General features: G+C 41.6%; 1 protein-coding gene and 1 pseudogene across 1 annotated transcript; both read right to left on the minus strand.

Annotated features, from left to right (window-relative positions):
* Nucleotides 1-33609: 33609 nt before the first annotated feature.
* LOC113350759 lies at nt 33610-34062 on the minus strand. Its single transcript, XM_026594882.1, has one exon. The coding sequence runs from the start codon at nt 34060-34062 to the stop codon at nt 33610-33612; it is 453 nt and encodes a 150-aa protein (XP_026450667.1).
* Nucleotides 34063-35056: 994 nt separating this feature from the next.
* LOC113350760 lies at nt 35057-38154 on the minus strand (annotated as a pseudogene).
* Between the last annotated feature and the right edge of the window lie 33935 nt (nt 38155-72089).

Raw genomic sequence — 72089 nt, forward strand, 5'->3', positions numbered from 1 at the left:
CCCGTTTCAGCTTCAGCTCCGTGGACAACCTTTCGATCTCCGCCTCCTGCTGTGCGACCTCATCCGCGGAAGGGCCTTCAGCCGCCATGGTATGAAACTTTTCGATCTCATAGAAACATTCAAAAAACCAGGAAACATTGAACCCGTGGTATACGCACACATCATGATGGAACTTCCAGCTTGAGACCACATCCTCAGAAACAGTATGGCCAGTCACTTTGCACATATCGTCAATCGAATATAGAGCTTCCTCCACACGCTTGACCAGCGCAAACCGACTAGTAACCTTTTTGGTTGTGGCGATGTGTCCATACCTTTCCCATATCTTGGTATATAACGTCTCGTATTTGAATGGCACGCTGAAGCCGCCGATCAACACATGATCTGGATAAGAAACTAAGTATGGAGGAGCGAAAACGGCTCCCACAACCGAATCGGCAACTGGCAAGGGATTCCTAACTACAATGGCTCCATCGGTCGCTGGAGCACTCACCGCTTTGAGACGCAACACAATCTTCATCTTGATCGACCTCCATTTCCGGGTTTCCAGGCGAAGCTGCCACGGTTGGAGACAAAGCTATATCTCCACGGTTTTCCGCCTTGGGGCCATCTTCAGGAGCGGGTTCTCCCTGCGAGATCGTGGTTTAGATATTTTTTTCAAAAAAAAGGGGAGAGAGAAATAAAGAAGAAGAATGCATGGAAGACTTACCGATTCACTTTCAGACCGACTAGAAGAAGACTCAGCGCTGCTGTTGGAAGAGCTATTTTCATCATCACTAGATTCCGAGCTTTCCTCCTTTTCGAGCTCTTCTTCATCGCAATAAGGATCAGCATTTTCACCCTCTGTCGCGAGAACCGCCGTTCTCTGAGGATGAGCATTGCCACCCTCTTCTGCGAGAGCCGCCGTTTTCTGACTGCATGCAAGCTGGGCAAAGGCGTTCACACCCTGGTTAAGGAATAAGGAAAGATTTACAATAACGAAAGAACTATGCAATCCGACTGAGTGAGAAAGAAAAAGAATACATACCCGAACGTTGGAAGAACTAAAAGTCACAAGGGCCGTTGAATCTGATCGAAAACCACCCGCGCGATCTTTCGACCTTCTCTCCTTCTTTTGGGTACTGTCATGTCCGTGTTAGGAGATTTCCGTTTGGGCGAGGAAGGATCCCTTAACAATGGATGTCTTACTAAAATTGCAGCAGAAGGCTTACCACAGGTATTATTCACTACGTCATTCACGAATCCATGAATGGAAAGGAACTCGTCCTGCCAGAATATGTTGTACTTAGAAGTTATCGTTGGATTTCATGCCGAAAGCAAGAAGGGAAGGCTTATACCCGGCGCAAGAACACTAGCATCAAGAGCAGCTGGCAACAAGTTTTCTGGAATGGCCGACTGACGAGAGAGCGGGACCCCTTGGTCAAATCCCATATGTCGAGCCGCCTTGGAAATGTTATAAGAGACTGCCTGACAAGATCCTCGAAAGAAAGACGGCACATAACCAGGCGTGCAACTTCACATGAACGCAACTTCCCCAATGCTCGTATTCTTTTCAGAATGCAAAAATGTATTCGGAACAGAGGAAAAAGTTTATATTTGAACTATGGATCCATGCACCGGAGCCCATGGATGAAAGTTGATTGTGTAGGAGTTGTCAAGGAAGTCAACCAGTTTTGAGCCGGATCTTGGGCGCATGTTCACCCAGCGAAGTATCCTAGAACCACCCCAAGAATCGGGAAGTAAAGCCGGCGGTTTGGGAGTGCACTTCTCGAAATGCTCCTACAACCACGCTTGAAGAAAAGCAACATGGACGTAGGAGTATACTTTCATGTAGCCGTTTGAAGCATGCATGTCCCAACCAGATGATCCAAATGTGTGTGCAGGGAATCGAGAAACAAGCCGCCAATGGGGAGAACAACACCTTTCGCTTATCTGTTGGAAAACTTGATGAGACCCTGTCTTATTTCCTTCTTACCAGAGCCGTCGTCAAAAATTTCCCTAGATAACCAAAGAACCAAGAATGTCGCGACATGAAGCGTATTATTATTTTGATCTGGATCCGACTCATCTTGGAACCATTGAGACACCCACCAGCTGTAGAAACACCTCGTCTCGTTTTCCTTCCGAACAAAACCTTTTGACTTCGCAACGGGAGCAGCGTGCATTTTTTCTTCATCTTCAGACAAGGTGATATCAAGATTTCCTGTTATGGGAAGGTTCAGCAAGACAACCACACTTTCCAAAGAGACAGTCATTTCACCCCACTTGCATATGGATGTGTGAGTGTCTGGACACCATCGAGAGACGAAATCAATTAAGATCGGGATATATTTCCTGATTTGAAGCGCCGTAGAAGCTGTGAGAGCTCCAATGATTTGCGCTTTGATCAAATTTTCTTTTACGCAGTCTTGATTTATCATGAATTGCATCCACTTGTCGAAAGAACGCAACGGACTCTGACAGATCCTGAAGTCAATGGAAGAAGCGGGATACTCTTTCCTATGAAGGCAAAATCGTATTACACAACCTGGTCGAACTGACTGGGTGTCTCCTTCACCCTCTAAACCGGTCAGAAGGACGAGCAAAAACTTAGGATGATTTCTACTAGCTGTGGCGGACGTTGTGAAAAATTCATCATCCATGTTTGGCTTAGAACTGCCAATATTTTCAAAGCCGCGACAGGGATCTTCTTAGATGACATCCTAACGAAACCTTCTTAAGCCGCTTACGCTTTCAACTACAACAAAGAAATGGGGACGAAGAGAAGTTACTACAAAACGCATGAAAACTATTTTATCAACAACTGAGAATTCATTTGGATGTGAACCAATTTGTTTTAACTTGCAAGTCATAACGCTCATAACCGAAAAAACGGGGACTGACAAACCCTACATTGCAGCGGAATGCACGCCCCTTGCCAAAGTCGTACCTTGCAACGGAAAGTACGCACCCGACTAAGAAAGCGCGCCCCCACCGCGGAAGCTACGCACATGGTCACCCCAAGAAAAAGGAGGAAACCCTAAAAACTAGGTTTTCGTGGTAAAGGAATTGGTGGCAGTCACCTGCCCGTGCATGCCTATTTTGCATAATAATTGAGGTGGCTAACGTTACTGCGGTGTTCACACTGAAATTTTTCTACAAGTTCAAGGAAGATACACCTACGGCTAGGGTTTGCACCAATACAAAAAAAAGATTGAAAGAGAAATGTTGGAATACATACCTAGAATATGCTTTCCCACTTTATTGCTACCACTCTACCGCTAGCACAAGGACGTGAGAACAAAGATACGATATAAAAAGGAGAGCAAACCCTTTTATAGGCGTGACACTTTTGGAGTTTGGATAATGAAAGGATTTCCTATTTGAGCTATGTATGGAAAAAGGCAATTGGGCCTGCAAGAACAAGATTCACGGTGCCAACAATCCGCGCCACGCCAAGCCAGCACCGTGAAAAGCCAACGCCGTGCCATGTCAGCGCCCACACCATGCCGCGCCAGCACTCACGCCACGCCAAGACAGTGCCCAAGCCCATGCCAATGCTCACGCCATGCCAAGCCCATGCCAACGCTCACGCCATGCCAAGCCCATGCCAACGCTCACGCCATGCCAAGCCCATGCCAACGCCCACGCCATGCCAAGCCAATCCAGCAACGCCAACCACTCCGCGGCCTAGCTAGCAGCACCACGAGCAAAGTCCACATAAAGCCACCAACACAAGAATCACGAATTCTCCTTACCTCTCGAAAAGGTTAGACATATCTTCCTGACCATCTTTTCATGACTTGCCATTTCGATTTTGTCCTTTCTGTCACCATCTTACGCTTACCTCGCAACAATGTCCCTGTTCCGAGCTAAGCAGGGGACTTAATGTTGATGGTGGTTTTTAGCTTAGGGTTAAAATCGTAAAACCTTAGTCAAACAGTGACGTCACACTTGAGTAATAATGTCACCACTAGCACATTTATTGAACCATTCAACATGTCCGCGTAAAATTACCGGGGCACCTTTTTTCATGTATATGCCATGCTCCACGGCAGAGCTCTGGGTACTGACTGACATTATCTCTGCACATGCCAGCCGCACCACCGTGCCAATGGCATGCCAAGACAACCACGTCTCCGCGCCAAAGGCATGCCAACCATGCCAGCCGCACCACCGATCCAATGGCATGTCATGCCAGCCACATCTCCGCGCCAAAGGCATGCCAACCATGTCAGCCACGTCTCCGCGCCAAAATCATGCCAACCATGCCAGCCGCACCACCGTGCCAATGGCATGCAATTCCAGCCACAAACTCCGTGCCAAAGGCATGCCAACCATGCCAGCTGCACCACCATGCCAATGTCATGCCATGCCAGCCACGTCTTCGCGCCAAAGGCATGCCAACCATGCCATCAGCACCACCGTGCCAATGGCATGCCATGCCAGCCAGAACTCCACGCCAAAGGCATGCCGACCATGCCAGCCGCACCACCGTGCCAATGGCATGCCATGCCAGCCACATCTCCGCGCCAAAGGCATGCAAACCATGCCAGCCGCACCACCGTGCCAATGACATGCCATGCTAGCAACAAATCCACGCCAAAAGCATGCCAACCATGCCAGCCGCACCACCGTGACAATGACATGCCATGACATCCACATCACCGCACCAAAGGTATGCCAACCATGCCAGCCACATCTCCGCACCAAAGGCATGCCAACCATGCCAGCCGAACCACCGTGCCAATGGCATGCCATGCAAACCACATCTCCGCTTCAAAGGCATTCCGACCATGCCGATCGCACCATCGTGCCAATGGCATGCCATGCCAGCCACACCTCCGCACCAAATCCATGTCGACCATGCCTCCATGCCGCTGGCTGCCAAACGAAGGGTTGCAAAAATCAACGGCTACCCTTCCCTCTGAGATGAAAATCTTAGTCGTCCACCAAACACGTGGCAACTTTTGTCCCAATGCCAAGCCCTAATTTTGGTCGCGCCTAAACTATGCCAAAACCCTAATTTTGGCCGCGCCTAAAACTATGCCAAAATCCTAGCTTGGCCGCGCCTAAACCATTCCAAAGCCATGCCGGTTATGCCTTCATGCCGCTGGATGCCAAACGGAAGGTTGCAACAATCAACGAATGTCCTTCCTCCTGAGATGCAGATCTCAGCCATACAAACTTGCCACCCAACGACTTGTGGCAATCTCTTGGCTACGGTGCCAACTCTTGGCCACGGTGCCAAAACCCTAATTGGGCCACGTTGCCAAAGCCCTAATTTGGCCATGCCAAAGCCATGCCGGCCACGCCTACATGCCGCTGGCTTCCAAATAGAAGGTGGAAACAATCAACGGCTGTCCTTCCTCCTGAGATGTAGATCTCAGCCGTACAAACTTGCCACCAAACGACTTGTGGCAATCTCTTGGCTACGGTGCCAACTCTTGGCCATGGTGCCAAAACCTTAATTTGGCCACGGTTCCAAAGCCCTAATTTGGCCATGCCAAAGCCATGCTGGCCATGCATCCACGCCGCTGGCTGCCAAACGGAAGGTGGCAACAATCAACGGCTTTCCTTCCTCCTGAGATGCAGATCTCAGCCGTACAAACTTGCCACCAAACGACTTGTGGAAATCTCTTGGTTACGATGCCAAAGCCCTAATTTGGCCACGCCAAAGCCATGCCGGCCATGCCTCCATGCCACTGGATGCAAAACGGAAGGTTGCAACAATGAACGACTATCCTTCCTCCTGAGATGCATATTTTAGCCGTACAAACTCGCCACCAAACGACTTGTGGCAACATTTGGCTACGCTGCCACGACACATACTTAGCTATGCCAATTCTTTGGTCACGGCACCAAACCCTAATTAGCCACGCCAAAAGCATACGCAAGCCATGCCAGCACCGTGCCCACGCCACCGGCTACCAACGGAAGGTAAACCATAATCAACGGATAACCTTCCTCTCAAGATGCGAAATCTCGGCCGTTGAAAGTCACCACCGAACCGGCAATCCTCTCAATCTTAACTTGCCAAACAATAGCAACATGCTACACGTTTTCCACGAAAACACTCGAGACATCAAAACATGTGACAAACTGAGGGATGATCATCAGGGTATTGGTCTGGAGGTTTACAACGTGCGGCGTACACTACGCCCGTTACAAGAAAGTGTCATAAGAGTGAGGCGGTTAGTAAATACAGGAAATAATGGTGAAACGTTTCCGTCATTATGGAAACATAAATTCCAGGCGTTACCCGTTACCGATTTCTTCCATTTACTCAACTGTTTCCACTTCTTACGAGACCAGGGTACGTTTTTATTGCGACTTGTATAAATAGGTCTCACCTATTTCTACCAAAGGAAAAGTTTTGGTTAGGAGAATACGACACTCATAAATCACTTGTTAGCTTTCCCATCTGTTAACTTTCCACTTTCTGATACAAGTCGTCAAACAACTACTCTTCCCAAATCAACTATTCTGGTCTCAACACTCTCTTCGCTTCCCTCCCTAGACCAACCCTTCTCCTTCACTTTGTGACCAAAGCAAGTCTGGAATGACCATTTCTTGGTTTAGTTCGGATTTGTAAAGATTGATCTCTCGAATCAAAGTACTCCCTTGCAGTACATTGTTTAGGGTTTAGACTCGTTTCTCACCCACACACTCGAAATTACCAAAATCAGCAGAAACTGTTTTCACCCTCAAACAATAAGTTAACAAACTCAGCTTCAGATACAACCTGAGCTACTGGTAACTTCAATTTTCTTGAAGCACACTGCAGTCATCATTTTATTGCTTGGTCACCTTTACATCTCTTGTATTAAACTATTCAGTGTCTTACAAGGTGGAAATATTACACAACTAATAGGAATAATCAACACCATTCCGTATACACCCTAGTTGAGGAACATGAAATAACTAGGGGGAATAGAAGCAGAATGTTAGAATTTCAGCTTCATAATCAATATACTTTAAGCTAAACATGATTATATAGAACTCCTATGATGAATTCATGTAATAACCCTAGTATTTACATGCTCTACAACATCTGAAATAGGTATGAAAACGATCATTACTTCCTGTCATTAGCTAGCATAATCTCTAATAATATCACAATTAACACTTAGTTATTTCTAGATTGATTGACATCAGTAAGAGCAGAACAGAAGCATGATACATAATTCTGTATGTACAAGAAGAAGAAAATATAAATCATCAAGTAATTGAGGATTCAATGACTCGACTTCTGCTTCTATTTCCCTTTTCTTAGCTTAATGGAAAATCACAAAATTCTGGATATATACAAGAGGTTAGAAGAGGGCTTAGTCAATACTTAAGTAGCTGTGTGTCATCCAACCTGTCCATAATTAGTTGGATGACACCTCACTAGGTGAGTCATGCTTAGTCAACATGAGACCTCGGCTAACATTAAGCTAATCTAATCCCTATATTTAACTCTAACCAATTCTTAATCTGGTATATACGAAATCCAGCTTAAATTAGAACTAAACACAGATTATATTAACCTAACCTTAATTTGTTGCAAACCAACATAAAGTCTAACAGCTACAAACCAAAGTCGAAGACTTGATAAACAAACATGTTTCACACAGAAAAGTCTATAGGATTGAATAAATATGTCTCCCACGGAAATACCCCAAGAGTTTTTGTTCTGTCTTTCGATAAATCAAGGTGAACAAGAACCAATTGATAAACCAGACTTATATTCTCGAAAGACAGCCTAGTATTATCAATCACCTCATAATAATCTTAATCTATTAGCGAAACAAGATATTGTGGAATCACAAACGATGAGACGAAGATTGTTTGTGACTACTTTTCTATCTTTCATATTGAAGAAATAAATTTCAAGCCAATTTTACAATTGTACTCGTACGATAGAAACAAAAATATCAGATCACACAACTATAAGAGATGTAGTATCGGTTTGGCTTCATAATCCCAATGAACTCTTCAAGTCGTTAACCTACAGGGTCTCGAGAAGAAACCTAAGGTTAAAGGAGAATCGACTCTAGCAATACAACTAGTATCACACAAGATGTGTGGGGATTAGGTTTCCCAGTTATTAGAGTTCTCCTTTATTTAGTTTTCAAATCAGGGTTTGCAATCCAAGTTACCTTGGTAACAAAGCATTCAATAATCACCGTTAGATGAAAAACCTGATTCAACCAATCTAATATCTTTCAACCGTTAGATCGAACTTAGCTTGTTACACACAAATAAAATGTACCTTCATTTAGATTTATGTAACCGTACCCAAACATGTACACTTATGTTGGCTCAATAGTTAACCGAGGTTAGCCATATGTTTACTCTCATATTAACCTTATTCATCTTAAGCATAACTAGTTCAAATGACTCAAATGAAACTAGTTAAAGAGTTTTTCAATTGCATAGAACACATAATTGAAACCAAATCGGTTTGATTCACTCGAATAAATCATGAACATTATAGCCACAGTTTTCAAAGATTGCATTCCTTAAGATTTAAATGTTTAAGTTCATGAGCAAACCGATTTGAAAAAATAACCAGCTTAAGTATGCGTACGGGTATGCATACTTAAGCAACCGGATTTGAGTTTGTTAAGTTTCCAAACTCAGCAGAAATTCTCGGTTCGAAAACTTCCGCCAGTATGCGTACGGGTACGCATACTTAAGGTGACTAGTTTAGGAGTTTGTAATTCCCAAACTCAGCAGCTATTTTTCGTTCGAAAACTTCTACCAGTATGCGTACGGGTACGCATACTTATGATGTCTCCTTTACCAATTTTTTATACACACATATGCATACACTTGGTTCCCGGTTTATGGATTTATACACTAATGTGAGAACACACTATATATGCTTATATCCAAAGATGCTTATATCATCAACTCTTAATTTCAATTATTGAAACTTTCTTAGAGGACATTATGTAATTGTTGTTCACAAATTATTTTTCGTCAAAGCAATTTTCAAGTTATTGAAATTATAATAATGAAACATTCCAAGGCTACACTAAATGATTGTATCATACAAACCACATTAGATATAACTCATTAATTTTCATAGGATCTTATTCGGACTTTCGTCACGAATGTACGATGAATATGGCTAAAGCGAAAGCTTGCCAACACATATTTCGAGAAATATATAAGCAAGATAAACTCAGCTCGAAATCTCAAATGTGTATAATAGAAAAATATATCGTAACATGACTTATGTCTCAATATAGGAGATAAAGTAGAAATATACTTTCCAAGTGATAGATGAGATTAAGTCTCCACATACCTTTTGTTGATGAAGTTCCACAAGCTCCCCTTAGTACTTCTTCGTCTTCAAATGATGAACACCGAGAGATCTAAGCTCAACTACACTATCTATGTCCTAGTCCGAGACATTTATAAATAGGCTAGAAATCAAGACTTATAGTTTTGATCACTAACATTGACAAACATGCTTGAGATAGCAACGCATGCGAGTTCGACCGAGCAATGCTCTAACACTTCATTTCACCTGACTGATGAAGTTGACAGGTTGTGAGGGTTCGTCGTGTCACAAATTGCATGAACCGATGATGTGGAACGTGGTAGTTGCTGAGTAAGTCCAACACCATGACATGTGGAAAAGTGGTCATAAGGAGTGGAGGAGAGAACATGTAGTCATCTCATCAACTAAACATATATTGTTTATCGTGTATGTAAGACCTACATATAAATAAATATTTCAACCAATCATGCGCAAGCCAGGCGACGGGTGGGTCATGAGTGAAAAGTCAAGCACTGCTTTTCATGATATCGACGAAAGGTGATGGGTGGTCATGAAACAGTGGAAAAAAGAATATATGAATATGAAAGAAGTCACGCATATGTAGCATGACATATGATATCATAATCACACTAACCCACCTCTTGAATGAAAGAGTGAATGTAAGTTTATGTTAATACATGAAGAAATTCGTGAAATTTCATAGTCAGAAAATTAGATGTGAGACCCCTCACTAAAACTGTTGTACAATCTTCATGCGAACTCAGATTTTGATGGTTGACCTCACCATTCTTATCAGAAGAGAATTTCCTATTTTTCCTCGAGGGAAAATTTAGGTTTTGAACTATTCTAGGAGGTGAAAACATCCCATCAGTAAAATCTTGGGAAGAATTCAGGAGGAATTCTGTCAGTTTTCAGCCATGACCTAGCTTGTTCTTTAGGCTATATCTTTTAGCTTGTCCATCCGATTGATGTGATTTTTCAGTATGTTATACTAGATATTAATATGAAACTTTTGGCATATAACTCATACTTAATTTCTTTATCAATTTCTCTAAGATATTCGGCCAACCTTGGGTGACCTTTTTAGATGTCGTCCGACCATGTTGTCAGGTCAGATACGAGCGTTCTGATTGGCCAAAATAGTAGAGGGGTGGCTAGCAGTTACCATGGAACTCAATTGGTCGATCATGGTAGGATATAGACTTGTTAGATTGTCCAGTCACTGGGAGCAGAGCAGGTAAGCTATAAGCGATATGATTGGTCGATTAGAAAGAGGGATGACATGTAGCTATTGTGAGATCTGATTGTTCGATCACAAAAGGCATGAAGCCTTTCAAATGTAGCACGACCGTACCCCTTCCATGACTGGACTAGGCCAGTCACGATTTAACCATAATTCATAATTTCGTCAATTTCAACCCTAATTAGTATTTTGTACTAACCTGACAAGGGATGGCTTTGTTCCTTGCTTGGCTAGGCTTAATCTCGACCAATAGGAATCGAGATATCATGTTTGTGCCAACTTTAGGGATTTTTTTTTTTTTTGTATGTTGACACAAAATTAGGTCAAATAAGCAAATTTTGTATATTGACACAAAATTGAATAATAAGCAAATTTTGTTTGTTAACCCAAAATTGTTAAATTTGTTGCAAGTAGCAAGCTAACTACCTGGTCCTGCTGGCACAGCTGTGATGCTCTTGATCAGGTATCCTTATGCATAACTTAATCAAACACTTCAGTGAATCCATGTTACTCAGCTGAGAATGAACATGGATGGCGGTTCAATATTAAGAGTTCAGCTGAGGAACAAAAGATTAAATAAATAACAAATAAGCTCTATACTAGTGAGAAATTCATCAAGGAGCTTGAGTTTTCATAATAAAACTATAGAACAACTGAGATTATTGCCATATGCACCAATATTGTTCTGATAATTATATGTGTGTGTATGTGTGTGTGATACTGAATTACTCAGTGAATACATCCGTGCGAGGCTCATAAATATAGCCACATACATACAAGAAGAGAGGTAGGGCACTCCACATAATTTTTATATATTCTTTAAATTCCTTACTGAATGTAGACATGTCAAGGTCCAGTATTCCTGATGCCGGGTCAGGTAGACATACTTTTACAGTTTTCGCCCTAAGTTAAAAATCACCATCAACAATAGCAAACCATGAACATCAGTGATCATGATGCGACTGGGTTAGAACAACGCTTCGTAACGATCAATAAGGAAGTCGCCTCCTATGTTGCTGCGATAATACAAGCCAAGAGAGGCCGGGAGAGTTGTCTAGTGGATGTTGATGTGGAAAGACAATATCGTACAAACTGGTGTTGATGGTGGTTTTTAGATTAGGGTTAAAATCATAAAACCGTAAAACTGACATGGCGTCACTTTGACCATTAGCACATTTATTGAATCGATCATCATGCCTATGTAAGAATTACCAGGGTACCTTTTTTTTATGTGTCATGTTCCACGGCAGAACCCTTAACATTGAACGATGTCATCTATGCCAAACCCTAATTCTCATGCTACCGCGCCAAGGCATGCCAACCATGCCAACCGCACCACTGTACCAATGGAAAACCATGCCAGCCACATCTCCGCGCCAAGGCATGCCAACCATGCCAGCCGCACCACTGTGCCAATGACAAACCATGCCAGCCACATCTCCGTGCCAAGGCATGCCAACCATGCCAGCCGCACCACTGTGCCAATGGAAAACCATTCCAGCCACATCTCCGCGCCAAGGCATGCTAACCATGACAGCCGCACCAGTGTGCCAATGGCAAACCATGCCAGCCACATCTCCGCGCCAACCATGCCAACCGCACCACTGTGCCAATGGAAAACCATGCCATCCACGTCTACCGCGCCAAGGCATGCCAACCATGCTAGCCGCACCATGCGCCAATGGAATGCCGAACCATTGGCCCCACTATGCAAAGCCATCCGCGTCATTGGCCTTGGACCCACCATGCCGGCCTCCAAAACGAAGGCGTGCGACGATCAACGGACACCCTTCAATCTTAGATGCAAATCCTAGCCGTCCAAGGTACCCAAACAACCCATGGTAACCTTTGGCCCAAAACCATAGTTTTGGCCACACCAAACCGTGCCAACGCATGCCATGCCACATGTGCCAATGGCATGCCAACCACCTTGCCGCGCCATACCATGCCGGCCTTCCCCATGCGGTTACCAAAACGAAGGTGTGCGACGATCAACGGACACCCTTCCATCCTGGATGCAAATCCTAGCCGTCCAAGGTCGCCAAACAACGCATGGTAACCTTTGGTCCAAAACCCTAGTTTTGGCCACGCCAAACCGCGCCAAGGCATGCCATGCCACATGTGCCAATGGCATGCCAACCACCTTGCCGCGCCATACCATGCCGACCTTCCCCATGCGGCTACCAAAACGAAGGCGTGCGAAGATCAACGACCACCCTTCCATCCTGGATGCAAATCCTAGCCGTCCAAGGTCGCCAAACAACGCATGGTAACCTTTGTCCCAAAATCCTATTTTCGGCCACGCCAAACCGCACCAAAAGGCATGCCATGCCACATGTGCCAATGGCATGCCAACCGCCTTGCCGGCCTTCCCCATGCGGCTACCAAAACGAAGGCGTGCGACGATCAACGACCACCCTTCCATCCTAGATGCAAATCCTAGCCGTCTAAGGTCGCCAAACAACGCATGGTAACCTTTGGCCCAAAACCCTAGTTTTGGCCACACCAAACCGCGCCAAGGCATGCCATGCCACATGTGCCAATGGCATGCCAACCACCTTGCCGCGCCATACCATGCCGGCCTTCCCCATGCGGTTACCAAAACGAAGGCGTGCGACGATCAACTACCACCCTTCCATCCTAAATGCAAATCCTAGCCGTCCAAAGTCGCCAAACAACGCATGGTAACCTTTGGCCCAAAACCCTAGTTTTGGCCACGCCAAACCGCGCCAAGGCATGCCATGCCACATGTGCCAATGGCATGCCAACCACCTTATCGCGCCATACCATGCCGGCCTTCCCCATGCGGCTACCAAAATGAAGGCGTGCGACGATCAACGACCATCCTTCCATCCTAGATGCAAATCCTAGCCGTCTAAGGTTGCCAAACAACGCATGGTAACCTTTGGCCCAAAACCCTAGTTTTAGTCACGCCAAACCGCGCCAAGGCATGCCATGCCACATGTGCCAATGGCATGCCAACCACCTTTCCACGCCATACCATGCAGGCCTTCCCTTTGCGGCTACCAAAACGAAGGCCCGCAACAATCAACGGCCACTTTTTCATCTAAGATGCAAATCTTAGCCGTCCAAGGTTACTAGTTAACACATGGAAACCTTTGGCCCTAGTTTGGTCGCGCCTAAACAAAGCCAAAACCCTAACTTTTGGCCGCGCCTAAACTGGGCCATATTAAAGCTATACTGATCATACTTTCATGCCACTGGCTACCAAAAGAAAGGTTGCAATAATCAACGACTACCTTCCTCTTAAGATGCAAAATCTCGACCGTTGAAGATCACCACCGAGCTGGCAAGTCTCTCAAGATCAACTTTCCAGACAACAACAACATGCTACATGTTTTCCACCAAAGTAATCGAGACATCAACACATGTCACAAACTGGGGGATGCCCATTGGGTATTGGTTTGGTTGTTTACAGCGTGCGGCGTACACTACGCTCGTTATAAGAAAGTGTCATAAGGATGAGGCGGTTAGTAAATACAGGGAGTAATGGTGAAATGTTTTCTTTTATGGAACATCAATTCCAAGCGTTACCGGTTACCACCTTCTCCCATTTACTCACCCGTTTTCCATTTCTTAGTGAGACCAGAGTACGTTTTACTTCGACTTGTATACATAGGCATTACCTATTTCCACCGAACAACAAGTTCTAGTCAGGAGCATACAACATTCAGAAAACGTTTGCTAGATTTCCCATCTTTTAGCTTCCCACTTTCTGATACAAGTCAAAAAACAACTACTCTTCCAGAATCAACTATTATGGTCTCAACACTCTCTTCGCTTCCCTCCCCAAAACCAACCCTTCTACTCCACTTTGTGACCGAAGCAAGTCTGAAATATCCATTTCTTGGTTTAGGCCGGACTTGTACAGATTGATATCTCGAATCTAAAGTACTCCCTTGTAGTACATTGTTTAGGGTTTAGATTTGTTTCTCACCCACATCACACGAAATTACCGAAATCAGCAGAAACTGTTTTCACCCTCAAACAATTGGCGACCACAGTGGGAGATTAATCTCTCGGTTACAATATCAATTTCCAATTCCCGATCTCATACTTCAACCCAGACATCAAGGTAGTAGAAGCAAACGACCCGTTCAGGGATCGACGACTCAGTTACCAGACGGCCTAGTTACCAGTCATGACACGTTAAGGGATGACTGGGGACTTCCCAGAGTTTAGAAGCAAACAATCCGACCAGGGATTGACGACTCGATTATCAAGCGACTCAGGGACGACTGGGGACTTTCCAAAATCACGGCGGTGCTTCCCACAAAACTCGAACTTACACCCGGAAGATTCATTTTCGTCAAGAGATCTGAAAAAACCGAGTAAGTCTTGCTTAGACAAAATACATGGTTTACTACTTCAAGTTTTCACGGGAATGATGAAACCGATAGCTATGTTATATTTCATCCCATGCTCTCTACTGACATGCAACGCTCACTGTTCCATGGTTTTCCTGGGATGTTTGCGTCACTTGCAATCGAAACCAAGACAACATCATCCTAAAAAAATTCATTCACAGAAGAATAATCCAAAACCCTCATAGATAACAGTTATCCATCAATTAAAATCAAACCATAAACCAGGCGCTTTGTTTGCCTTTAGAAAAAAGGTCACCTACCCATACGTGCCTACTTTGCATACTATTCATGAGGTAGCCGACGTAAATATGGTGATATTCGAAGATGATTTTTTTGTGATGAAGTATTTCTATAAGTTTATGAAAGGCATGCCCACGGCTAGGGTTTACACCAGTTCAGAAGAACAATATTTCTACAGATTTATGGAAGGCATACCTATTGCTAGGGTTTGCACCAACACGAGAAAACAAGAAAACGAATTGAAAGAGAAACGTTGGAGTACATAGCTGGGATATGCTTGCCCACTTTATTGCTACCGTGCTACCGCTAATACCAGGACGTGAGAACAAAAATACGAGATAAAAAGGGAAGCCAACCCCTTTCATAGACACTTTTGGAATTTGAATGAGGAAAGAATTTCCTATTTGAGATGCGTATGGAAAGAGGCAACTGGACCCGCAAGAACAAGTCCGCGCCGCGCCACGCCAAGCCAACGGTCCGCGTCATAGCCAACATTTCGCGCCATACCAAATCCAAGCTAGATTCCACGCCAAGCCAGCGCCCTTCCAAGCCGATCCATCACTAACAACTTGTATCTTTCTAGCGCCGGCATATTGCATCTTTTCCAGCGCTGACAACTTGCGTCCTTCCGGCACCAGCAACTTGCATCTTCCCAGCGCTGACAACTTGCGTCCTTCCAGCACTGGAAGCTTACGCCTTTCCGGCGCCAGCAACTTACATCTTTTTCAGCGCTAACAGCTTGCGCCCTTCCAGCGCTGACAGCTTACATCTTTTCCAGCGCTGACAACTTACATCTTTTCCAGCGCTGACAGCTTGCATCTTTACAGCAGCTTGCATCTTTACATCAACTTGTATTTTTACAACAGCTTGGATCTTTACAGCAGCTTGCATCTTTACAACAGCTTGCATCTTTCCAGCGCTAACAGCTTGCATCTTTACAACAGCTTGCATTTTTACAGCAACTTGAATCTTTACAGCAGCTTGCATCTTTACAGCAGCTTGCATCTTTCCAGCGCTAACAGCTTGCATCTTCCCAGCGCTAACAGCTTGCATCCTTCCAGCGTTGCACTTGAACTCCCAGTAGAAGGGAACCAACAATCCAATTTCATCACACGTAAAGATCAGGAACGACTTCTCCAGAATCGAAGCAAAGAAAATCAGAAACCCCCTGAGTTCACAAAGACTCTCTTCCTGTCAGGAGATGCATGATTTCTAGGGACTTTGCCCACAAAATTGTGCATTCTATGATGAAAAATTTATGTGAGATTCTATGTTTCCCCAAGGCACAACGTCAAGACATATTTGCAGCCCTCAACCGCACTGCATCAGGAAAGCAGTTGTTTTCAGCCAAGAAGCAGTTCCCAAACCCCAACCTCTCTTGGAAAGCACGATTGATAGATGGGACTGGAGACTCCTAACCACTGTTCGCATAAGGGTGTCCAGTTTGACAGCACACTGATTGAAGCAACCTCTCCGCTTCGACGTTCGCTTCAGCCGCCGCTCCGCTTTAATGTTTTCTCCAGCAGCCGCTCCGCTTCAGCGTTCTCTCCATAAGATGCTTCAGGATCTGAATATGAAGCTTCAGCGTTTTTTCTCCATAAGTTTCAACGTCCTCTCCAAGAACCGAAGCCACTTCAACGCCTCCTTCCTGCCAAGGACCGTGTCGTAGCCGTCACTCCTTCTTTCTAAGGATCTTGTCGCAGTCGCCGCTCTTCCTTACCGAGGATCCTGCTGTAACTGCGAATCCTTCCTTCCAAGTCTCTTCTGATCACATCTGCTGCCAAGAACTGTTTCCGCCCGTTTGTTGATACCAGACAGAGCTTCACCATGGCAACAATCACTGAAAATCCCACCGAGCACACAAGATAGAAACATGCAAACCACACTTGTGGATTGGGAATCTACACATAATCCCTTCACTGTCAAAGCTCAGAAGACACGGTCAACCAAAGTTCATAGCGATAACAAAGTCATCTGCTCTTCAAGGGTGTAGCGTAAGAATATCATCACCTATCTGTCTAGAAGACTCCTTCAACACTCTACGAGGCCGCGGCGGATCCCAAGCCTGCCCAGAGGAAACAAGTTTAGAAACTAAAGAAAAGAATGACTGGGCACTGCTCATCGCAGTACATCCCGACGACCATCAAAGATTCATGAGATAACTCCAGAGACGAGGCTGAAACCTTTTCCTAAAGAAACAGAGGGATCCATGATAAAAAACATAACTCTATCATTTTTTACCTCTTCTTTATCCAAGATATTTCATCCATGTGATATTCTGAGCATCCCGGCATCACATCCAGAAGAGTGCAATAAGCTTGCATCAAATCCCGTGGACGTGAATTCAAGGCGATGCAATGAATGTATGCTACACATGGGGCGCTTTCACTCCTCTCAACCAGGTAATTTCTAATTTCAACATCATCACTGTCGAAGTTTTACGCAAGAATTTCTCAACATGAAGCCGTACATATGCACCGAAGACTCCAAAAGCACGTCACAAAGATACATTCACATATTCGGCCATGACCATCAGATCAAACAGAAGTATAACTAGGGACTTCTCACCGCATCCCATTCCATAGGATAGTCCAAGATTCAGAAGATGGTTCGAAGGATGTCGCTTGGAACAAAGTCCTTGAAGACTTTGATAGCAATTCACTGACAACGCAACCAAAATCTCCAATATTAGCCCTAACATGGTCGTCGTCGAGCACATATTTCATCCATCCGTCCCAAGAATGCGATAAATTTTGGAATCCATTAAAGGGACATTGTAGACGAAGGCGCGGATCCGGACGGGCAACAGAAAACAGAAGAAGGTCAATATCTCTTTTCATGCGGATGGAGTTTCTAGAGTTTGAAAAAAATAAAGATTCCTTCTTTCTCCATGAAACGGATGATTGGGCGCGACTATGCCACCTCGGGCCCAGAACATCCCTCCTAAATTTTACTGTCGAGCTGTTTTCACCTCCCGAACGAGCTCAAAACCTAAATATTCCCTCAATAGGGGAAATGAAATTCTTTTCCGTTCAGAATGGAGGGGTGGACCGTCTAAATCCGAGTTCGTACAAGAATTCTACAACATTTCTAGTAAGGGATGCTAATTAGGGTTGCAGCATGCTAAAATCTGAAGCAAGTTGTTACCTTCCCGAAGCCAGTCGTCACCTTCCCAAGAAGCTTAAGCAAGTTGTTATCTTCCCGAAGCCATTTGTCACCTTCCCAGGGAACTGAAGCAAGTTGTTATCTTCCCGAAGCCAGTCGTCACCTTCCCAGGGAACTGAAGCAAGTTATTATCTTGTCGAAGCCAGTCGTCACCATCCCAGGGAACTGAAGCAAGTTGTTATCTTCCCAAAGAAAGTCGTCATCTCCCCATGGAACTAAAGCAAGCTGCCATCATTCCACGGGTCCGCAATTCTTCCTGAATTTTCATGTCAAGCTGTTTTCACCTCTCGAACGAGCTTAAAACCTAAATATTCCCGCGGTGAGAGATAGAAAATTTTTTCCGTTAAGAATGGAGGGGCGGAACGTCAAAATCCAAGTTCGTACGAGAATTCTACAACGATTCTAGGAAGGAGCGCTAATTAGGGTTTCGGCATGCCGAACCCTAATTAAGACAAAGTTGTCAGGCGCCATCACCACCATTTGATAGCCAAAGTTCTAGCGTCATCACCATTTCCACCATTCCAACCGACCAATGCTGACGGCTCCATTCCAAGCTGACCAATGCTGACGGATCCATTCCAAGCCGACAAACGCCAACGTTCCATTCCAAGCCGCACAATGCCTGCGGCTCCCATTCCAAGCCGACCAACGCCAGCGGCTCCGTTCAAGCCGCACCAATGCCAAAAACTCGCTAAGCTAGCACCTCCCCGTTCCCTATCCCAGCCAAAATGACGCATGACCAAGCCAAGACGACAGTCATCATCTCAACCAGCAACCGCCTCTACCATTTCACGGTCTAACCAGCAACACCACAAGTAGAATTTACGCAAGTCCGCCAACACGAGAATCACGAACTCTCCTTACCTCTCGAAAAGGTTAGTCGGATCTTCTTGACCATCTTTCCGTGACTTGCCATTTCGATTTTGTCCTGGCCTGTCACCATATTATGTTTACCTCGCAACAATGCTCCTATTCCGAGCTAAGCAGGGGACTTAATGTTGATGGTGGTTTTTAGATTAGGGTTAAAATCGTAAAACCGTACAACTGACATGACGTTACTTTGACCATTAGAACATTTATTGAATCGATAAGCATGCCTACGTAAGAATTACCGGGGTACCTTTTTTTTATGTGTCATGTTCCACGGCAGAACCCTTAACATTGACCGACATCATCTATGCCAAACCCTAATTCTCATGCTACCGCGCCAAGGCATGCCAACCATGCCAGCCGCACCACTGTGCCAATGGAAAACCATGCCAGCTACATCTCTGCGCCAAGGCATGCAAACCATGCCAGCCGCACCACTGTGCCAATGGAAAACCATGCCATCCACATCTCCGCGCCAAGGCATGCCAACCATGCCAGCCGCACCACTGTGACAATGGAAAACCATGCCAGCCACATCTCCACGCCAAGGCATGCTAACCATGCCATCCGCACCACTGTGCCAGTGGCAAACCATGCCAGCCACATCTCGGCGCCAAGGCATGCCAACCATGCCAGCAGCACTACTGTGCCAATGGAAAACCATGCCAGCCACATATCCGCGCCAAGGTATGCCAACCATTCCAGCCGCACCACTGTGCCAATGAAAAACCATGCCAGCCACATCTTCGTGCCAAGGAATGCCAACCATGCCAGCCGCACCACTGTGCCAATGACAAACCATGCCAGCTACATCTCCGCGCCAAGTCATGCCAACTATGCCAGCCGCACCACTATGCCAATGGAAAACCATGCCAGCCACGTCTACCGCGCCAAGGCATGCCAACCATGCTAGCCGCACCATGCACCAATGGCATACCAAACCCTTGTCCCCACTATGCCAAGCCATCTGCGTCATTGGCCTTGTCCCCACCATGTCGGCCTTCCCTATGCGGCTACCAAAACGAAGGCGTGCGGCGATCAACGGCCACCCTTCCATCTTATATGCAAATCCTTGCCGTCCAAGGTCGCCCAACAACGCATGGTAACCTTTGGCCCAAAACTCTAGTTTTGGCCACACCAAACCGCGTCAAGGCATGCCATGCCACATGTGCCAATGGGTTGCTAACCACCTTGCCGCACCATACCATGCTGGCCTTCCCTATGCGGCTACCAAAGAGAAGGCGTGCGACGATCAACGACCACCCTTCCATCCTGGATGAAAATCCTAGCCGTCCAAGGTCGCCAAACAATGCATGGGAACCTTTGGCCCAAAACCCTAGTTTTGGCCACGCCAAGGCATGCCATGCCACATGTGCTAATGGCATGCTAACCACCTTGTCGTGCCATACCATGCCGGCCTTCCCCATGCGGCTACCAAAACGAAGGCATGTGACGATCAACGACCACCCTTCCATCCTGGATGAAAATCCTAGCCGTCCAAGGTTTCCAAACAATGCATGGTAACCTTTGGCCCAAAACCCTAGTTTTGGCCACACCAAACCGCGCCAAGGCATGCCATGCCACATGTGCCAATGGCATGCCAACCACCCTGCCGCGCCATACCATGCCGACCTTCCCCATGCGGCTACCAAAACTAAGGCGTGCGGCGATCAACGGCCACCCTTCCATCCTAGATGCACATCCTAGCCGTCTAAGGTCGCCAAACAACACATGGTAACCTTTGGCCCAAAACCCTAGTTTTGGCCACGCCAAACCGCCCCAAGGCATGCCATGCCACATGTGCCAATGGTATGCCAACCACCTTGCCACGCCATACCATATCGGCCTTCCCTATGCGGCTACCAAAACGAAGGCATGCAACAATCAACGACCACTTTTTCATCTAAGATGCAGATCTTAGCCATCCAAGGTTACCAGCTAACACATGGAAACCTTTGGCCCTAGTTTGGTCGCGCCTAAACAAAGCCAAAACCCTAATTTTTGTCCCCGCCTAAATTGGGACAAATTAAAGCAATATTGATCATATTTTCATGCCACTGGCTACCAAACAAAAGGTTCCCACGTCGATAGATAGGAAATTCTTTTCCGTTCAGAATGGAGAGGAGGAACGTTAAAATCCGAGTTCGTACGAGAATTCTACAACGATTCTAGGAAGGAGCGCTAATTAGGGTTTCGGCATGCCAAACCCTAATTAAGACAAAGTAGTCAGGTGCCATCACCACCATTTGATAGCCGAAGTTCTAGCGTCATCACCATTTCCACCATTCCAAGCCGACCAATGTTGACGACTCCATCCCAAGATGACGAATGCTGACGGCTCCATTCCAAGCTGACCAATGCTGACGGCTCCATTATAAGCCGACCAATTCCTGCGGCTCCCATTCCAAGCCGACCAACGCCAGCGTCTCCGTTCAAGCCGCACCAACGCCAACAACTCGCTAAGCTAGCACCTCCACGTTCCCTAGCCCAGCCAAAATGACGCGTGACCAAGCCAAGACGACAGTCTGCATCTCAACAAGCAACCGCCTCTACCATTTCACGGTCTAACCAGCAAGACCAGAAGTAGAATTTACGCAAGGCCGCCAACATGAGAATCACAAACTCTCCTTACCTCTCGAAAAGGTTAGTCGGATCTTCTTGACCATATTTCCATGACTTTCCATTTCAATTTTGTCCTGGCCTGTCACCATCTTATGTTTACCTCGCAACAATTCTCCTGTTCCGAGCTAAGCATGTGACTTAATGTTGATGGTGGTTTTTAGCTTAGGGTTAAAATCGTAAAACCGTACAACTAACATGACGTCACTTTGACCATAAGCACATTTATTGAATCGATCAGCATGCCTACGTAAGAATTACCAGGGTACCTTTTTTTTATGTGTCATGTTCCACGACAGAACCCTTAACATTGACCGACATCATCTATGCCAAACCATAATTCTCATGCTACCGCGCAAAGGCATGCCAACCATGCCAGCCACATCTACGCGCCAAGGCATGCCAACCATGCCAGCAGCACTACTGTGCCAGTGGCAAACCATGCCAGCCACATCTCCGCGCCAAGGAATGCCAACCATGCCAGACGCACCACTGTGCCAATGGCAAACCATGCCAGCCACATCTTCGTGCCAAGGCATGCCAACCATGCCAGCTGCACCACTGTGTCAATGGAAAACCATGCCAGCCACATCTCCGCGCCAAGGCATGCCAACCATGCCAGCCGCACCACTGTGTCAATGGTAAACCATGCCAGCCACGTCTACCGCGCCAAGGCATGCCAACCATGCTAGCCACACCATGCACCAATGGAATGCCAAACCCTTGGCCCCACTATGCCAAGCCATCCACGTCATTGGCCTTGTCCCCACCATGTCGGCCTTCCCTATGCGGCTACCAAAACGAAGGCGTGCGGCGATCAACGACCACCCTTCCATCCTAGATGGAAATCTTAGCCGTCCAAGGTCGCCCAACAATGCATGGTAACCTTTGGCCGAAAACCCTAGTTTTGGCCACACCAAACCGCGCCAAGGCATGCCATGCCACATGTGCCAATGGCATGATAACCACCTTGCCGCGCCATACCATGCCGACCTTCCCCATGCGGCTACCAAAGCGAAGGCGTGCGACGATCAACGACCACCCTTCCATCCTGGATGCAAATCCTAGCCGTCCAAGGTCGTCAAACAACGCATGGTAACCTTTGGCCCAAAACCCTAGTTTTGGCCACGCCAAGGCATGCCATGCCACATGTGCCAATGGCATGCCAACCATCTTGTCACGCCATACCATGCCGGCCTTCCCCATGCGGCTACCAAAACGAAGGCGTGCAACGATCAACGGCCACCCTTATATCCTGGATGCAAATCCTAGCCGTACAAGGTCGCCAAACAACGCATGGTAACCGTTGGCCCAAAATCTTAGTTTTGGCCACGCCAAACCGCTCCAAGGCATGCCATGCCACATGTGCCAATGGCATGCCAACCATCCTGCCACGCCATACCATGCCGACCTTCCCCATGCGGCTACCAAAACGAAGGCGTGCGACGATCAACAGCCACCCTTCCATCCTAGATGCAAATCCTGTCCGTCCAAGGTTGCCAAACAACGCATGGTAACCTTTGGCCCAAAACCCTAGTTTTGGCTACACCAAACCGCGCCAAGGCATGCCATGCCACATGTGCCAATGACATGCCAACCACCCTGTCGCGCCATACCATGCCGACCTTCCCCATGCGGCTACCAAAACGAAGGCGTGCGGCGATCAACGACCACCCTTCCATCCTAGATGCAAATCCTAGCCGTCCAAGGTCGCCAAACAACGCATGGTAACCTTTGGCCCAAAACCCTAGTTTTGGCCACGCCAAACCGCGCCAAGGCATGCCATGCCACATGTGCCAATGGTATGCCAACTACCTTGCCACGCCATACCATGCCGGCCTTCCCTATGCGGCTACCAAACGAAGGCATGCAACAATCAACGACCAATTTTTCATTTAAGATCCAGATCTTAGCCGTCCAAGGTTACCAGCTAACACATGGAAACCTTTGGCCCTAGTTTGGTCGCGCCTAAACAAAGCCAAAACCCTAACTTTTGGCCCCGCCTAAACTGGGACATATTAAAGCCATATTAATTATACTTTCATGCCACTGGATACCAAATGAAAGGTTCCCGCGTCGAGAGATATGAAATTTTTTTCCGTTCAGAATGGAGGGGTGGAACGTCAAATACGAGTTCGTACAAGAATTCTACAACTATTCTAGGAAGGAGCGCTAATTAGGGTTTCGGCATGCCAAACCCTAATTAAGACAAAGTTGTCAGGCACCATCACCACCATTTGTTAGCCTAAGTTCCAGCGTCATCACTGATAGACGCATTTATGTGTCTATTTTGTTCTCAATTATGTATATTGTTAGTTCTCGATTTTGTATTTATTTTGTTTTTTTATGTCTTTGTAGGTGTTTTTGGAAAAATAAGATTTTGCGGCGAAATTGTCTCGAAAAGTGTTTTTTGCGTTCATGGGAGGACATTTGCTATTCGGACCCTCACTTTGAATAAGGGGTAACCTAATTACTAAGGGGCATCCCATTTCCAGGCAGCTGCTAATCGCACCCCTACTCTGGATAGGGGGCGACCATCTTCTTCATTTGAAAAAATAAGAATTGGCGGGAAACAAAACCAGTTACGGGAGATTTTAGGGTTCAATCTATGGGCAACTTCCGAAGAGATTCAATCGGAGAAATTCATTGGTACGTAATTGAATGGAGTAAACAGGCATGGTATGTTTGTATAAATCAAGAAACTTGGGATGTTAACTCGGTGTTAGTTGAAACAGGGAGGCAAATATCATGGGTTTCTATTTTACGGAAACAGGGAGAGTTTTACTCGGATTTTCTCATGGATTTCGATTGGTTTGGGATGGATATTTCAAAACAGGGTTCGTATGTGTTTGAGGCTCGATAAAAAGAAATTTACACGGACTTTAGTCAAAACAGGGGAGGATTAATATTACAGGAATTTTTGGTTGTATTTGTGGAAGGTACATAGTGAGATTGGAAGGATATGCACTCTGCAAGATTTACTGCTATCTTTAGAAGAAGTTTCAACAAAACAGAAGACATAGAGAAGCTTGGCAGGGAAAGAAATCCCGAGACTTGAGGTGGATGGAAGATAAGAAGAGCCTAAGATTTCTTGAAGTGGAATCGACTTGTTGTCTATAAAAGGAGTTGGGATAGCTCATAGAAGACTTACGTTCACTTTGGGGAAGTTTAGAACAGAACAGAGCACAAAAACACCAAGTTGCAGAGATACAGGCGAGAGGAAGACGAAGAACACATAACAGCAGAATCCGTGGCCTTTTCTTTCAAAATTCAATCACTTTGTCACAATTTCTGTAACAATTATTCAGAGTTCGCAAAAGTTCTGTGTTAGGGTACTTTGTAACAGTGGTTCGTAACAATTATATCTGTTACAAACACGTTGTTTTATACCTTCTCTTCTTTTTAATCAACTTTTGAGCAACAAACATGTATTTTAAGCAAGCGGTTAATATGAAGAGCTAAACCCCATTGCTGATGCGATAGAGGAAGCTATTTTTCCAACAAAAAGTGGTATATTCTATTTTATCTTTTTATTTGCAATAATTATATGATTATTTTCCTTGAACTATTATTGAATATGATTTTTATTTGAGTGACTGTGATCTATTTTAATGGAGTATGCTTAGTTTTAAGACTTTTGACGCTTCATACTTGGTATTTACAATTACTACTTTTGAAAATCTACTTGTTGCAATATTTTAGAATCAAATTAAACGAGAAAATTGCATAAATATAAGTATTGGTTTAATCACTTTGAACTTGGAAAATAGTGGAATCTTAGCCTCAGTGTTTCTTTTAATATTGATATCATCTTTGTTTGAGTTTGCTATAATTTTTATTGTGTTTTCTATTTTAGTTTTGAATTTAAGTCTAAAAAAATCCTTCACAAGTATGAGAAACGACACTCTTTTTACCACAATCTACAAATCACACCAATCACCATTTCCACCATTCCCAGCCGACCAATGCAGACGGTTCCATTCTAAGCTGACCAATGCTGACGGCTCCATTCCAGCCGACCAATGCTGACGGCTCCATTCTAAGCCGACCAACGCCAACGCTCCATTCGAAGCCGCACAATATCTGCGGCTCCTATTCCAAGCCGACCAACGCCAGCGGCTCCGTTCAAGCCGCACCAATGCCAACAACTCTCTAAGCTAGCACCTCCACGTTCCCTAGCCCAGCCAAAATGACGCGTGACCAAACCAAGACGACAGTCAGCATCTCAACCAGCAACCGCCTCTACCATTTCATGGTCTAACCAGCAACACCACAAAAAGAATTTACGCAAGGCCGCCAACACGAGAATCACGAACTCTCCTTACCTCTCTAAAAGGTTAGTCAGATCTTCCTGACCATCTTTCCGTGACTTGCCATTTCGATTTTGTCATGTCCTGTCACCATATTATGTTTACCTCGCAACGATGCTCCTGTTCCGATCTAAGCAGGGGACTTAATGTTGATGGTGGTTTTTAGCTTAGGTCTAAAATCGTAAAACCGTACAACTGACATGATGTCACTTTGACCATTAGCACATTTATTGAATCGATCAGCATGCCTACGTAAGAATTACCGGGGTACCTTTTTTTATGTATCATGTTCCACGGCAGAACCCTTAACATTGACCGACATCATCTATGCCAAACCCTAATTCTCATGCTACCGCGCCAAGGCATGCCAACCATGCCAGACGCACCACTGTGCCAATGGCGAACCATGCCAGCCTCATCTCCGCGCCAAGGCATGCCAACCATGCCAGCCGCACCACTGTGCCAATGGCAAACCATGCCAGCCACATCTCCGCGCCAAAGCATGCCAACCGCACCACTGTGACAATGGCAAACCATGCGAGCCACATCTCCGCGCCAAGGCATGCCAACCATGCCAGCCGCACCACTGTACCAATGGAAAACCATACCACCCACATCTCCGCGCCAAGGCATGCCAACCATGCCAGCCGCACCACTGTGCTAATGGCAAACCTTGCCAGCCACCGCGCCAAGGCATGCATACCATGCCAGCCGCACCACTTTGCCAATGGCAAACCATGCCAGCCACATCTTCGCGCCAAGGCATGCCAACCATGCGAGCCGCACCACTGTTCCAATGGCAAACCATGCCATCCGCACCACTGTGCCAATGGAAAACCATGCCAACCATGCTAGCCGCACCATGCGCCAATGGCATGCCAAACCCTTGGCCCCACTATGCCAAGCCATCGACATCATTGGCCTTGGCCCTACCATGTCGGCCTTCCCTATGCGGATACCAAAACGAAGGCGTGCGACGATCAACGGCCACCCTTCCATCCTAGATGCAAATCCTAGCCGTCCAAGGTCGCCAAACAATGCATGGTAACGTTTCGCCCAAAACCCTAGTTTTGGCCACACCAAACCGCGCCAAGGCATGCGTGCCACATGTGCCAATGGCATGCCAACCACCTTGTCGCGCCATACCATGCCGGCCTTTCCCATGCGGCTACCAAAACGAAGGCCTGCGACGATCAACGACCACCCTTCCATCCTGGATGCAAATCCTAGCCGTCCAAGGTTGCCAAACAACACATGGTAACCTTTGGCCCAAAACCCTAGTTTTTGCCACACCAAACCGCGCCAAGGCATGCCATGCCACATGTTCCAATGGCATGCCAACTACCTTGTCGCGCCATACCATGCCGGCCTTCCCCATGCGACTACCAAAACGAAGGCGTGCGACGATCAACGACCGCCCTTCCATCCTGGATGCAAATCCTTGCCGTCCAAGGTCGCCAAACAACGCATGGTAACCTTTGGCCCAAAACCCTAGTTTTGGCCACGCCAAAGCATGCCATGCCACATATGCCAATGGCATGCCAACCACCCTGCCGCGCCATACCATGCCGACCTTCCCCATGCGGCTACCAAAATGAAGGCGTGCGACGATCAACGGCCAACCTTCGATCCTAGATGCAAATCCTAGCCATCCAAGGTCGGCAAACAACTCATGTTAACCTTGGCCCAAAACCCTAGTTTTGGCCACGCCAAACCGCGCCAAGGCATGCCATGCCACATGTGCCAATAGCATGCCAACCTCCTTGTCCGCCATACCATGCCGGCCTTCCCTATGCGTCTACCAAAACGAAGGCCTGCAACAATCAACGACCACTTTTTCATCTAAGATGCAGATCTTAGCCGTCCAAGGTTACCAGCTAACACATGGCAACCTTTGGACCTAGTTTGGTCGCGCCTAAACAAAGCCAAAAACCTAACTTTTGGCCCCTCATAAACTGGGACATATTTAAGCCATATTGATCATACTTTCATGCCACTGGTTACCAAACGAAAGGTTGTAATAATCAACGACTACCTTCCTCTTAAGATGCAAAATCTCGACCGTTGAAGGTCACCACCGAGCCGGCAAGTCTCCCAAGATCAACTTTCCAGACAATAACAACATAATACATGTTTTCCACGAAAGCACTCGAGACATCAACACATGTCACAAACTGGGGTATGCTCATTGGGTATTGGTTTGGCGGTTTACAGCGTGCGGCGTACACTACGCTCGTTATAAGAAAGTGTCATAAGGATGAGGCGGTTAGTAAATACAGGGAGTAATGGTGAAATGCTTTCTTTTATAGAACATCAATTCCAAGCGTTACCGGTTACCACCTCCTCCCATTTACTCACCCGTTTTTCATTTCTTACTGAGACCAGAGTACGTTTCACTTCGACTTGTATAAATAGGAATTACCTATTTCTACCGAACAACAAGTTCTGTTCAGGAGCATACAACACTCAGAAAACGTTTGATAGGTTTCCCATCTGTTAGCTTCCCACTTTATGATACAAGTCACAAAACAACTGCTCTTCCAGAATCAACTATTCTGGTCTCAACACTCTCTTCGCTTCCCTCCCCAAGAACAACCCTTCTCCTCCTCTTTGTGACTGAAGAAAGTCTGGAACGACCATTTCTTAGTTTAGGCCGGACTTGTACAGATTGATCTCTCGAATCTAAAGTACTCCCTTGTTGTACATTGTTTAGGGTTTAGATTTGTTTCTCACCCACATCACACGAAATCACCGAAACCAGCTGAAACTGTTTTCACCCTCAAACAACTGGCAACGCAAGCATGTAAAGAATTTCCAATTCGAAAGTTGTTATCGTATTTTTAAGGTGTTGAACAAATATAATCCAGACGTATTAGCAGCTAATCAACAAGTACATGAAAGGTCACCATACAATTCTTCTCCCTCAACACCAAATTCTTCCATCTTCACCAAGTCCATCAAATTCTTCACCAGATACCCTAAAAAACCCAAATGTCAACTTAGTTCTCAATAATGATGATGTTGATAAAAAACTTCCAGGAAGAAACATAACTAGAATGGCTTTAAAATTAGCTCAAGAAGAGGGAAGCTCCGATGGTTTAACATGGCAGAGTTTATGGAACATCAGAAGACCGCCGAGAAACAAAGTGCAGTTGAGAAATTCAAAAGAGGGAGACGAAAAAAAAGTCGTTTTATCAAGAAAAATTTGTCAATGACTATGACAAGCATAACATTCTTCAAGTGGACACTTTAATTATGAATGCCCAATAAAAACATGTATGGAAGCTTGAACTTGACAAGCTAGAAGCACAAATTGAACAACAAGTTAGATTTAATAACATCCCAGCTGGTGATAATGAGGATGATGAGTTCTATTTAGTAGTACCTCTAAAGTAAATGATGTATTAGTTTTAATTATATTTTGAAATTGTTGATGATGGTTTTTAGTTCAGGGATAAAATTATAAAACCCTGTATTTAATGTGCCGTCATTCTGCAAAGAAAGAAAGCCATTTAAAAGTGATGAGTGCCTATGCCTCTTTACTTACATATGCATTGAGAAATTCAATATACTTATATATGAAATTTATTTAGATAGTGTTGGTTGTAAAAATCCCAGATATTCTGTAAATTTCATTCATCTCCCACCTGCATTATTCACTAATGCATGGCTTGCTGAGTATTTTTCCAATGTTATGTCCATAGCTGAACTCTTAATATTGACATGATATGACAACTAATGTTCGTTCGCATCTAGGAGCATGAGTTTCCCGAAGTGTCAGAATTAAGATGTGCATGAACATACTTAATTAGAGATACACAAGCTGCGGTGCTCTCTGAGATAAAAATTATTTTGTGTCAATGCACAAAATTCACCAAAATTGATTAATTTTCTGTCAGCTCGCAAAATTCAATTTTCTAACCTAATTTTATCAATTTAAAAAAATTAGGTTTTTGCGGTCTACGAAATATCTCAATCCCTATTGGTCGAGAATAAACCTAGGCAAACTAGGAAATTGATCCATCATGAATTAGTAGGAGCGGGATCCTACCAAAATTTGGAAAACAAGAAATAAAGGGAAACTGCGACAAATAAAGGCAGCAACAAAATAGGGCGCAGCCGCACCGCTTGGCCGGCCGGTTTTACCTAGCTGGCGCCTCCCATGCACGACCGGCCATGCCCTATATCGTTGTCTGCCGGCCCCTCTTTCCCATAGGCCAATCAAATAGCTCCAAAGTCACAGCCTATACTCTTAGTTAAAGTTAGAAGTTGGCTGTCCAACGCGCTTAATTTCTTAAGAAATTAAATCTAGACTGTCCATGTTAGTCTTAAAACGATCACGGCCGTCCAACTTGGTCGACCAAATTAACGAGCCGGGACTTCTCCCGGTGTGACCAAACAAGCTCCGTGATACTCATCGACCAGCCCTCTGTTATTTCATCCAATCATAACTCTCCTAGCACGCAGGCAGCATCCGCAATTGCTAGCCAAAGTAGGCTAGTCGATCCGCCTGAAAAGGGTCTTAATTAGGTCGTTACCGTCCATAGTAGTCTTAAATTAATCGAAGCCATCCAACTTGTACAGACAAATTTATCGTCTTAGATTCAAGTTTGATCAACCAATAAGGTACCATTATGTTCTCCGGCGGCCCGTTTTTGGCTTTGACCAATCATATCTCTTCAACTTGGTCGGACGACATCCAAAAGGTCACCAAAGATTGTACGAATATATGGGAGCATTTGGTAAATAATTTAAGTATAAGATACATGCCAAAAGTTTCGTATGGATGTCTAGTATAACATACTGAAAAATCACATCAATTGGATTAACGAGCTAAAAGATACAGCCTATAAGACGAGATGTCATGGCTGAAAACTGACAGAATTCCTCCTGAATTCTTCCTGATTCTTTTTTACTGTCGGCCTGGTTTCACCTATTAAATGAGCTCAAAACCTAAATATTCGCTCGTAGAAAGATAGGAAATTCTTTTCTAATAAGAATGAAAGGGCGGATCATCAAAATCCGAGTTCGTATGAGAATTCTACAGCAGTTTTAGTACGGGTCTCACATCTGCATTTTCTGATTCCGAATTTTCATAAATTAACATAAACCGCCGCAAATCATCTCAACCATCCAACTAGGATAGATGATTTAACCGGTTTAGATTTAATTTGGCCCGACCAATAGGATGTCAAAATGGCTACCAGGAGTCATTCTCCTATAAGGACCGACAACCTCATCTTTGACGTACATGGATAGCTCCTGGAAGCTTCCCAAAGATGGACGGTCATGCTTTTCTTAAGACATTGAGCTCTGCGACTAACCAAGACAGGCTCTATACAACGATGCTTCATGAGCATCGATTATTTTGAGTTGCTTGCTTAAAAGCGATGCTTTATATGCATCGATTACAAACGATATTTTATAAATATCAATTTCACAAATAACTTAATTATTTGACCTAAAAGATGCTATTTTTTGCGGCAAGTCTCACAACTTGACTTGTCACATATGACTGCCTACCGCCTAGCTTGCGAATGATTGGTCGAAATAATTAGGTCTTGCAAGCAAGACACGCTCAGCAACTTGCTACGTATTTTTCTGCAAAATACTCGAGACATCAAACATGTCACAAAATGGGAGATGTTCATCAGGGTATTGGTCTGGCGGTTTACGGCGTGCAACACGCCCATTATGAGAAAGTGTCAGGAAAGGCGGACAGTTAGTGGCAGTAAAGAAGTAGTGGGTGTAAAACCAACCGGTCTTCCCTTCATAATAGGGACATGGTTTTACATGATCCCCGCTTCTCCATCACTCAACTACTTCCACTTCCTATGAGATCATTGTGTGTTCGACTATGACTTGTATAAACAGATTTTCAATCTATTTCAACAAAAAGAGTTCACTAATGTAAGTATCCAGAATACACCAAGAAATGATAGCTTACATTCTGCAAGAAGGTTCTATATTCTGGTACAAGTCATAAAACAACCACACCTTCATTGTTCACCATTCTGATCTCAACATCTTCTTTGCTTCCCTCCCTAAAATCAACCCTTCTACTTCATTTTGTGACCAAAGTAAGACTGGAGCTGCCATTTCTTGGTTTAGGTCAGAATTGTACAGATTGATCTCTCGAATCTAAAGTAATCTTGTGCAGTACATTTGTTTAGGGCTTAGATTCGTTTCTCGACGGCACACCCAATTTACCACTTTCAGCAGAATCGGTTTTTACCCTACTACATAAATGTTGTTGCATTCTACTTAATAACAAACTACAAACAAATTAATAATTAAATGTTTAAACTAATACATGAAATAAAACTTAAAAATTACGCCCGCCGGCTCTTCCATACCCAGAGATTCACTTACATATTTTCTCTTAAACTGTCATACAGTTTCTGATTCTGAATGTAATTAGTCATTTTCCCATAGTTTCTTGCAGGAAAGCCTCTTTATGGTTGAATCTCAGGCCTCAAATCTTCATCTTCATGATTAGTTCATTCCTTATCACAACGAGTTACCATGTTATGTACAATTATGCAAGTGAGCATAGTCTTGTACATTTCACGAGGACTTAAACCATGATATAATCCACAAATGATAGTGAACTTCCTCTTCAAAATTCCAAAAGTCCGTTCCACATCCTTCCTCGATGCTATTTGACGATCGTTAAGATGCTGGTATGAACTACCAATTTCGTCGCCAAGGGACTGACGGTAATGTTGAAGGGTGAATATGATTTCGGTCCTACCCGTCCTAGCTACACCAAATGGATACACTTTCTAGGAATGGTATGAAAGAGAAATTTTCTTCCATTGTACTATGTACCTTCTTTTATAGACTTTCCCAAAAGCCCTTCCTTTTGTAACATCATGCCACATGTCCTAAACCCCTTATTTACCACTAATGTCACTCCTTCTCTAATACAACCTCTTTTATTTCTCTTAATTCCTTCGTTGTCCTTCTTTCTTTATGGATACTTTTTGGTGGACTTGGGCTTTAGTCCCCAAGTCCCCTTTATTCCTGTTGGACTTAACACCCTATTAGGGGCTCCACAGCCCTGCTAGGGGGTTAGATTTTCCATGTATCAACAGGTAACATTGGACCAATGTTGACCATTTCGGATAGATACCATCTGCAAGATAACACTCATGAGTGTATTGATGGTCGTTGATTGTGAAACAGACTTAGGGGTAAATTCCATGTTTTAGATCTTCAAACAGAGGCTACTTTTGCAAAAACATTAATATCATTTTGTGAACCCGAAATACAAAAAAAGAAGTGTCATATCCAACGATCATAAAAAAGGAAAACTTTCAAGGATAATGGTTTGTTTCGTGTAATGACCCTTATATTGATCATCCCAATAAACAGGGCATCCCTGTCATACCCAATGCGTACTGTCAATACTACCTAACAATCCTGGGAATCCCCTATCCTCATTCTCCCTTAATATTTGTCTAACATCCTCCTTGGTTGGTTTTAGTAAATACGTTGGACCAAAATGATTAATTATTACTTCGCAAAAAATGAAAGATAATTGAATGAAGTTGATTTCCCCGTACGAAGGTACTCATCGTTCGCATCCGCCGGTTTGCCATAACCTAGAATCCTTAGAGCCGAAGTAACTTTTTGTTTAGAACTATGACCTCCAATATATTGTGCATCAAACTGACAATTAAATTGAGGTTCTACTCGACAAAGCTCATCAATAATCTTTTTCACCAGGTGCCGAGGCATGCAGAACCCACATTGGGAATCTTGATCAGAGTACACACAATTAGGGAGAAAATAACTGTGTATCAGTTTCTGGTGGTAAATCCCTCGATAAGTATATCTTCTTGAGAATATTTCTTTTGACTCTGGAACTCTACGTACTTGGTCCGAATGTACGAGCATTAGAGTGTCGATCAATTCTTTATCTTCAGCTTTCTCATCATCAAGTTGTTGCAATCTTGGTTGATGCATTTCTTACTGTAATTTAAACCGAATCATAATTATATTACTTTCTTCATAGAATCTCGTCATCGATGATGATGAAATTTAAAATTGAAAATAGATAAAGAAATACGTAAAAGGACGTGTATATATATAGAAATGAAGTAGGGGAAAATGGACATTAAACGATATAGTTTCCACAAAGCGGGCAAGCGATAGGAATTGCACCGCCAACATTCTTAACATCATAGTCATGGGATATCAGATGGCTTTAGTTTGACCATTGTAAACATGGTGTAGACCGCAGTTACTTTTGGCTCTTTGGGAACTTGAAATCGTCTCTCTTTTCTTTTCGTTTTCTTGATCGAATGGAACAGTTTACAGTTCTCTCTCTCTACATCCTCTGGCATGCAGAATATTAGTTTGTGAAAATCAAATTTAGGGTTACAAATTGAGAGGAGGATCAATCCAAACTGAGGACCCTTGCATTGTTGATTTCTCGTTGTAAATGTAAAAAGATCAACAGCTGATGGAGTGGTTTGATTCTTCCAGGCTTTAATTCTTTGTATGGTAAAAAAATTAATCAAACTTTACTTGAGGGGGTAAAAGCATTTTCATCGTCTTCTTATTTTTCTTATACTCCAATGACATTAATCCATTACTGAAGGAAAACTGCATTCTCAGCACTGCATTCAAATCCCCAATATGGGGTAAAAAAATATTTAATTGAATAAGAAATGTTGAATAATGGCTTGGAAATATGGCGTTATCAAGTGTAGAAAGTTTGTTGCTCCTGTAATTTTGTTTCTCAATGGGTTCTAGACTGTTGCTTCACATTATATAGTTCTGGCCTTTGATTTATTTGAAGTAGTCACAGAAACACCCAATTTCCAAATGTATGTTGTTAAATTTCTATTCAGGATTATAAAAAATTCATATACAAAGAAATGAAATGCATCTAGATCCTATTGCAAACATCTTTTCTTTTTACTATATAATAGAAATAGAAAGGGAATAAACCAGTTCAAGAGCTTCGTCGCTTGAGAAGATCGAATAACTGCTTTTCAGGAACTGGTATGCACTTGACGACCCAACCGATGGGCCAAGAAATGATTGCAATGCCGATACATGCTCCCCATTGACCCCAGTTCAACCTCTCTGTATCTGCAAACTTCTTTAGGAATTCAACCATAACCACTTGAAGAACAATGGTGATTCCAATGATCCCTAAAAACAACTTGTTCTTGAGTACTCCTTCAAACACGTTCTTCTTCTCCAGCTTCCTTGCATTGAACTCATTAAATACTTGACACAGAACGAAAGTATTGAAGATTAGGGTGTTTTTGACATCCGCATTCACCCCGAATATAACATTTCCTTTGAATTGCAGGATCAAGAGGACGAATATCTGATATAAAGACTGGGCAACGAGGTTTCTCCACATGGCATTCATAATTAGTGGCTGGTTACGACCCACTGGTGGGTTTTTCATGAGCTCTTCGGTAGGTCTGTCTGTGGCTAAGGCTAGGGCTCCCAGAGTGTCCATGATGAGGTTCACCCATAGCAATTGGACTGTTGTAAGAGGAACTTCACCAGCAGAAGCGGCTGCAATGAAGTTGATTACTAGAGCAGCAATGTTCACAGTTAGCTGGAACTGGATGAATTTTTGTATGTTAGTATAAACACACCTCCCCCACCTCAAAACTGTGACGACGGTAGCAAAATTGTCATCCAAAATGACAATATCTGAGCTCTCTTTTGCAACTTCGGTGCCTTGAATCCCCATTGAGAGTCCGACATCAGCCTCTTTTAAAGCTGGTGCGTCGTTTGTGCCATCTCCAGTTACTGCAACCACATGTCCTTTTTGTTTCAAGCACTGCACCATCAATAGCTTGTCAAATGGAGATGATCTTGCCATCACAGAAATTCTGTCAACCTTTTCCATCCTTTCCTCCACAATGTAATTTCTGAACTCTACTCCTTCTACCACAGCTCCGTTGTTCAAGTTAGGATCAGAGGGATCAAGAATGCCACATTCAGTTGCTATTGCTCTTGCAGTAAAAATATTATCTCCTGTGATCATTTTGATACTTACTCCAGCATTTTTGCAGGCTTCCACAGCTTTCCTCACACCAGGACGGCATGGGTCTTTCAGACCCACCAGTCCCAGTAGAGTCAACCCATCTTCCTTTAGCTTTTGACCTGCCTCTTCACCATCATTCTTCTCTAAGTCTTCTTCTTGGAACTGACCATAAGCGAAGGCTATGCATCGAAGACTTTGGTCTGCCATGTTTTTGATGATTTCCTCGAGTTTCATTCTTTCACCTTCACCCATGACTTGTATGACCCCGGTACTTCCGTAATAACTGGAACACATAGCTAATATCATCTCTGCTGCTCCTTTCCAGTGCACATGAACCGCGTTCGAATTCTTCTTCTTCAAGGAAATCCCACTTCTCTTCTTCTCTGAATTGAATGCTACTACATGAAGAACGGTACAGCTTCGCTTCAATTCCTCCATATCCATTCCCAAATTTGATACAGCCCACGAAAGAAGAGACTTCTCAGTTGGACTACCAGAGATCTCAGGAGTCATTCCCGAAGTTGGTACATAAATACTGCCGGTTGTGTTTAGTCCAACCCCTTGATAGAAAAATTCAAGAATATCGGAGCTGACTGCGGGTGAGGCTTTCTCATCTTTCATGGCTTCTTGGGCAAGGAAAAATTTGGTCACCTTCATTTGGTTAAGAGTGAGAATACCTGTTTTATCTGTACATATTGTGGTGGCTGAACCCATAGTTTCACAAGAAGCTAGTTTTCGGCCATGGCCTGATCAGCCATCATTCTCTTCATTGAGTAAGCAAGTGTGAGTGTCACAGCCAACGGCAAGCCTTCTGGAATTGCTACAACGACAATCGTTACTGCATCAGAAATAGTGCGGACCACTGCGTTCATCACATCGTTAAACTTCGTCTTGCTTCCATTGAACTCTCGTTGTCCTAACTTGTTTAATGTGTTACCGGTGAAATAACGGGCAGACAGCACCACAAGAACAAGGAAAGCCACTGTCAGTCCAACTTTCCCTATTTATGAAGTAAGTTTATCAAGCCGAACTTGTAATGGTGTTCTGTCACTGGAATCATTACTGACTGAGCTCATCATCTCTCCCCATGCAGTGTCCATGCCAACTGATGTTGCAATCATATTTCCATATCCATCTACCACTTTGCATCCCGAGAGCAGGAAAGGGTTCCTACTGACATTAATTTCCAATGGTTCAGTCTCTCCCGTCATACTCGATTCATCAACTTGCAGTGAATCCATCGGCGGGAATCTGATCTCCAATCTTTAGACATATCTCCAACGACAATATCGAAGATCGACATGGTATGTCTTCTCCTATCTCTCACAACATCAATCTGAATATTGTTACTAACCATTGAAAGTTTACTGAACTCTCTTGATTGTCGAAAGTTGCTCACACCAGAAACACCCACAACAAGAAAGACAGCAACAAAAATACTTCCACCACCATACCAACCTTCCTTAATACAATTCTCTTTCATACCGAAACCAATAGAGAGAGCTGCACATGCTAGTAGAATAAGAATAATAGTGTCTTTGAATGGTTCCATCAAATAGTGGAAGAACCCTTTCAAGGCTGGTTTTTTATATGTATTAGTGCCAAAAGATTCACGGCGGCGACTTATATCTATATCTCCACCACAAATCCCATTATTCACATCACTTAAGTTTATTTACGATTCCATGAACACCACCAAACTGACTCAATAGTTGCAGGTTTTTTTCCTTGACAATATCAATAAGATTCTTATGACCAACAATAGAGAAACTTACATTTTGGATGCTGTTATCTCCATCCTGTTCACTGCTGATAATATCTAGAGAAACATAAGACGGTGAACGTGAAAGGCCAATGAAAAACGGGTTCTCTTTGACGGAGGCAATCTTTTTAGCTAAAGAAAGAAAAACTCTGGAAGAGTAAATAACAGTGAATGCACATCTCCATCTTTTATGAGGTTTGCTTAAAATAGGACGTTCAGAATGTGCACGGGGTGAACAGGAAGAGGAAGAAGAAGAAGGATAAGTAAATGGCATTGGTGTTTCTTAAAGTTATGAACAGTAATCTCTAGAGGGAGAAAATGATCAATCTATAGAAACAGTATGACGAAGAAGAATTTTTTTTTTTTTGAAGGTTATGACGAAGAAAAAGAAGCAATGCAGTTGGGAAAAAAAGTTACTGTTGATTTTGCTGTGTGATATCTAATTGATAAAGCTTTTTTTACTTCGAATGTATTGTGTCTGACGTATGTGATCCATTTTATAGACTGAATTGAAACCGCTTATGAAATTCTAGTGCTCACAGGTTTATGGTTGTGAGTTCTGAAATTTCTGACATGGAGTTGAATACTATCATGGAGTCTAGGGATGCCGAGTTCTTTGAGAATGTATTTCCTATGAAACGTGATTCTCGAAAGAGATGTTTAGATGATCCCCAAGAATTTCTGTCAACCAGTCAGTCATTACCTTTAGAGGAAGATGAACCAGAAATAGAACCTAGAAGAAGTAAAAGGGTTAAAATAAAGAAAACCTATCATGGTTGCATTACATACCTAGTCGAGTCTGATCCTCAGACTTATAAAGAAGCCATGACTTGTCCTGAAGCTCCATGGTGGAAAGAAGCTTCAATTAGTGAAATTGATTCCATTCGAGAAAACGATACTTTTGAACTTGTAGATTTACCTCCAGAGTCTAAGGCCATAGGTTGTAAATGGATTTTCAAGAAAAAACGAAATATAAATGGAACTATTGAAAAATACAAGGCTAGGTTGGTAGCGAAAGGTTATAAACAGATAGAAGGTATAAATTTCTTTGATACATATTCACCAGTGAGTAGAAATAGCTCCATTAGGATGTTAATTGCTATAGCTTCTGTCCATAACCTAGAGATACATCAGATGGATGTAAAGACAGCGTTTTTGAATGGTGATTTAGATGAAGAAATCTATATGGAACAACCCGAAAGATTTGTAGTTAAAGGTTGTGAAAAGAAAGTTTGTAAACTGAAGAAAACTTTGTATGGATAGAAACAAGAACCTAAATAGTGGCATGAGAAATTTTATCATGTGATGATTTCTAGTGGTTTTAGAATTAATGAATCTGATAAGTGTGTTTATATTAAACTTGTCAAGGATGCCTGTGTGATTGTGTGCTTGTACGTTGATGATATGCTTATACTAAGTACAAACATGGATGTTATTAATACCACTAAGAAACTGTTGAATGAGAACTTTGACATGAAAGACTTAGGCCCCGCTGATGTCATATTAGGGATGAAGATTAGAAAAACTTTTAATGGCTATAGTCTGAGTCAGTCTCATTATGTTGAATCCATACTTAAGAAATATAATCAGTTTGACTGTAAACCTGTGTTGCATTCCATATGATTCTTCTTGCAAACTCATGAAGAATAAGGGTGTAGGTGTTAACCAACTTGAATACTCAAGAGTCAATTAGAAGTCTGATGTATTTGATGAATTGTACGAGACCGGACATTGCTTATGCTGTGAGTAGGTTAAGCATGTATACTTGTAATCCAGGGCAGAAACATTGGGATGCACTTATTAGAGTGCTAAAGTACTTGAAGTACACAATGACCTTTTGTTTGAATTACGAAGGGTATCCGGCCGTCCTTGAGCGATTTTGCGATGCAAACTGGATAGCAGACTCAGAGGAGTCTAAGTCTACGAGTGGATATGTATTCACTCTAGAAGGTGCGTCTGTATCTTGGAAGAGTTCCAAACAGACATGTATAGCTCGCTCAACTATAGAGTCGGAGTTTATTGCGTTAGATAAAGCAGGAGAGGAGGCCGAATGGCTAAGAAACTTTTTAGAAGATATTCCTCTCTGGCATAGGCCTGTGCCAGCTATATCTATACATTGTGACAGCAAATCTGCAATAGGTAGAGCTAAAAATAGCTTCTACAATGGAAAGTCTATACATATGCGTAGAAGACATGATTCTTTGAAATTACTAATCTCAACAGGCGTTATTTCCATAGATTGGACAAGGTCCAAGGAGAATATCGCGGACCCTTTGACGAAAGGCTTGTCCAAGGAGATAGTTAGTAAAGCATCGAAGGGGATGGGGCTTAGGCTCAAATAATTAAACTTGCCATGAAGGATACTCAACCTTGCTGACTGGAGATTCCAAGATCAAGGTTTCGAATGAGACAACTAATTTGTGGGTAAAGGTAAACACTATCAGATAATTTTATTATCTGTCCCTTCCCTATGGTGTTGATGTGATAGTGTGACTGCATGTGGAGGATGACTTTTAATTAAGTCTTAATGAGTTCTATAGTTTCAATTTAAGAAAGTGGGGTGTAGCAGTAACACTCTTGATGGAACTCACCTATCTGAATGAGGAAGTGGGTCGCTTCCTATGAGAATGGAGCCAATTCTTTAGAGCATTCTGAGAAACAGGATATGTCCAGGGCCAAAATGGACAAAACGGCACGAACTTAGCAACACTTGGAGGATATCATGCGTGGATATTATTTGAACTACACCAAACGCTAGCAGTTCAAGACATCGTTCACTGTTTAGCTAGTAGTTCCGGTAACTTCTCACTAAGCAAGGTTCAAGACCTCATGGACACCTTTGCCTAAATGGTATTTTCCTTACTCTGATTTTTCGTTTTCCGATATTTCATTCATGTGGGGGATTGTTGGAGAAAATGATTTTTAATAAAGATTATGGTCTTGGTATGGTTTGATAATGACCTAAGGGTCTAAGGATACTCACTCATTTTTGGTGAATGAAGTGGAACCTTTAGTCCCACATTGTGGAAAACTAAAGAGGGCTCCACTATATAACCATGTTATGTATGTTGTAAAACGTGGGTGGAGCGGGTGGGCAAAAATACATTTTTGACCCATGCGATATACGCGTATACCATGCACCAAGTCCTCTTTACTCGATTATTTTTGGAGAATTTTTCTTTAGGAATTTAATTCCAAAATTATTTTTTAAGAGTTTTATTTGTGGGAAATTCCTTTACGAGTTTTACTTGTTTTTGAAGAAAAAAAAAAACCTAACTTGATTTGCAAGTATCTCATCCTATAAATATGACTCGAAATTCTGTTTTAAAAAACACACAAGCAGCGACTATCTCTAGGTCTACTTTTTCTTCTTCTTCTTATTTTGTGCGGCTTTTGCTTCCATCCCTGTTGCTGAGTTCAAGAGTGGGTAACTTGCGTTGTGCTAACTCAAGTTATATCGGGCAGTCTTATCCTGGACACATCTTCGCACGTTGGGGTTTAGCATTACTTCAGAGTATACCCGCGAACTAATGTGTTAAGGACACTTGTTGAACCTGTGATTCTGCCCTCATCAATTTGTTCGTGGTAGAGTTGTTTGATACTGTTCTTTATTTATTGTTTGATACATCTGACGTTTTCTTCAATTGTTGCAAGATTCCAACAATCTTAACACATTAATATTCCTTGTAACAATGGGAAAGAACGATGTTGAAAGACCACAGAAGTTTAACGGAAAGGATTTCAAGAGATGGCAATCCAAGATGCTATTTTATCTAAGCCATCATGAACTAGATATTACTTGTTCACACATGAATTGATTGAATTGATGAAGGTTTAACTGAGGAGGCGATCGAGTATAACAAGAGGTGTAATTTTCTGGCGAAAAATCATATCATGAATGGTTTGGAAGATGCGATGTATGATTTTTACAATGCTAAAGAAAATTTCAGTGCTTATGATTTGTGGACTGCGTTAGAAGCAAAGTATCAAGCGGAGACTGCAGGGAGCAGAAATTTCTGGTGGCGAAGTTTATGGACTTCAAGATGACGAATGATAAACCTGTTGTTGATCAATTTCTCGAATTTCAACAGATCATTAATGAGATTCTTGCTGAAGGTATGGTCATTGATGAGACGTTTCAAGTATCTGCGGTAATTGAGAAGTTACCATCTTCTTGGTCTGAATACAAGAAAAAGCTAAGACATGAAACTGGCGAGATCAACATGGTTGAATTAGGAAAGAAAATTCAAGTGGAAGAGATGCTGTGCACCAAGGATAAGAACGTGTCTTCTGCAAGGGACATGAGTAACAAAGCTCATATGACTGAACACAGATCTTCCAAAGCTGGAAAAGGTGAGAGTAACAATCGTAACTCTAAGCGTGGTCCTCCCAAGAAAGGTATGTTTCGAAAACCAGAGTCTAGCATTACTAAAATTAAGGGTGCTTGTTATGCGTGTGGAGTTACTGGACATATGGCAGTTCACTGTAGACATCGTAAGGACAAAAAGGATAGTGCTAACTTGGTTGAAAAGAACAAGGACGAGTTTTCTGCAGTAGTGTCTGAAGTTAATTTGGTGACCAATGTGATGGACTGGTGGGTAGACTCTGGAGCTACCAAGCATGTTTGTGGGAACAGAGACCTGTTCACCTCCTACCAGAGAGGGTAGGGGAAGGCGAGAAACTCTATATGGGTAACTCATCTGCATCAGAGGTTGCAGGAAAAGGAAAGGTCGGTCTGAAGCTCACATCTGGCAAGACTCTCACATTGAATGAAGTTCTTCATGTTCCAGACATCTGCAAAAATCTTGTTTCTTGTTCTGTTTTAGATGATAAGGGTTTTAAAGTTTCAATTGAGTCTGGAAAACTTATAGTAACTAAGGGCAATGATTATGTGGGTAAGGGTTATAAGACTGGAGGTCTTTACAAACTTAATGTAACCTGTCCTGAAGTGAAATTGAATGATTCTTCTGCTTACATGTGTGTGTCATCGAATGTTTGGCATGGTAGACTTGGTCATGTAAATTACAAATCAATGCATAAACTGGCTAGCGTAGGCTGCATACCCAAATTCACTTTGGATAAAAGTTATAAGTGTGAGATTTGTGTAGAATCTAAGCATGCTAAGAAATCATTCAGAAGAATGTCCAGAGAAACACTAAACCCTTAGAATTGATTCATTCAGACGTAGTTGACATGAAGTCAGTTCAAACTAGAGGTGGTAAGAAATGGTTTGTCACTTTTATAGATGATTGTACGAGGTACTGTCAGGTTTATTTGCTTAGAGGGAAGGACAATGCCTTAGAAGCCTTTAAGATATATAAACGTGAAGTTGAAAACCAATTGAATGCTACCATTAAAACTTTTAGGTCTGACCGTGGTGGTGAGTATCTAATTCCTATTGGAGATTTCTGTGAAGAACATGGGATAATACATGAAACTACAGCCCCTTATTCACCTCAATCCAATGGTGTAGCTGAACGAAAGAACCGTACCCTTAAGGATATGATGAATGCCATGTTGATTAGTTCAGGATTACCTTCGAACTTGTGGGGGGAGGATATCCTCTCAGCCAATTACATCCTGAACAGAGTCCTCTTTAAAGGATCAGATATAACTCCATATGAGTTATGAAAAGGTAGACAACCATCTTATGCTGACTTCAAAGTATGGGGGTGCTTGGAAAAGGTGGCCATCCCTCCTCCTAAGACAACTAAGATAGGACCCAAAATTGTTGATTGTGTTTTTATAGGGTATCCTGAGCATTCTCGTGCTCATAGGTTTATGGTTGTGAGTTCTGAAATTTCTGACGTAGGGTTGAATACTATCATGGAGTCTAGGGATGCTGAGTTCTTTGAGAATGTATTTCCTATGAAACGTGATTCTCGAAAGAGATGTTTAGATGATCCCCAATGAATTTCCGTCAACCAGTCAGTCATTACCTTTAGAGGAAGATGAACCAGAAATAAAACCTAGAAGAGGTAAAAGGGTTAAAATAAAGAAAACCTATCCTGGTTACATTACATACCTAGACGAGTCTGATCCTCAGACTTATAAAGAAGCCATGACTTGTCCGGAAGCTCCATGGTGGAAAGAAGCTTCAATTAGTGAAATGGATTCCATTCGAGAAAACGATACTTTTGAACTTGTATATTTACCTCCAGGGTCTAAGGCCATAGGTTGTAAATGGATTTTCAAGAGAAAACGTAATATAAATGGAACTATTGAAAAATACAAGGCTAGGTTGGTAGCGAAAGGCTATAAACAGATAGAAGGTATAGATTTCTTTGATACATATTCACCAGTGAGTAGAATTAGCTCCATTAGGATGTTAATTGCTATAGCTTCTGTCCATAACCTAGAGATACATCAGATGAATGTAAAGACAGCGTTTTTGAATGGTGATTCAGATGAAGAAATCTATATGGAACAACCCGAAGGATTTGTAGTTAAAGGTTGTGGAAAGAAAGTTTGTAAACTGAAGAAATCTTTGTATGGATTCAAACAAGCACCTAAACAGTGGCATGAGAAATTTGATCATGTGATGATTTCTAGTGGTTTTAGAATTAATGAATCTGATAAGTGTGTTTATACTAAACTTGTCAAGGATGCCTGTGTGATTGTATGCTTGTACGTTGATGATATGCTTATACTAGGTACAAACATGGATGTTATTAATACCACTAAGAAACTGTTGAATGAGAACTTTGACATGGAAGAATTAGGCCCCGCTGATGTCATATTAGGGATGAAGATTAGAAAAACTTCTAATGGCTATAGTCTGAGTCAGTCTCATTAAGAATCAGTTTGATTGTAAACCTGTTTGCACTCCATATGATTCTTCTTGCAAACTCATGAAGAATAAGGGTGTAGGTGTTAACCAACTTGAATACTCAAGAGTCATAGGAAGTATGATGTATTTGATGAATTGTACGAGACCAGACATTGCTTATGCTGTATACTTGTAATCCGGGGCAGAAACATTGGGATGCACTTATTAGAGTGCTAAAGTACTTGAAGTACACAATGACCTTTTGTTTGAATTACGAAGGGTATCCGGACGTCCTTGATGGATTTTGCGATGCAAACTGGATAGCAGACTCAGAGGAGTCTAAGTCTACGAGTGGATATGTATTCACTCTAGCAGGTGCGTCTGTATCTTGGAAGAGTTCCAAACATACATGTATAGCTCGCTCAACTATGGAATCGGAGTTTATTGCGTTAGATAAAGCAGGAGAGGAGGACGAATGGATAAGAAACTTTTTAGAAGATATTCCTCTCTGGCATAGGCCTGTGCCAGCTATATCTATACATTGTGATACAAATGTGCAATAGGTAGAGCTAAGAATAGCTTCTACAATGGAAAGTCTATACATATGCGTAGAAGACGTGATTCTTTGAAATTACTAATCTCAACAGGCGTTATTTCCATAGATTGGACAAGGTCCAAGGAGAATATCGCGGACCCTTTAACGAAAGGTTTATCCAAGGAGATAGTTAGTAAAGCATCGAAGGTGATGGGGCTTAGGCTCAAATAATTAAACTTGCCATGAAGGATACTCAACCTTGTTGACTGGAGATCCCAAGATCAAGGTTTCGAATGAGACAACTAATTTGTGGTGGGTAAAGGTAAACACTATCAGAGAATTTCATTCTCTGTCCCTTCCTTATGGTGTTGATATGATAGTGTGACTGCATTTGGAGGATGATTGTTAATTAAGTCTTAATGAGTTCTATAGTTTCAATTTAAAATTGAAGTGGGGTGTAGCAGTAAACACTCTTGATGGAACTCACCTATCTGGATGAGGAAGTGGGTCACTTCCTATGATAATGGAGCCGATTCTCTAGAGCATTCTGAGAAACAGGATATGTCCAGCGACAAAATGGACAAAACGGCACGAACTTAGAAACACTTGGAGGATATCATGCGTGGATGTTATTATAATTACACCAAACGCTATCAGTTCAAGACATCAGTTCACTGTCTAGCTAGTAGTTCCGGTAACTTCTCACTAAGCAAGGTTCAAGACCTCATGGACACCTTTGCCTAAATGGTATTTTCCGTACTCTGATTTTTCGTTATTTACCGAGATTTCATTCATGTGGTGGATTGTTGGAGAAAATGAATTATTTAATAAATGGATTTTTGGTCTTGGTGTGGTTTGATCTCATGACCTAAGGGTCTAAGGATACTCACTCATTTTTTAGTGAATGAAATGGAACCTTTAGTCCCACATTATGGAAAACTAAAGAGGTGCTCCACTATATAACCATGTGCTCATGGATATGTTGTAAAACAATGTGGGTGGAGCGGGTGGGGCGAAAAATACATGTTTCGATCCATGCCCATGCACGTATACCATGCACCAAGTTCCTCTTCTACTCGTATTTATTTTTGGCGAATTTTTCTTTAGGAAATTAATTCCAAAATATTTTCTTAAGAGTTTTATTTATGGAAAATTCCTTTTACGAGTTTTACTTGTTTTTAAAGAAAACCAAAACCTAACTTGATTTGCAAGTATCTTATCCTATAAATATGACTCGAAATTCTGTTTTCAAAACACACAAGCAGCGACTATCTCTAAGTCTACTTTTCTTCTTCTTCTTCTTATTTTTTGTGCGGCGTTTTACTTCCATCCCTGTTGCTGAGTTCAAGAGTGGGTAACTTGCGTTGTGCTAACTCAAGTTATATCGGGAAGTCTTATCCTGGACACATCTTCGCACGTTGGGGTTTAGCATTACTTCAGAGTATACCCGCGAACTAATGTGTTAAGGACAGCTTGTTGAACCTGTGATTCTGCCCTCATCAATTTGTTCGCGGTAAAGTTGTTTGATACGGTTCTTTATATTTATTGTTTGATACATCTGACGTTTCTTCTATTGTTGTAAAATTCCAACAAATAGTCATACTGATTTTAATATGCGCTTGTAATTCTTTCAGTTCAGATTTGCCATCTAAACAGTAAACACTAATTATTATTTGTAAATAGTCATACTAATTTTAATATGTGTTTTTAATTCCAAAGTCATCACAGTTTTTGGTATGAGTTTAGGTGTAAAGAAATTTTGTTTAACATAGAGAAAGCAGAGTGGATGGCGATGTTCCGTGTGAGGTTGAGTTCGTAATGTTGAAGCTTCATGATTAGTTTCAAGTTTCTCCGTAGGTTCGAAGACGGTTGTTCATTTTTAATAAAGAGTGGATTTAGTGCTATTAGGTTGGATGAGAATGACAAATGATATTGTTAGTTTAGTTTAACAATGACTTACAATATTTATTATTCAAAGTAATCCTCAATGTTGCATGTCAAATACCTTTTTATATCATTCTCCGCGTAGAATTTATATCCTAAAATCTGTAAATGTAGCATAACTGATTGTTTGCTTTGGTTTATAAACGCAGTTTATAGTTAATACATATTAAAGCAGTTTATAATTAATACATCTTAAATATTCTTGGTATATATAATCCAACAAAACGAAGCGAGCAAGACATGAATATGAGTCGTGCATGGCCCCATAACTCTATCCTGAGCCCCTGACATGGCCCGCGCGAATCCAATACCCTCATACTCGTACAAGCAATTTCGTTTAAAGGATCATATCTTCTCTTTTATTTTTATTTTTTACATAAGGATGAAATTTCCTTCGAGAATTTGTTCTCCTTTTAATATATTCCATTGCAAAAGTATTTTTCTTTTTTTACGTAATGACGAATTTCCTTCGAGAATTTGCTCTCCTTTTAATATATTCCTTTGCAAAAGAAAAGATTACATACCAAAACTCATGTTAGGCAGTTTTGGACACTGCACATACGACTTTTGTTTCCTATCCATATAGATACCATGAGACTGCTAATTTCTTTGTACGAAAACTCCAAAACAGGTAACAAATCTACGTCGACACGGTTGAGTGTCTATTTTAGCAATACATGGGAAAAGCTCAGTTGGTAATATTTCCAATAAATTAATAAAACCTAATGTCCATCCACAAAGATTCTCAACAAAGTTCCACTGAGATCAGTAAACATACTGCTGGTTATTTTATTATTCGGTTCATTGATAATATGATACAAATGGTTATAACTTGATTTTGCTGGAATGAGAATTTAAAAAACCAAATAAAAAAAAACTAAAATAATCAAGTGCATGCAAGCAGATAAAACAACATGCTATCGCTTTACACATGTAATTTTCCTTGTTTTCAAAACATAAGAAACTTGTATGCGTGATCTTACCAACACTGCCTACATCTTTTCTCCACACAAAAACATCAGGGATTAATTGATGGCCCCAAGAAATAGTTAGGGACCTCAAATATTTTATTCCCACCCCAAAAAAATCTATTTTCACCCCAAAATATAGTGAAAATACTGTTTTACCCTTCTCTAAATCTAAAAGTTAAAATTCTATTAACCCTTAACTCTAAACCCTAACTCATTTTCATTTTTAAACCCAAAAAAATAATCAGTCCCCTCCTCCCCTCTCTCTCGACTCTCCATCACGACTGAAAAATAAGAGTCGTCAATCTCATAGTTATATACCCTAACGATTTTTCATATGCATGTTATTTGTATGAAAAATCGTTGATGTCTAGTGTGTAGGAGATAACGACCCTTTTTCTGGGTTTGACGACCCCTTTTTATACACTAACGACTCTTTATGACCAAAAACTATATCTTTGTCCAAAACAATGGAAGGATCGTCATTGTTTATTGGAGAATCGTCACCGAATTCGGTAGAGTCGTCATGATATTGAAGTGTTTTAAAAACGACCCTCAAAAGTCGTCATTGTTTCTTGACGACTCTAAACAGTCGTTAATTCTTATAAAAGAGTCGTTATCCTCTTCTAAGATTCATTAAGGGCGGGGATACATTAAAGGGTCGTCAACGACCCTCACGAGCCGTCTTTTTTTCTTGACGACCCTAAACAGTCGTTAATGGTTATAAAAGAGTCGTTATCTTCTTCTAATGTATTTCCGCCATTAATGACTCTTCAAAGAATATAAGGACTCTTTTATAACCATTAACGACTGTTTAGAGTCGTCAAGAAACAATTTTTAAACACTAACGACTCTTGAGGGTCGTTTTTGAAACTTAAACGACTGTTAAGAGTCGTTATTGAAATACTTCACTACCCTGACGACTTTTCATGCAGGTTTGGGCAAAAAAAAAAAATTGCAAACAAAAATTTTGGAAAAAAAAGAAGGTTAAAATCAAATTAAGTGATATTAACACTAATTAAGTAAAATTTGTTAGACTTAATTTTGGTTTAACAACAAATCATGTTTAGCTTAAGATAATCCAGTTTAATATAGTGCAGATTATGGTATGATTATTGTTTTAATCATTTATATAATCCTGTTTAGTATGAACTAATCTAGCATGAGTTGTCCTGTGAGTTGTCTATTGTAGCCATGAGCTGTCACTCCAACTCATGATGGAAAGGTTGGAGAGACATGTGGAAATCATGACTAGGACTCTCTTCTAGCCTCACTTGTTTTAAAAGGAAAATTAGTTTTTATTCATCAATCTAAGGTGAGGAAATAGAAGTAGATCAGAAGTCATGAAACCTCAAAGCTATTGCTTTCTATTTCCTTATTGTGAATCAGTTTTGTGTATATGGTGTATGTAGGTGTTCTAAGTTGCTTAGTGTTGATTTAGTGTTGTAAGAACATGGTAATACTAGAGTTATGGTATATTTCAGTATATGGTTTTCACATAATCGTGTTTAAGCATAAAGAATTTTGATTATGAAGCTGAAATTCCAACATTCTACTTCTATTCTCCTAGCTATTTCATGTTCTTCATCTAGGTATATTCAAAATTCTGTTTTGAAAGGTACTTATCGATATTGTTGCTGATAGCATGAATTGTTGATAACATAAGAATTTTGTATTGTTTATGATTTTAATGTTTGTAGTCTTTATCTGGGTACATAGCATAATTGTTTAATTGGTCTGAATCTTTCAATTATGAGTATGCTAGACTACAATGGTAGTATCCATGTCAAGTTTCGTGTTCTTCCTCAAAAGGATAATGAAGAGTTAAACTTGGTCATTAATGTTTTAAGCCTGACCAAGTATGGATGCTAGGTGGTTTTCTATTTAGTAGTTTGTGTCGACTATGGAAAACAATCAGGTATGTTTCATCATCAGGTTAATGGTTTTGAATCTGTGTGCTTCATGTTATGGGATTTTTCCTTCATTTCAGCATGCTTGACTGAGCTTAAGCTTGGATTCTGTTAACTACTATGGAAAATCAATGCTAGATACTCTGTTTACTTCAGACTTACATCTGGAATCACTTCAAATAATAACATTCGTGAATGCATTAAATTGTATGTTCAGTAACTAGACATCATGTAGTTGTAAATTATTGAAGTTATGAATGTCTATATTTTTAGACTATGTGGCAGTGGGGCAGTTTAGTGACCACGATTTAATGTGTATATGCATAAACATACATATCTAAGTCATGTGCGATTTCATACGGACTACGGATTTACTCGTTTGAATTGATGTTTTCAAATGACTGTTGATCAGTATTGGCTCACTCTTAGATGATTGGTTGTTCCTTGCTTGTGAGCCAAATGTTTTCTAGATGCATATTTGTCTATGTTATCCCACTAACATGTATTACTGATAGTTGTTCGGATACCACGCTTAAGTCAGTTACCAGACAAGCTTGTATTGTTGCTGCATCTATCCTTCGTAAGGATACTTGGGAATCAAAAGGAGTTTTAGCTACTATTGTTTCTGCAAGGAAATGTGTAGCATTTTTGGGTAATGATACTAGTGGGAAAGTTAGATAGCCAGTGTTTTCATGTGCTTGTTTTTCAGAGCAAATCAAGTCAAGTTCAAGTCTCAAAGAACTGTCTGCATGAAAGGAGGATAGCAGAATACATAAGGTAGTTACTGCTTCAATCATTTTTTTAAGAAAGTTGCTCCTGAAAGGTAGAGGTCTTCCTCCTTTTGTGTTCAACTTATCAAAACAGTGGGAGGCAGTTTAAATGGAAATTTCTTGGCTGTTGAAAGTACTGTTTTCTGGTATCATCGAGTGTTTCGAACCAAAAGTTTTCATCATCATCGTAATTGTTTAAGTCACCAAGGATTCACTTGTGCTACAAAAGGTTCAAGCTTCCAGGGGATAACATCCATGATTGTTGCTGGTGCTGAGCATATAGTTGTAGTTACAAGTGATGGTGAAATGTTTGGATGTGGCTGGGGTCAATGTGAAGCTTAGTTTTTGGTGACCAAGATAATCAACTAGTTCCTCAGAAGTTTTCTGTTATCTATGAACAATAGATGGTTTTGATTGCATATGTCATTCGATCTATCTATACCTCAGGGAGTTTGTATACTCACGGTGAAGTATATACAGTTAATTAGGTTGAAGGGTGGTGATGAGGACCAGGTACAGATGTCAGGGGAGGAGCTGTGGAAGTCATCGGTGACAGACTGCGTGAGGGTTGCCGTAGATATTGCGTGGAGTCTGATTACACGTCAGAATCATTCACCGTGCTTATGATTATGAATTCATTTGATTATTTGTAGGAGGATGGGTATTCTTGAGGACAAGTAAGCTGGTAGTTGAGTGTCAATGCAATGCTCAAAGAGATGAGGATTGATTAAAACCTAGTGTTACGATGGAGTTGGACTTGGTGGTTTACAACTCTATAGCTGTTTTGCTGTAGGTTTGACTTGTGCTTGAGATAATTTGTTTTTTAACTTGTGTATTAGACCCAAAGGTTTAATAGTCAAGTTAAAAACATGTCGTTTTCTTTACAGTACAGATTTGAACTAAGGCATGTCCTTTCATTTCCAGTTTTGAAAGTTGAGATTATGGATGTTTTGTACCTTCCATTGCTTGATCAAGTATTTCCAAAGTGATACTTTGAGAATAATGAAAGTGTTCTAATGAAAATGAAGTTTTGTGGTTCAGTAATTTTGGAGAATTACCACAGAAAATCAATGCTTAAAGTGTTTTCAACGAGAATGAAGTGTTTTTAGTGGTTTAGCTGTTTGGGAAGTCACTACAGAAAACCAATGTCAAAGGCGTTGCGATATAAGGTTCTGATTGCATGTGGCTAAGTGATGATAGAGAGATGAAGATTCTTGTGGTTTAGACCACGAAGACCAGAAATTGTCAAAGATTCTTCATCAGTTTCGGTTAAAGCAAGGTTTGCTTGTGATTTATTTTGGACGTTGCAAGTGTGAACCTGCCCAAAAGTGATTCACACTAGTAATATTTGAAATAAACCATGTTTTATACTTGGTTTAGTTTTTCCTCTGTCTATTAAACCCAAAGGTTTGATAGTCAAGTTCTAGGTATTCATTTTCTTTAAAATACAGATTGAACTTAAGGTATAATCATTTGATTCCAATTTTTTTTAAAAGTTGTGATTAAAAATTCCGTACCTTTCATTGCTCGACTAAATGTCGCCAAAGCGATACTTTGAAAGTGAGAAAGGGTTAGAGCAGAAAACCAGTGTTGAAAGCTTTGCACCACAAGGTACTAGCTGTGTATGGCTAAACTAGATAAAGTAATGAAATGGCTGGTGGTACAGACCACGAAAACCAGAAAGTAGCAATCAAGTTCTTCATTAGTTTCAGGTAAAAGAAAGGTTTGTTTATGATTTTTCTGAATGTTACGAGTATGAGTTTTTCCCAAAGGTAATTCATATTTGTGATATTTGGAATGAATCATGTTTCCTACTTATTGAATATTGTGCTCTTAAACCTTTCAATTCATGAAAATTTAATCTTAAACTTGTTAGGATTTGACTCATGTATGTCGCAATTTTCCCAAAGGTGTTTTGCGATGATACTGAGTTTTATATTTTAAGTTTAAGATGTTTATATGTGCTTATGAATATGCTATCATTTTTGTTAGTATGCATAGCTATTTAAAGTGATAATAAGCATGTGTGCTGTGAAATAAAGTTTTGAAACTTGGAAGTAATGATCGTTATACATCATGGTTTACCCAAAGGTGCACCTGATGGTAATGAATCTATTCTAATGTTTCATTTGTGTATAGTAAAAGTGTTGACAGCATTGCATATGGCAGAGTTATGAATAACAGTGGGAGTTTGATAACATTGTTTTGTTTATCATCTTAAATGAGTACTTGTTCTTGCTGTTTAACTTGTTTTGCTTTCTATGTTGTTGAAGGAACGCAAAATCAGTGGGAGTTCAGTACAGAAAGTCCCTTTCGAGACAACTTGTAATGAGCATGGAATAAATCTCTTTAGATATCAAGGTCTCCTTTGAGACACATAATAAACATTTCAGAGATTAATCCAATAAAGAGATGAATAAAGGGTCTCGACGGAGACATGTTTCATTTTTGAAACAAAGATTTTGTCTTCGGAGATATATCTCTTATTGGGCAGGTCTGTATACCAGTCTCGACGGAGACGTTACTCATAATTGAGCCAGATGACAGACATACCTCAATTGAGTCAGATGAATCTCTTCGGAGATGTTAGTTGTCTTGACTGACATACCTCAATTGAGCCAGATGACTCTCTTTGGAGATGTTAATCATCTCGACAAACTACCTAAATTGAGTCAGATGAATCTCTACGGAGATGTCTCTTCGGAGATATTTAATGTCTTGTCGGGCATATCTCAATTGAGTCAGATGTATACTTGTTATATGTTTCGACGGAAACATGCCTCTTAATTGAGCCAGTTGTATACTTGTCTCGACGGAGACGAATCTCAATATTATCAAGGAAATCCTATAATGTTGCAGTAAGAGCATATAAAGTTGTAGTGAGAGCTTATAAAGATTGATTCAAGTTTATGTTTTATGGTTTGAAAAGAAAGTTTAAAGTGCAGATTATCTTGGCATAAGGTTAAGCCATTTAAAGTGTATGCATAAAGTTTAAATTACAGTTTACTTGAGTACAAAATGGCCCGTCTAGTTTTATGATTATAGAAATGGCGTATGCATCTCTTAAATGGTGTATGGGTCTCTATGGTCGAATCCTAGCGTACCTTTTAGACTCGCATGCAGTTTTAGTAGAGAATTTCTTTGTTGCTAACCAAAATGGGAGAATGTTAGACTTAATGTTGGTTTAGCAACAAATCATGTTTAGCTTAAGATAATCCAGTTTAGTATAGTGCAGATTATGGTATGATTATTGTTTTAATCATTTATATAATCCTGTTTAGTATAAACTAATCTATCTTGAGCTGTCATGTGAGCTGTCTATTGTAGCCATGAGCTGTCACTCCAACTCATGATGGAAAGGTTGGAGAGACATGTGGCAAGCATGACTAGGACTCTCTTCTAGCCTCACTTGTTTTAAAAGGAAAATTAGTTTTCATCCATCAATCTAAGATGAGGAAATAGAAGTAGATCAGAAGTCATGAAACCTCAAAGCTATTGCTTTCTATTTCCTTATTGTGAATATGTTTTGTATATATGGTGTATGTAGGTGTTCTAAGTTGCTTAGTGCTGATTTAGTGTTGTAAGAACATGGTAATACTAGAGTTATGGTATATTTCAGTATATAGTTTTCACATAATTGTGTTTAAGCATAAAGAATGTTGATTATGAAGCTGAAATTCCAACAAAATTATCACTAATTAAATAAGGGTAGATCAGTATTTTAAAAAACATTTGGATAAGGGGTGACTCAAATTAGGTTTTAATGTCCTCTAGCTAAGGTCCCTAATTATTTTCCAGGGCCCCCAATTCATCCCTGAAAAACATACTGACCCAAGAGTCGTATCCCTTGTTTCCTAACTCGGGTGAACAATATTACTTATGGATGTTAGTCTGAGCAATGTGGAAATGGTATCATCGGCTAACTCATTTTCCTCGAACATGTAGAAATTAATTTTTCGACATTCAATCTACCCCGTTCAGTCTTTCTTACGTTTTTGTATTTTTGTTGTTGTTCTGTGACGCACGCCCGCTTACAGAATCTTCAAGACTCAACTAGCAAACACACAGGCGGGGATGTTTTCCTTAGTTCTGGTCTTAAGGATATAATAATATATACAAATTGAGTGGATAATGTAATAATATTGTGGCCATTACAGCCGAAGGAGACTCGAGGTCTCTCCACCTAAAGTTAGAGCATATTCTATGGGTAGTCTCCAAATGAATCCTAACTCTTTCATATGAAAGAGGACTCAATCATATGAACGGGTGAAGCCACTATGGGCAAATTTAAAAAGGAAAACTACACGGGAGACTGTCTCCCGTGTAATAACTTTTTTTTCAAAGTAGACGGGGGACTGTCCTCCGTCCAAAAAAAAAAGCAAAAAGATTACTAGACGGGGGACAGTCCCCCGTCCGGAAAAAAACAAGAAAAATTACATATACGGGGGACAGTCCCGCGTCCAAAAGAACAAAAACAAAAAAAAATTACATAGACCGGGGACAGTCCCCCGTCCAAGTGAAAAAAAAAGCAAATTTTTTAGACGGGGGACTGCCCCCGTCTAGTGTTCCACTTACAACTACTCGTTCATCTGAACAAGTGCACGGTAGAGTTGGGAGTGAAAGTGAGGTTGGTAGTTTTCATAGTGGCCTATAATTAGACCAAATTGATAGTCATTCTTTCAAGATGAAAGAGTTACGCTACCCATAGGATTTGCTCTTATAGATGACTTGACCTTATAATTGACTTCCATTACCCAGATTTTCATAAAGTTTTTATAAAGTTTGATAATTAGTAATATACTGAGCATGGAAAAGAGTCATGACTGATATATGACACCATTAAGTAATTTAACAGTTCCATATAATACATCCGCAAAATGACGTCTTATGACTAACAACATCATACATACTACTTGATTACCACCATGTCTCGTTTACAGAGACAGCTTGCCCATTGTGTTCCGGTTTGGAAAAAACAAGGGGTAGAAATTAAACTATTGTATATTTTTTCATGTTCAATTGTTGGGCCAGGCAAACACTAGCAAATAAACAGAGATGACCCTGTGCCTGTGGCGTCCTAACTCGTATGTCATGGTGGATAGAAAGTCCTGGTCGATTATTACGATGGTTCGCATGTTGGGAAGATCATATGAATCCCTGTAATGATACTGTAGGTATTGATTGATTGTAAAAGTTACTCAAAGAAGCTACAGGACCAAGTCTATATACAGATTTATTGACTCAACAGAACTGAATGAAAATTACAGGAGGTGAAACATCATAACTGTAACAGAAAACTGTTACTGTTATTACAGGTGAAAACAACTGACACACACTAGGAGATCTTGTGACAGGATTGGCTGCATAGAAAGAGTCAGTACAACGTATGGATACAACACTGAGTCTAACATCCCCTTCAAACTGATGTGCACACAGTAAACCTAACTGAGACTTGGATAATCCTTTAGTGAACAAATCAGCTACCTGACTAAGGATACGGATATAAGAAACCTCCAGGAAACCAGTTTTAACTAGATCTCGTATCATATGATAATTCACCTCAATGTGTTTAGTGCGAGCATGAAAAATGGGATTTTCAGTTAGACTTCTTGCACCAAGATTGTCACAGAATAACTTGCAGGGAAGAGATAATCTGACAGATAGCTTATTAAATAAGTAAGATAGCCGCAGAATTTCAACTGCTGCATTTGCAAGACTTTCTGTATATTGCTTCAATAGAGGAGCGAGAAATGGTGCATTGTTTCTTTGCTGACTAAGAAACAAGATTACCACCCACAAAAATACAATATCCTGAAGTAGATTTGAGTGTGTCAGGACAACCAGCCTAGTCACCATCACAATAAGCTATAAGTTCAGAGTAGTTTCCACCTCCTAGAGTAATACCTTGACCAAGGATCCTTTAATATATCTGAGAATACGTTTAGCAAGTTAGAAATGAATATCAGTAGGACAATGCATGAACCGACTGACATATATAGTTCACTACAAAACTAATATCAGGTCTAGTCAGAGTCAAATATCGTAGTCCTCCCACTAAGCTTCTATAAGAAGCTGCGTCCTTCAAAAGTTCACCATCATAAGCAGAAATTCTTGGACAAGAGGTTGCTGGAGTTTTACATGGTTTACAACCCAAATATCATGCTTTCTTAGCAGATCAACAGAGTACTTGTTTTGAGTAAGAAGCAAATTATTTGCTGAAGAATCAAAAATAGCTCATATACCTAGAAAAGTGATGTTAGGATCCAAGATCTTTCATGGCAAATTCAGACTTCAGAGAAGTGATAAAGGAAGTAAGTAGATATTCAGAAGTGCCCACAAGAATAATGTTATCTACATAAACTAAAAGAATCATTCTCTCCGAATTCTTGTGATAGATGAACATAGAAGCATCACTGACAGAATTAGTGAAACCATAAGTAAGAAAATAACCACTAAATCTCTAATACCAAGCTCTAGGATCTTGTTTGAGTCCATATAAAGATTTTTGAAGATGACACACATGGGTGGGATGCTCAAGATCGATAAAACCAGGAGGCTATTCTATGTAAACATTCTCAGATAAATTTTCATGCAAAAAAGCATTACTAACATCAAGTTGTCTCATACTCCATTTATTTGAGAGGGATAAACTCGGAACACATCTGATAGTGGTAGCTTTAACAACAAGACTAAAAGTTTCCTCAAAATCAAAACTATCTACTTGATGATATCTCTTAGCCACTAATCTAGATTTATATCTCTCTACTGTACCATCAGACTTTAAATTGGTCTAGTAGACCCACTTACATCCAAGAACATTCATAGATGGGTGATATGGAACATGTACAACGGTATTATTCTCATGCAAAGCAGTGTATTCATTTTTCATTGCCTGACCCAAACATGTTGTTTGATTTCCTCCTTATAAGTCTTTGGCTCAGGAAAGGGCTTAAGTAGAGTAGTAAGAGCAAGTGGCTCATGATGTTTCAATGAGCTATTAGCTACAAAATCTTTAGATAAAGGATTAGGTACATGAATACTGGACTTAGACCTTGTATGAATGCCAGAATTAGGTTGTACTGAAGTGAAGAAGCATCATAATAATCTTGAGTTGGAGAAAGAGTATCAGTATAAAGAAAACTATCAGCTGGCAAAGACTCTAAAGAATAAGAAATCTCTGAAGTATCATCTTGTAGTACTGGCACCATTGTAGGACTATATGAAGGATGTGATGAACTGGATAAATCCACATTTGAAGTAGCAAAATAAAACTTGGTTTCATCAAAAACCACATGAGTAGTCACATAAATCCTTTGAGTGTGGAAATCCAAACATCTATAACATTTATGATGAATTTTATATCCCAGTGTTTGTGGGTGAAAACGATTTCTGATGATTTTGGTAAATTCGTGTGTGTGAATGAGAAAAGAGTCTAAACCCTAAACAATATACTGCACGGGAGTACTTTTGATTCGAGAGATCAATCTGTACAAATCTGGCCTAAACCAAGAAATGGTCATTCCAGACTTGCTTCGGTCACAAAGTGAAGGAGAAAGGTTGGTCTTAGGGAGGGAAGCGAATAAAGTGTCGAGACCAGAATCGTCGGTCTGGAAGTGTGGGTGTTTTGTGACTTGTATCAGAAAATTGGAATGCCTATCCGAATGAAAAGCTATCAGGTGATTTCTGAATGTTGTATTGTTTTCCTGACCAAAAACCTGTTTTTGGTGGAAATAGGTGAGACCTATTTATACAAGTCGCAAAAAAACGTACCCTGGTCTCGTAGAAAGTGGAAATGATTGAGTGGTGTAAGAAGGGAGTAATGGATAACGCCTGGAATTGATGATTCTATAATGAAGGATACGTTTCACCATTACTTATTTCCATTACTAACCGCCCCGCTTTATGACACTTTCTTGTAACAGGCGTATTGCACGCCGCACGCTGTAAAACGCCATACCAATACCCTGATGAGTATCCCCCAGTTTGTGACATGTTTTGATGCCTCGAGTGTTTTCGTGGAAAACATGTAGCACTTTTCTACGTGTGAAAAGTTGAAATTGAGAGGCTTGCCGCAGGTAAATAGCATGTGATGCTATTAGGCTCGCTTAAGAATTTCCACAAGCTCGTCGGCTTGGCGGCGAACTTCGATGGCTGAGATCGCATCTTATGAAATAAGTGTAGCCGTTGATTTGTGGCTACCTTGTGTTGGCGCCTGAAGATGGCGCAGTGGCGTTTTTGGTGCACGCCAGTTGCAATGTGGCATGGCTGACATACTCGTGCATGCCAGTGGCACGGTGTTGCAAGTGGTACTTGGCGTAGCCATGGCCATTAATTTTAGGCGGCTGGTCGCCTTAAAGTTGGCACAAGTCTGTCAGCTCGGTGGCGAACTTGGATGGCTGAGATTGCATCTCATGAGGAAGGATAGCCTTTGATTATGGCTACCTTTTGTCGGAACCTGGCAACTTTGTCTAAATTAGGGTTTAGCATGCCGAAACCCTAATTAGCGTATATAGCATGTCGTTTTGCATGTGCGCCTGGCATGCACGTTTTTGGCAAGTTAGGCATGTCGTTTGGCATGTGCACCTGGCATGCGCATTTGGCAAGTTAGGCATGTCGATTGGCATGTGCGTCTGGCATGCGCGTTTGGAGGGTATGGCATGCTGCTTGGCATGTGCGTCTGGCATGCGCGTTTGGCGGGTTTGGCATGTTGATTGGCACGTGCGCCTGGCATGCGCGTTTGGCGATTTTGGCACGCTGCTTGGCATGTTTGGCATGCCGATTGGCATGTGCGTCTGGCATGCGTGTTTGGCGCGGTTTTTGGGAAGCCAATTGGATTTGTGACCATCTGGCGTGGTTTCCTCCTATTCAACACTGTGGCGAGTTTGAAGCAACCTGATTGGTTAATGTAAGAGGGTCGGCCAAGCATGGGAGTGGCTACACTTCTGTGTGAGTGTGGAGGATTTAAAGTGACCTGATTGGTCGATGAGAAATGGGTCCGGCAAGCTAGGGAATGGCCACACTTCTAGTGCGCTGTGGTGGATTTAATCGCCTAGTTTGGCTAAGCATAGTTTTTCGACCAACGGGGTATAGTGTACTGCGCGGGGCGCGAAACTCTAATTTTGCAAATTAGTCGGGTTTCTGAGTTTTTCGTGAGTTATCACTATAGTTGGCTGGATTTTGTATGCTGCCATAAAAATCCTTATCTACAGAATGCAGTGTGCTTTCCGTTTGAGCATTTCGTGCAATGGCCTAAACTTTGGTACTTTGAGGTCATGCTACTCCACTGCGAGTGAACACAAATCCGTCATGTCATACTGATATTAAGGGTTCTGCCGGGGAACATAGCACAGGAAAGTACTCAGTGAGTCTTGTATTGGCGAGGTACCGAAATTTACAGAGTGTTTGGGATGGTTGCTACATTCGCCAGTTTGGATAAATTTCATGTAAATATATTGAATGGCTCAATAAATATGCTGGTGGAGTGGTTAGCACTCACGACACTGTTTCCTTGTAGAGTGACGGCAGATGCAAGGTTTTACGATTTTAACCCTAAGCTTAAAACCACCATCAACATTACGTCCCCTGCTTAGCACGTAACAGTGGCATTGTTGCGGGGTAAGCATGAGATGGTGACAGACAAGAGTAAAATTGAAAGAGCAAGACGTGAAGAGATTGCCAAGGAAATTCAACTAACCTTTGGTGGAAGGCATGAGGAATCCGTGATCCTTGTGTTGGCGGCTTTTGCATAAATTCGTCTTAGCCGTGGTATGTTGGCACCAGTGCGGCGTATTTGGATACTGCTTAGGGAATGGTTCACGGCGTTGCTGGCTAGGGCATTTGTCAAGAGCGGAAAAGTTGGCGCTAAAACTTTGCCTACTGATTGTCAGAGATGGTACTGCAATTTGGTTCGCGAATCGGTGAATGTTAGCTGGCTAGGTTACAGAACGTGTGGAGATAGCGCTGCTTTGAACGGCCAGGATGGTGCTTCCTTGGCTGGTGGAGATGGCGTTGCTTTGAATGGATAGGATGGCGCTGCTAGCTGGAGTAGCGGATGGGCGTGGCTAGCTTGGCATGGCAGATGGCGCAGCTACCTTGGGATGTACGTGGAGTGGTGCAGCTAGCTTGGACGCGGAATAGCTGAGATGGTTGCTGGTTTGGACGCGAAACTTTGGCACGGGGCTTGAACGCGGACTGTTGGCGCTGGCGTGGTGCTTCTGGCTTTGCTGTGTCCATGGCGTGGTGGACGGCGCGGCTAGCTTGTAGTGGGCGGAGATGGCGTCGGCTAGGAGTGGTAGAGATGGAGTCATGGAGCATTGGCGTAGTGTTGGCTTGGCCATGGAGATTAGCACCATGGAATGTCAACATTGCGGGCCCAGCTGCCTTATTTCGTGCGTGTCCCAAAAGAGAAACCTTTCTCTAGTCGAACTCCAAAACACCATGCCTATAAAAGGTGTTACCTATCTTCCTTAATTTCGTATTGTTTGCTTTGTTTTCATATCTTGGTGCTAGCGGCAAAGGCTTGGATCGGCGGAGAGAGCAGCAGCAGCAAAAGTAGGCGAGCGTATTTTAGGTATGTTTCTCAACGTTTTTCTTTTGTTTTCTCTTCTGTGTTGGTGTAAACCCTATCCATAGGCATATCCTCCATAAACCCGTAGAAGTACTCTTGTATGAATGATTCTTCACTGCTAGCAGTATAGTAGTAATATTAGCCGTTACATTAATAGTAAGGAAGCCTATTATTATGCAAAGTAGGCGGGCACAGATGGGTGGCCGCCATTGGTTCTTCTCCCATGAAAACCTAGATTTAGGGTTTCTTTTTATTTTTGTGGTTGTGTGCATAATTTTCGTGGTGGGACACACTTTCCCTTTGGTCGAGAGCATACTTCCTGCTGCGAGACACGGTTTTGGCTAGGGGCACGTTTCCCGCGGAAAAACATCGCTCGTTGAAGCGAGTATCAGTCACCACTCTTTTGGATATGCGTGTTCCTTTTGGCTACGTGTGCTATGATTTGCGACCAAAATATATTCTCCGGCGGTGATAAAGTAGTCTTCATGCATATTTTTTTTTGTAGTAACTTTTCTTCGTTTTGCTCCGTTGTAGTTATTTTGAAAGTGAAAGCAGTATAAGAAAATTTTGTTAGGATGTCACCCGAGAATATTCTTTCCACTATGTCAAAAAAACGTTAGCAAATCCAAGACCAACACGGATGACGAATTCTTTACACAATCTTCCACGGTTAAGAGAAACCATCCCAAATATGTGACTATCCTTCTGAGCGGTTCAGAAAATGAAGGAGACGCCCCATCAGTTCGTTCAGAGAGCGTGATACGATTTTGTCTTCAGAAAAATGAGTATCCTTCTTCTCATATTGACTTCAGGGCTTGTCAGAGTCCATTACATTCTTTTGATGAAAGGATGCGGTTCATGATAAGTCAAGACTGCGTAAGAGACAGTCTGACCACCGCGCAAATCATCAATGCGGTCATGGCTTCTGCAACATTTCAAATCAGGAAGGACATTGTGGGATTTGTCACTTTTATCTCCAGATGGTGTCCGGATACTCATACGACCATATGCAGGTGGGGTGAAATGACTATTTCTTTAGAGAGTGTAGTCATCCTGCTGAATCTTCCAATAACAGAGAACCTTGACATTACTTTGTTTGATGAGAAAGAGGAAATTCCTGCCACTCTCATTGCCAAGTCGGTAGGGTTTGTGCGGAAAGATTATGAAACGAAGTGCTTCTACAGCTGGTGGGTGTCTGAATGGTTCTCAAAAGATTCGGAGCCGGATCAGATGAACGATACGCTCCATATCGCTGTATTTTTGGTTATATGGTTATCCATAGATATTCTTGATGATGGATCTGTAAAGAAGGAGATAAGACAAGAGCTCATCAAACTGGCCATCAAATTGGCGAAAGGTGTTGTCCTCCCCATCGACGGCATGTTTCTTGGATCTTTGTACACCCATCTGGATCACTTGACCGCGGACATGTATGTTTCTAATGGTCATATGAAAGTAGACTCGTATGTCCACATCACTTTTCTTCAAACGTGGTTGTGGGCATTTCAAAAATAATGCTCCTAAGCCGCTGGCTTCATTTCCTGACTCATATGACGGTTCCAGGATACTCCGTTGGTTGAACAAGCTTCCAAAATCCGAGTCGAAGCTCATCGACTTCCTCTAAAATGCGTATGCAGTTAATTTTTGTCCTTGGGCTCCGGTCATGCGTCCATAGTTCAACCGAACACTTTTGCTCCTGCCCCAAATATGACTTTGCTTTCTGCTGGAGAGAATATGAGCGTTGGAGAAATCATATTCATGCGAAGCTATACACCTGGACACGTGCCATCTTTCTTCAGGGAATCTTATGAGGCGGTTTCTTATAATATTGACAGGGCTGCTCGGCATATGGGTTTTGATCAATGAGTCCCATTTCTTCGTCAGTCGGAGACTCCGAAAGAATTGTTGTCAGCTGCTCTTTATGCCAGTGTTCTTGCGCCGGGTAAAAACCTCCCTTTCCTGCTCTCAGAACGAAGTCCATCGACGACCTCCAAATACAATGTATTCTGGCAGGGTGAGTTTCTCGTCCTCCATGGGTTTGTAAATGACGTGATGAAAGATCCCCGTAGCAAGCCTTCCTCTGCGGTTTTAGAGGAACATCCATTGTTGAGGAAGTTTCCTACGGCTAAGCGGAAATCTCCCAGCCCGGATATGGACAGTCCCCAGAAAAAGGAGCGAAGGTCTAAAAACCGTGCGGGTGGTTTTCAGTCGGATTCGACGACTCTTGTGACTTTTAGTTCTTCCAATATGCGAGTATATATGATTTTCTTCCTGATTTGGTCGTCTTGCATAAATATTATGAATCGTTGCCACTGAACATCTCTTCCCTTTTGATTCAGAGTCTCAACAAGATAAACGCCTTTACCATACTTTCAAGTGGCTAAAAGGTGATGCCTGCTGAAGAAAAGTCTGGCGATACTGAGCCTCTCAGCAGCGAAGAGGAAGATGAAGAAGAAGAAAACTTAGAGTGTGACAGTGATGGGGGTAGTTCTTCAGAGCGGGGCAGCGAGTCCTCTTCCAATCCCAGTGGGCCCACAGATGAGTCGATGAGTCTCCCACACGTTCTCCTTGCAAAAATATTCAATTGGTGGTGTTTACAGGAGGAGGCTGCTTCTGAAAATAATTCTGAGATAGAAATTCACGGCAATGAAGATATAACTGTGTCTCCAATCATGGAAACCGTACCCGCTGGTAATATGGAGATAGAGATTGATCGTCGTGAAGATGTTGTTGTTTCCACGATGATGGGAAATGCTCCCATGGCTGCAGGTGTGATTGTCGCCAAGGAATCCCTACTGGTCGCGGAATCAATTGCAGGCGCCACTTTTGACCCTCTATTTTTGACTCCTCATGAAGGTCATGTGTTGATTGGAGGTTTCAGCGTACCAGTTAAGTATGAGGCGTTGTATACCAAGATATGGGAAAGGTATGGACATATCGCCACATCCAAAAAGATCAGTAGCCTATTTGCGCTAGTCAAGCGCGTGGAATAATCTTTATCTTCGATTTATTACATGTGCAATGTGACTGGCCATACTGTTTCTGAAGATGTAATCTCAAGCTGGAAGTTTCATCGGGATGTGTGCGTAGGCTTTGAGTTCAACGTCTCCTGGTTCTGTGAAGGTATTTCTGAGGTCCAAAGGTTGCAGGCTGAAGCGGCTGACAGTCCTTCCGTGGATTTGATTAATAAACAGGAGGCAGAAGTCGAGAAGTTGTCCCAGGAGTTGAGGCTGAAACAGGCGGCCTTCCAAAACGCGAAGGAGGCTTTCTCTAAGAATAGCAAGCCATTGCTGAATGATTTTCCTTGAATATCTTCTGTCTTCTGGACTTCTTTTTGCTTAGGTTATTTTTTTGAAAGGCGAACGAAACGCCTAGTTTATGGTTTGATTCTTTTCTTTTTTTTTGGATTTTTGGATTGATAGATAATTGTTACCTATGAGGATTTTGGATTATTCTTTGGAATAAATTTTAGAATAATGTCGTTTTGATCATGACTGCTAGTAGAACAAATATTCTAGGAGAGTCATGGAACTGTGAATGTTATATGACGGTAGAAAATATGGGAAGAAATTTTGGGGATAACATGGCTATCAGTTCCTATTATCAACGTGAAAACTTGAAGTAACAGATTATGTACTTTGTCTAACAAGACTTACTCGCTTTTAGGGTCTCCCAACAAAATGGATCTTCCGGGCGTAAGTTTGAGTTTTGTGGGCGACTCCGTTGTGACTTGAGAAGTCCCCAGTCATTCCTGCGTTGAACCCTGCGTCGTGTAATAAATGACAACTGAGCCGTTGAACCCTGCGTCGTTTGCTTCTACCATATTGATATCCGGGTTGAAGAATGAAATTTGGAATTGGAAGTTGATATTGTAACTGAGATATTAATCTCCCACTGTGGTCGCCAATTGTTTTTGGGTGAAAACGGTTTCTGCTGATTTTGGTAAATTCGTGTTGGTGAATGAGAAACGAGTCTAAACCCTAAACAATGTATTGCACGGGAGTACTTTTGATTCGAGAGATCAATCTGTACAAATCTGGCCTAAACCAAGAAATGGCCGTTCCAGACTTGCTTCGGTTACAAAGTGAAGGAGAAGGGTTGGTCTAAGGGAGGGAAGCGAAGAAAGTGTCGAGACCAGAATCGTCGTTCTGGAAATGTGGGTGTTTTGTAACTTGTATCAGAAAATTGGACTTCCTAGTTGAATGAAAAGCTATCAGGTGATTTCTGAATGTTGTATTGTTTTCCTGACCAAAAACCTATTTTTGGTGGAAATAGGTGAGACTTATTTATACAAGTCGCAACAAAACGTACCCTGGTCTCGTAGGAAGTGGAAAAGATTGAGCGGTGGAAGAAGTGAATAAAGGATAACGCCTGGAATTGATGTTTCCATAATGAAGGATACGTTTCACCATTACGTCTTTCCATTACTAACCGCCCCGCTTTATGACACTTTCTTGTAACGGGCGTATTGCACGTCGCATGTTGTAAACCGCCAGATCAATATCCTGATGAGTATCCCCCAGTTTGTGAAATGTTTTGATGTCTCGAGTTTTTTCGTGGAAAACATGTAGCACTTTGCTACGTGTGGCAAGTTGAAATTGAGAGGCTTGCCGCAGGTAAATAGCATGTGATGCTATTATGCTCGTCTTGGCTGGTCGCCTAAGACTTTCTACAAGCTCGCCGGCTTGGTGGCGAACTTCGAGGGCTGAGATCGCATCTTATGAAATAAGGGTAGCCGTTAATTTGTGGCTACCTTGTGTTGGTGCCTGAAGATGGCGCAGTGGCGTTTTTGGTGCACGCCAGTAGCAATGCGGCATGGCTGGCATGGCTCATGCATGCCAGTGGCATGGTGTTGCAAGTGGCGCTTGGCGTAGACATGGCCATTAATTTTAGGCGGTTGGTCGCCTGAAAGTTGCCACAAGTCTGTCAGTTCGGTGGCGAACTTGGATGGATGAGATTGCATCTTATGAGGAACGATAGCCGTTGATTATGGCTACCTTCTGTCGGCGCCTGACAACTTGGTCTAAATTAGGTTTTAGCATGCCGAAACCCTAATTAGCGTATATGGCATGCCGTTTGGCATGTGCCCCTGGAATGCACGTTTTTGGCAAGTTAGGCATGTCGTTTGGCATGTGCGTCTGGCATGCGCGTTTGGCAAGTTAGGCAAGCCGATTGGCATGTGCGCCTGGCATGCGCGTTTGGAGAGTTTGGCATGTCGATTGGCATGTGTGTCTGGCATGCGTGTTTGGCGGGTTTGGCATGCTGATTGGCATGTTTGGCATGCCGATTGGCATGTGCGTCTGGCACGCGTGTTTGGCGGGTTTGGCATGCTGCTCGGCATGTTTGGCATGCCAATTGGCATGTGCGCATGGCATGCACGTATGGCGAGTTCGGCATGCTGTTTGGCATGCCGATTGGCATGTGCGTCTGACATGCGTGTTTGCGCGGGTTTTGGGTATCCAATTGGCTTTGTGACCATCTGGCGTGGTTTCCTCCTTTTCAATGCTGTGGCGAGTTTGAAGCAACCTGATTGGTTAATGTAAGAGGGTCGGCCAAGCATGGGCGTGGCTACACTTATGTGTGAGTGTGGCGGATTTAAAGAGACCTGATTGGTCGATGGAAAGTGGGGTCCGCAAGCTAGGGCGTGGCCACACTTCCAGTGTGTTGTAGCAGATTTAATCGTCTAGTTTGTATAAGCATAGTTTTTCGACCAACAGGGTCTAGTGTACTGCGCGGGGCGCGAAACCCTAATCTTGCAAATTAGTCGGGTTTATGATTTTTTATGAGTTATCACAATAATTGGATGGATTTTGTATGCTGCCATAAAAATCTTTATCTATAGAATGTAGTGTGTTTTCCGCCTGAGCATTTCGTGAAATGGCCTTAATTTTGGTACTTGGAGGTTCATGCTACTCCGCTGCGAGTGAACACAAATATGTTATGCCATACCGATATTAAGGGTTCTGCCGGGGAACATAGCACAGGAAAGTACTCAGTGAATCTTCTATTGGCGAGGTGCCGAAATTTACAGAGTGTTTGGGATGGTTGCTACATTCTCCAGTATGGATAAATTTCATGTAAATATATTGAATGGATCAATAAATATGTTGGTGGAGAGGTTAACACTCACTCCATTGTTTCCTCGCAGAGTGACGTCAGATGCAAGGTTTTACGATTTTAACCCTAAGCTAAAAACCATCATCAACACCCAGAAACACACAAGCAGCTGACTTAGGACTAATCTTATCTTTTCTATAAGAAACCAAGATTGAACAACATAAACAACCATAAACTCTAAGAAGAGAGTAATATGGCTTGGACTTACATAAAGGTTCATAAGGAGATTTGTAATCAAGAAGTTTACTTGGAAGTCTATTGATAAAAAAAATAGGTGTTAAGAATCAAACCAAAACTTCTTTGGAAGAGAAGACTAAAAGAGAGTGTATTACCAATTTTTGTGACTTGTCTATGTTTTCTCTCTGCTGAACCATTTTGTTGATGAAGATGAGGACAAAAGACCCTTAAATCAATTCCACTATAGTTAAGAAATTCTCTAAATGGACCTTTTGTAAGTTCAAGAGCACCATCACATTGAAAATGTTTAATTTTGGTATCAAATAGATTCTCAACAAGAGACTTGAACAACTTAAAGCAATGAACACTATCTGATTTATTATTTGTGGATAAATCCATGAAAATTTAATACAATCATCAACAAACAAAATATAGTATTTGTAGCCTAAATAAGTTTCAACAAGGGAAGGTCACCAAATATCACAATGAACCAGCAAAAGAGGTGTACTAGAAATATTACCAATGATATGAAATGGTAAACATTTATTTTTAGCTAACGGACAAGACTCACAAACTGAGGAAGTAGATTTGGAAATAAATTGAAATCAGTAGCAATATCAAACTTGTGAAGAATCTTCTGAGCAGGATGTCCCAGTATTGAGTGCCATATATTTGAAGAGGCTACCAAAGTAGTAAAAGCAGTAGCATGCTGTGGAGTAGTAGTATGTTGAGTAGTGTGAAGTTTAGATGATTGACCAGATAAAATTGGATGTAGCCCATTTTACATTCTTTCTTTAGAAAGAGTAAGTTTGTTCTTCAATGACTTTATTTCATATCCCCATGGATAGAACAGAAACACACAGTTATTTTGTTGAGTAAACTGAACAACATACATTAAATTATGTTGCAAATGTGGAACATAAAGAACTTTGTGTTGATGGAAATTCTTAGATGGTGTAGATAAAGTAGAAGAACTTATTAATGAGATAGGAAGCAACTTACCATCTCCAAGTTATTTCTTATATTCAATCGGGCTCGCAAATTTCTATTTGTTTGATTAAGGATTGAATTGAGAAATAGAGGTATAACTATTTGATATACTTTTCTTAAGATTGAGTCTGACTGTCTAGTTGATTCTCTTGAAATTATATCGTTACCTGTAGAATATATATAAGTTGTTTCGAGTCTCATATCGGGGATCTAGTAGTTGGGGGTCGATACGAAGGATTAGGGAGTAGTTGCAGAGAAGAAACGAAGCCTTTCAGGGAATTTTAGAACACCACAGAGCTCCAGAGATCGAGTTGCAGGAAAATACCTTATTCTGAGGTTGTTGCTGAAGAGGAAGAACACGAAGAACATATTACACCCAATAGCAGTCGTTATATTACTACAGCAGATCACTATCGTTGTTTTACAGTCTTAAAATCCTTTAACAGTTACGTTTGTAACACACTTACGGCGTTGCAAATCTCTGTGTTATTACCTTCTCTTCTTTTTAATCATCTTTTGAGCCATAAACAATTATTTTGAGATCATGATTAATCTGAGGAGCTAAACCCCATTGCTGAGGCGATAAAGGAAGTTATTTTCCAACAAAAAGCGGTACAATCTATTTTATTTAATTTATTGCAATTATTATTATGATTATTTTCCTTGAACTATTATTGAATATGATTTTTATTTGAGTGATTGTGACTTATTTTGATGGAGTATGCTTAGTTTATAGACTCTTGATGCTTCATACTTGGTATTTACAATTATTACTTTTGAAAATCTATTAGTTGCAATATTTTAGAATCAAATTAAACGAGAAAATTGCATGAATATAAATATTTGGACCAAATCACTTTGAACTTGGAAAATAGTGGAATCTTATCCTCAATGTTCTTTTAATATTGATACCAACTTTGTCAGTGTTTGTTATAATTATTAGTGAGTTTTCTATTTAGTTTTGAATTTAAGTCTAAAGTTATCCTTCACAAGTTCGAGAATCGAATCACTTTTTACCACTATCTACAAATCACATCAATTTTGGCGCCGCCGACGCGGACTTGTTTTTAGGGTTTTAGATTTATTTTATTTTTTATTTTTTTTTGTTATTGTTTTTGTTCTTTTTTATGTTTTTGGGTATTTATCTTGTGTCTACAGGTTCTGGATCATAAAGAAAATTGAGCCAAAGAGTTTGGTAATTTCATAAAGACTTGGAGCTAAAGATTAAAGCAAAAAGAACAGAAAAGAAGACAATTTTATTTTAGACAATTTTAGTTTAGGGTTTGTTTATTTTGTTTTAGAAAAAAAAAAACTGTATTAGGGTTTATTATTTTTGTAATTTTTCTTTTCTTTTTGAGACTTTTTGGACTTTTGGACTTTGGGACATTATTTTTTTACTACCATACGGAAGGGTACTTTAAATATAAACTGTTTTCAGAGAAGGAGGATAATTACGATATTGTCTCTGCACCTTGGGTTTGTACACTTGACATCGGAGTCAGTGGCCCGAGTCGACTACAACCGATTCATCCCCCGTCTGGAATGGGAGGTAAGATTCTAAACACTCGCGAATCCCCTGTCAGCGAGTTACTGGACTCCTTCGTATGCATATATGTTGAGGACTGAATACGGACATTTATTTTTCTAGTAAAGGGAAAGGCCTGGCCATACAAGATAAAGGTTCGGATTTCATCATCGTTCTCTTCTTGCCCGCTTTAGGAACACGTAACCTACGCGAACCTAAGCCTAAAATTTTGACTAGAACGAGACCGATAGGGTAACGAGCTTAACAGGAAAGTCATTCGAAAAATATTGATTACTCTTATAAGCATACTTCGAAGTTCTTGACGGTTTCTGTAAGTTGAATGCGTGACTGCGCCGCCTTATAATACCGGTGAGGCCTTGGGTATCAAAGCTTCACCGAGCTTCCCTCGCCTCTATTCAACTTACTTTAACTTGGATTGATTTCAGAGGGGTTTGCTTAAATTTTAACGAATTCCCGTTCGAAGGATTAGAAGCTGGTCTAGAAACAATCTAAGTGGATCCATCATGCTTTTTGTTTGCTAGAAATCAATAAGTTTTATTTGGTTGAGTCGTCCTTGATCTGTGTTTGCTTACCCTTCCAATTTAGAAAATTCTATTGTATGCCTGAACGTAAATGAGACGCACTAGGTAGATTTGTTAAAGAGAAAACTAGTAGTTCTAAGCGTCTCGATTACCTTAATCTAGAGAGTACGACTTTTGAAGAGTCTGTTTTTGAACGTCCTTTGACTGAGGAGAGAATCCATGTTGCTCCGATAGCACCATAAATGGCAACTTTGAAATCTTTGTTGAATCCAACTAGGACTACTCGTCCCTCATGTATCAGGTTAGCTGAGACGGAAGCAACTTATGAACTTAAACCTGGGACCTTGCAGCTGCTCCCAATCTTTTTAGGGAAAGAAAATAACAGTAAACCAAGCAGAATTTTCAAACTAATGCTCAGAGCCTTGCTAAGTTAGAACTTCAAGTCGGCCAAATAGCTAAGACCTTAAGTGAGAGAGATAATGGTAGGTTCCCTAGTCAGACTAATCCCAATCCTAGAGGAGTTCATGAAGTAGGTACAAAACCATCGAATCAATTGAATGCTAATAGAACCCTTAGGAGTGGCAGAATAGTAGACAATCAGGTAACCGTGTTCGATAGTGAACATATTGTAGTTCACCCCTCAGGACCACTAGCTAAGAAAACTGATAAAATTTCTGATGATGCCAACTCAGTTCCTGAGAGGTCTGATTCTGTGCCTAGAACCCAATTTCCTCAGCTATTAGTACCAACAAAGAAGGAATCGAACTTTAATGACATATTGGAGGTTTTAAAGCAAGTTACCATAAACCTTACTTTATTAGATGCAATTAGGCAAATTCCTGCTTATGCCAAGTTCTTTAAGGATATGTGTACGCGAAAGCGAAAACTTAGCGTCCATAAGAAAGCCTTTTTAGCTAGTTACGTAAGTTCAATTATTCAAAACACTACAACTCCAAAGTACAAAGACACAGGTTCCCCTACCATTGCTTGTACAATAGGTAAATACCGGATAGAAAAAGCTTTACTTGACTTAGGAGCCAGTGTGAACCTACTTCCGTACCATGTGTACTTACAGCTAGGACTTGGTGAAATGAAACCTACTCAGATAACACTGCAGTTAGCTGATAGGTCTGTTAAAATTCCTCGAGGTGTTATTGAGGATGTCCTTATTGAGGTCAGCAAGTTTATCTATCCAGTGGATTTCGTGGTCCTAGATACTCAACCTGTCCCTGACCCAGAGAACCAGATACCTGTGATTTTAGGTCGCCCGTTTTTAGCTACGTCGAATGCGATCATTAACTGTCGAAATGGTGTGATGAATTTATCTTTTGGTAATATGACTATAGAGATGAACATTTTTAATGTCAGTAAGCTACCTTATGAGCTAGATGACACATG

The sequence above is a fragment of the Papaver somniferum genome, chromosome 2 (assembly GCF_003573695.1).
Source record: "Papaver somniferum cultivar HN1 chromosome 2, ASM357369v1, whole genome shotgun sequence".
Taxonomy (NCBI): Eukaryota; Viridiplantae; Streptophyta; class Magnoliopsida; order Ranunculales; family Papaveraceae; genus Papaver; species Papaver somniferum.

Bases quoted from the DNA above. Each gene is read 5' to 3' on its own strand.
- LOC113350759 (XM_026594882.1), bottom strand. From the start codon at position 34,062: ATGCATCAACCAAGATTGCAACAACTTGATGATGAGAAAGCTGAAGAT.